The 72089-nt window shown below is 39.5% G+C and overlaps 2 protein-coding genes across 4 annotated transcripts; both read left to right on the top strand.

Annotated features, from left to right (window-relative positions):
• Positions 1–12233: 12233 nt before the first annotated feature.
• On the top strand, positions 12234–14716 carry LOC306871096 (leukotriene B4 receptor 1-like). The gene is made up of 2 exons (XM_079418787.1): positions 12234–14009; positions 14273–14716. Exon 1 carries the CDS (start codon positions 12245–12247, stop codon positions 13139–13141), a length of 897 nt encoding a protein of 298 aa, XP_079274913.1. The 5' UTR covers positions 12234–12244; the 3' UTR covers positions 13142–14009; positions 14273–14716.
• A 150-nt stretch (positions 14717–14866) lies between these two features.
• On the top strand, positions 14867–58824 carry LOC306871453 (NMDA receptor synaptonuclear signaling and neuronal migration factor). 3 transcript variants are annotated; one of them, XM_079419397.1, is made up of 15 exons: positions 14867–15268; positions 25800–25861; positions 26107–26790; positions 26890–26962; positions 35165–35236; positions 41396–41448; positions 41772–41861; positions 44515–44642; positions 44790–44873; positions 45181–45214; positions 45383–45453; positions 45572–45651; positions 46718–46820; positions 54613–54688; positions 55191–58824. In XM_079419397.1, the coding sequence occupies exons 1-15, from the start codon at positions 15198–15200 to the stop codon at positions 55286–55288; spliced, it is 1779 nt and encodes a 592-aa protein (XP_079275523.1). In that variant the 5' UTR covers positions 14867–15197; the 3' UTR covers positions 55289–58824. The 3 variants fall into 3 exon arrangements, with proteins under 3 accessions (XP_079275523.1, XP_079275525.1, XP_079275524.1); XM_079419398.1 differs by having other exon boundaries at positions 14965–15268; positions 35168–35236; XM_079419399.1 differs by lacking the exon at positions 35165–35236 and having other exon boundaries at positions 14871–15268.
• Positions 58825–72089: the final 13265 nt, after the last annotated feature.

Raw genomic sequence — 72089 nt, forward strand, 5'->3', positions numbered from 1 at the left:
AGAGACTTTTTGATGCTTTGGACCCCAAATATGATGATCCCCTTACAAAGAGCCCCTTTCTATAAAGGAAGCTATATTATACAGCCATATCACCCTGCAGCCCAAGACTGGTTACCCACTGAAGCTAACCAGGGTTGAGCCTGGTCATTACCTGGATGGGAGACCTCCTGGGAAAACTAGGTTGCTGTTCGAAAGAGGTTTTAGTGAGGCCAGCAGGGGGTGCTCACCCTGTGATCAGTGTGGGTCCTTATGCCTCAATAGTGACGGGGACACTATACTGTCAACAAGCACCGTCTTTCGGATGAGACGTTAAACTGAGGTCCTGACTCTGTGGTCATTAAAAATCCCATGGCACATCTTGTAAAGAGTAGGGTTGTAACCCCGGTGTCCTGGCCAATTCCCTCCACTAGCCTTTGTCAATCATGGTCTCCTAATAATCCCCATGCACTTGATTGACTCTCTCCTCTCCATCTGTAGCTGGTGTGTGGTGAGCGCACTGGTGGCGCAGTTGCTGCCGTCACATCATCCAAGTAGATGCTCCACATGGTGGTGGTTGAAGAGAGAACATGATTGTAAAGCACTTTGGGTTTTACAATCAGCAATACACAATAAAGCACTATATAAATGCGTCATTCATTCATTCATATTTTTTCATGTACAAATAGTCACTTATACTGTGAAAAATAAGAATTGTAAATATGAATAAAATATCATCCTGAAAATATATACTTTCTATTTCACATCTAGAATGATTATCCAGCTTCAACGCAGAAGTAAGCTTATGGGTGAGACTTCCAGTTCATTAGCCGCTATTGGGAAATAAGGAGAAGAATTCCAACGTGCAGTAAACAGTAAAACTGTTTGCACTACATACCAGTGTGTTCATGAGAATTGATTGCAAAGAAACAGCAAGTACCACAATTAATTAAACATGAAAATTTAGACTGAAACGTATTTTCTTGTGAAACGTACTGAATTGGGAGTGGAGATTACACCCTCTGAGAGTCAAAATGATTTGGAGTGTATTCGGCAGGGCGGAGGTAGATCTCTTCGCATCAGCGGAGAACACTCACTGCCCGCTGTTTTATTCACTGACACACTCTCCCCTGGGAGTGGATGCACTAGCTCACAGCTGGCCGAAAGTACGCAAATATGCCTTTCCTCCAGTGAAACTTCTGCCTCGCGTGCTTTGCAAAATCAGAGAGGAAAAGGAATCTGTTCTGTTAGTGGCACCGAAATGGCCCAATCAGCCGTTGTTCCCAGAACTGGTGGAGATGCTGGTAGCCCCCCATCCCCCCCCCCCCCCCCCCCCCCCCCCCGGACTATCCCACTGAAGAGAGACCTCCTCTCTCAAGCACAAGGAACGATATGGCACCCAAATCCGGAGTCATGGAGCATTCATGTCTGGCCGCTCGACGGAGCTTGCCAGTAACAGATGTTTCTCTGTGCCTTTATCTTTAGAGCTGTGGTATGGACTCAGCTATTCTTTAATACTGAGAAAGTTTTTAGAACTATAGCTTTATCGTTATCTTTATAGTTAATAATTGATGAATCACATGACCAGTTATTGGAATAATGAATAACTCTGTAAAATAATAGGCTAGGACTATTAATAATCATCATCGTCATCATCATAATAATGAACAATACTATGAACATTTATTATATTTCATTATTATTTTGTTTTCATTTTTTATACTAATTTTCTTTTCCATACACCTAGAACACCTTTGTGTCTCCCTGAGGGTCCACTTTCCAAACATCTTTATCGCAGCAGTGAGGAATGTTTGGATCACATTCAGAGCTAATAAGTTATACTGTAGGAATGGCTGCAGGACATCGATAACCATCACCAAAGTACGTGACCTTTTTTTAGAATAGAGACCACATAGAGATGTTTTGTTATTTTTAATTTACATCAGGAGCAACTTCATTTACATTGTGGGTGGCAAACTGTTTTAGAAACTGTGGTTCATTATTCAGTCTGATAAAACATTCTGCATGTTCATATAAATACAGACCCAAACTTTTTTCTTTTTTTCCCAAAAGGAATTCTACTGTAAATTCAGTTAATCCCCTCTAAAATGATGTATCGCTTATTGGCCTTCCCAGTTTTAAAGCTTCTATTACTTGAACGAGCTCTTATCACATTATAGTCCTCCACGTCTGCTGCTTTCTCAAAACTAATTTGATAATACCTAGAATATCAAAATCGACTGCGGCCGGCAGATCCTTTTCCTATTTAGCACCCAAACTCTGGAACAATCTACCTAATACTGTTCGGGAGGCAGACACACTCTGTCAGTTTAAATCTAGATTAAAGACACATTTCTTTAACCTGGCTTACACATAACACACTACTATACTTCTATTATTCAAATCTGTTAAAGGATTGTTAGGCTGCATTAATTAGATCAACCGAAACCGGGAACACTCCCCATAATACATGATGTACTCGTTACATCATAAAGAAGAATAGCATCTATGCTAATATTTGTCTGTTTCTATTCTGTTTCTCAGTCCGTGTCCGGATCAGATCGGCACCGGGAGATGATGTATGTGGCCCTGATCGTCGGCAGAGGCCGGACACCTGGATGAGCCCCGGGGACATATCCCTAGTGAAGACCTCAACTTAAAATACAATAAAACTTAAAATAAAACAAATAACCAAAAAATATAATCAAATACCGAACTACATAATACTATTATTGTTAGAAATTGCAACAATGTAAAAACAGGAATATAATACATTTAAAATTTTAATTAAAACCAATAAATAAACAATAATATCCTGGCCAGAGGAGAACTGGCCCCCGATTGAGCCTGGTTTCTCCCAAGGTTTGTTTTCTCCATTCTGTCACAGAGGGAGTTTTGGTTCCTTGCTGCTGTCGCCTCTGGCTTGCTCAGTTGGGGACACTTTATTTCTAGCGATTATCATCAATTTGATTGCACAGATACTATTTAAACTAAACTGAGCTAGACAATGACATCTCTGAATTCAATAATGAAAATTGAGAGTTTAATCTTATTATTATACATTACTGACACTCTATTCTCCAATTGGATACTGTTAAGTGCTTTGACACAATCTGTATTGTTAAAAGCGCTATATAAAGAAAGGTGACTTGACTAGTAGAGAATCTCACGCCATCCAGGGAAGAACTATGTATTCAAATATGAATGTAAATGCCTCATAATTACAGCTGCTTGTGCGTCTGAATTTACATAAAGCTAATAAAAGTCTCTAGCCATATAATGTCAATGATATTTCATCCATGTTAAACAAGCAGGTCATCTGGGTCCTGACAGGCCGTGCACTAGATGGAAAAAGGGCCAAAGTTCTTTTTGTTTTTTTTCATGCTGTTGGACACAGTGAAGGATTCTGGATGAGTAATTACCAGCACCTGCTGTGTGACCCATCTCACCAGACTGGTTGGAGAAAAAGGCAGCACAGGGACAGGGGAGGAGGTGACGAGTAATTAAGGTGGCCCATGGAGAGATCACAGCAGACAGTCTTGGGTAAATGACAGCTGGGCCTGACACGTTTACCCACCACTGGGCTCCCTTCTGACGTACAGGTGGCACAGAGGGTGGATAAAAGTGAAAATGAGCAGCTAAATTGAGTTTTCCTTATGGATCTTTCCCTATCCTCCCCCTTTTCGTCCAAGGAACTGGAGCTGGTCCTCCAACTGAGCTGTGAAACCAAGCCAAACAGTCCTGACCTGATTGGTTGTGTCTGAGCTACACACAGAATATAGCTCATACCGTTCAGGGTTTTTAATAGTTTGTTTTAGTCTCTTCATGTGATCCTTCAGAAACCATATAATATGTTAATTTGGTGCTCAAGAAACATTTCTTATTATTATCAATGTTAAAAACAGTTATGCTGCTTAATATTTTTGTGGAAACTGTGATGCAAAACAATTGCTATTTGACAAAGATAAGATTCTGTTTTGCAAATAAATGCCTGGAATGAAAAGGAAAAAGATAAATTGAATAATTAGAAATTTAACTCTAAACATTACCTTTGGTGAATTCATCACAGAACTTCTAGAGAGTATATGACTTTGAAATTTCAGTAGAATCAGAATCAGAATCAGAATCAGAAAGAGCTTTATTGCCAAGTGTGTTTGCACACACAAGGAATTTGTCTTGGTGTTATGAGCTTCTAGTACAGAAAGTACAAACATAGTGCAGACAACATATAATTAAGGTGATAAAGAACACTAATGAAGAGAATATACAATAATTAAGAATAACAATAGTAATAAAAATAAAAATATACAGAAAAGAGACATGACCATAGACAGAACTGTGAACGTGTATGTGTCCTATGTACAGATGAAGGTTTGATGAGTTATTTACAGATGTACAGTACCGGGGTGTGTTATGTGTTGTTCAGGTGGGATACGGCCTGGGGGAAAAACTGTTCTTGTGTCTGGCTGTTCTGGTGCTCAGTGATCTGTAGCGCCGGCCAGAGGGCAACAGTACAAAGAGAGAGTGAGCTGGGTGTGAGGGGTCCAGAGTGACTTTCTTAGCCCTTTTCCTCACTCTGGAGGTGTAAAGTTCTTGGAGGCTGGGCAGAGGGGCACCGATAATTCTCTCAGCAGTCCTGACTGTCCGTTGTAGTCTTCTGATGTCTGTTTTGGTAGCTGAACCAAACCAAACAGTTATAGAAGAACATAGGACAGACTCGATGATTGCAGAGTAGAACTGTTTCAGCAGCTCCTGAGGCAGGTTGAACTTCCTTAGCTGGCGGAGGAAATACAGCCTCTGCTGGGCCTTTTTCGCAATAGAGTCAATGTGAATATCCCACTTCAGGTCCTGGGAGATGGTGGTTCCCAGGAATCTGAATGACTCTACTGAAGTCACAGTGATGTTCATGATGGTGAGTGGGGGGAGAGCAGGGGGGTTTCTCCTGAAGTCCACTATCATCTCCACAGTTTTGAGCGTGTTCAGCTCCAGGTTGTTAAGACTGCACCAGACAGCCAGCTGCTCAACTAACAATGAGTAACACAGCAGCTATATTTGATTTTGGTGTGAAAAATGAATGTGGAGTTGTGTACATAAACTAAGGTTATTGTGGGTGAGGCCTCAGCGGAAGCAGAGTGAATCATAATGTACCATGGATCAATAATTTAAATACTGAGTAATGTTTTTCAGATATGATACTGTAGGCTATCGAGACTCAGAACATCAAATTTATTGGATTAAAATATATAAAGATAAATAATCTTTTATTGTTGTTCTACCATTTTCATTTCTGAATGAACGCTGTTTGAAAGTTTTCTTAATTTTGGTCATTTCTATATCCTCTAATATCTTAAACTGATCAAACGTGGAAGTAAAGTCACAAAAGATTTATATTTCAAATAAATGCTGTTCTTTTAAACTTTCTATTCATCAAATATTCCTGAAAAAACATAGCACAACTGATTTCAACATTGATAATAAATGTTTCATAAGCATCAAATCAGAATCATGTGACAGTAAAGACTGGAGAAATCGCTACTGAAAATTCAGCTTTTTTATCACAGGAATAAATCAAACACCGCTCGAACACCATGAGCGAACACCGCTCTCTCGGGAAGAACGTGGGCGGGCACCGCTGTCTCGGGAGCCTCGTGAGCGAACACCGCTCTCTCGAAGGCTTCGTGAGCGAACACCGCTCTCTCGGGAGGAACGTTGGCGGGCACCGCTGTCTCGGGAGCCTCGTGAGAGAACACCGCTCTCTCGAGGGCTTCGTGAGCGAACACTGCTCTCTCGAGGGCTTCGTGAACGAACACCATCGCCTCGGGAGGAACGTGAGCGAGCACAGCTGTCTCGGGAGGAACGTGAGCGAAAACCGCTGTCTTGGGAGCTTCGTGAGCGAACACCGCTCTCTCGGAGGCTTCGTGAGCGAACACCGCTCTCTCGGGAGGAACGTGGGCGGGCACAGCTGTCTCGCGAGGACCGTGAGCGAGCACAGCTGTCTCGGGAGGAATGTGAGCAGCCAACACCGCTCGCACCGACATCAGCGAGGGTTCCCGCACGCTGCGCATCAGACCAGGACGCTCCGGAAGCGGGCGCGAGGCACTGGGCGCGGCCGCCGCCGCCCCCCGGATCGCCGCCTCGGGAGAACTGTGAACGGGCTCCGCAGCTAACTCCAACCTGAAGGCTGAGCTGCTCACCTGCAGAGCCAGGTTGATGTAGTCCTCCAGCGACTCCCCGGGGTCCCAGTATAGTACCAGGGACTTGAAGGGCTCAGCCAGGCCTCCCCAGAAGAAGACCATGAGGCAGGTCTTCTCCGTCGCCGACTGACGAGCTCCTCTAATGAAGTCCCTGGCATAATCCTCCATGCTCCGGTCTCCCTGGCGGATGTGGAGGAACCTCCCTGCTGGGCCCATCTTTGCTGGTTGCATTCTGTCACGGTACGCCGTGAAAAGACTCATGTGACAGTAAAGACTGGAGAAATCGCTACTGAAAATTCAGCTTTGTTATCACAGGAATAAATCACATTTTAAAATATATTAGAACTTTTTAAAAATTGCTATAATGTTTTGTGATATTTCTTCTTTTACTGTTTTATAGATCAAATTATTGTCCTGCTAAGCATAAAGTAAGAGACCTCTTTTAAAAACATGAAAGATTTGAAAGATTTCTGAACAATAATGTGTGTAATTTGAGTCCATAATTATATTAAGTTGTGCGTTTTTTATACAAATACTTGTGCAATAATGCAACCTGTCATGAATCTGGTCCATGCTCTCCCTGTCAACCACCACTAGAGGTCACCCGTTCACCACAGTGACTTTTACACTCACAGCACATTGGACTCCATTTCCCACAATCCATTGCACAGATCACAGCTGTCACCATTCACACACACCTGATCACCATTTTCCAATCACCACCACACACCATATAAGCCTGGGACTTGCTCTTGCTCAGGGCCGAGTATTGTTAGCGTTTATCACTCTTCTAGCGATAGCAACTTTACAGAGCCATTATCTTAGTCTTGCCTTGTTTTCTTGCCGTGTCTGACCCTGCCTTTGTTTCCTGGATTTACCCGTTTGCCTTGCCGTTTGGACTGTGTTCGCTCCCCGTTTGGATTATTGCTCTCGACTCTGGATTATCTCTCTGCCTTGCCCCTTTGGATACTGTTCGCTGATCGTTGACCCACGCTTGCTCCACGTATTGCTCTGCCTTGCCTCCACCATACCTGTTTGCCGATCTCTGACCCTGCCTGTTTCTGACCATGTTTAATAATAAAGCTTTGCATATGGATCCGCACGTCTCACGTCTCGTCAGCCCCGTAACACAACCAATCATTTCTATGACAACAAATTAGATCTATTAAGTTGAAACCAATCATTTACGTCAGTATCCTATCTAACCTGAGCAGTATGCAATTAAAAAGAGTGGCCTGACCTCTGGCAGCCCTCCCATTGCTTCTCAGTGGGAGACAGCTGGATCATTCCGCTTTTCCAGCTCTGGGAAGAGGTCGCAGGTAATAATAGCACCTAGACACGCATGCTATTTATACGCACTGATGTTTTGGTGCGAAGGTGGGCAGATGGGGATGAATCTCCTGATGTGCGTCACCAATTACCTAAACTGCTAAAAACAGCCCAGAAAATGTGAAAATCCACACGACACCAGTCTTAAAGTCTTCCTGTGTTGCCTAGACCTGAGCTAATAGTGCTGTTATCAATGATAAAACAGCAGCTTCCTCTCAGCGGTTGAGCCAAAGCTGGAGGTATGACCTGAGGGCGACTGTTTAAAAAGAACTAGCACACAAAATTGGATTCACCAGCGATAGCTTTCAAAGATCACAGCATGCTATTGCTATTTTAAACATGATGACAGATACGCTTTAAAGACTCTATTCAGGGTCCTCCCACGAATAAACATCACAGACAGTGAAGATATTTAAAACTGCCGGCAGCTGCGTCACAAACAGTGTTTCCCAAGTTGGGAATTAAAAAATAAATCACATGTCCGAGATGTGACTAGAACCGCCTCACGAGTTAAGACACAGCCCACTTCTGCGAGGGTGATGACCCTGAGATATGTGGGAGGTGTTAAAACACCTCTCAGTGTCCTGGTTGTTTCTCATCAGCATCTCTGAGAAGCGTAATCTTATAACAACAGGTTTGTGTGTGAACTGTGATAAATATGTGGGGGATGTGAAGTTCATGAAGTTTGAGAGTCTATGTGGTCTTCTCTCAGTTTTCACCACATGCAGATGGCCTGCTTGTCCTGTAAAGGAATAGCAACCCAAAACTGAGAATTCTGTCATCATGTACCCTCATGTAAACTGGTTTGACTTTTTTCAAGGAATACAAAAGCTGAATGAATGAATGGAGACTGTCAGTAGATCAAAGAGTTGTTTGAAGCTTAGTGGTGGTGACATGGAAGCAATGCAATTGTAGTTTGTTTATAGCCTAGATATAGCTTTGTGCTTCTGCTGATTGTATTTAGGCTTTTAAAAAGTCATTATGTTGTGTTCATTTGTTAAGATTATCACGCTGAACAAAATGTGTAAGAATCATAAACATTTGTTGGTCACAGAGGTTATTTTTTACAATAATATGAAGAGTTCAGATGCAAAAGCTTTTAAGTGACGTCTGAAATTTTCATCTAAAATGAGCCTTTTTCTCAGGCTCCTATATTTACGTTCAGTTATTTCACTTTAATGGCAATTAAAATAACCTGTTTGTTACCATTAAAGTGAAATTACTGAACCTAAACATAGGAGCCCTATAAAAATGTTAATTTTAGAAGAAAAATTCAAATTGCACAGCTTTTGCAACTGAACTCTTCATATGTAAACCTATTGTGTTTTTGTCGAGGGATCTGGGTTTGCCTACAAAAATATGTGGTAACACTTTAGTATTGGGACCAATTCTCACTATTAAGTAGTTGCTTATTTGCATGCCTATTATTAACATATTGGCTATTTATTAGTACTTATAAAGCACATATTCTGCATGACCATATTCTACATCCATAATCCTACCCAGAACCTAAACTTAACAACTACCTTACTATTAAAATATGTAGTTAACGGTTGTGTTAATAGCGAGAATTAGGCCTTAAAATAAAGTGTGACCAAATATGTCAACAATTCTATTCCAAGTGACATTCTCTGCAAATATTTAATTATATTACATTAGATGTTTTAACACAAGATTATTTTTGGAGTGCTTTAAAAAAGCATAAAAGTGATTAATAATATAATAAAATTAATATATATATATATATATATATATATATATATATATACAGTATATATATACTGCCATTGCGTTAAATGGGAATGCAAACGGATAGCTTAGGTATTGTAGATCTCCTTCAGCAAACCTCTTGAACAAAAACTTGTTGAAAACACATGATATCTCAGTTTCGTTTCTGCCTCCTTGTCATATAGCCACCTGATCCACAGGCCAATTGAACCAGCCAAGAAGGCCGTAAGGTCTGAGACCCTGCCAGTTAGCTGTAATCTCATTCATATGGCTTTTTTTCCCCCATCACCTGTTATGCTGCCAGTCTCCTGGAGATATTTAGGTCACTCAGCTACCATGGGATTTCAGTTTGATGACTCAGAGGAAACTGATGGGATCAAGTGTGTCGTGCCACGACTGAAAGAGTGTGAAAATTAGTCTACTTCTTGTCTGTCCTCTTTTCATCACGTGTCTTTAATTGTGTTCCATTGCTGCTCCGCTTGCCCCGCCTCACGCTTCTCACCAGCCAATCACATGGATGTATTCATTAGCTTCAAAACAAACAAACAGATCACCCTTCAAATGGTTATTGACATGCATATCAATCAATTGTGTTTGCTCAATAAGAAAGCCTTTAAATTGACATGCTAAGATATATTGCAGCTGAAGGTCTCCTGCAGTGTATATGCTCTGCTCTTGAAGGTCATGGTAAAAGTCACACTCCATTCTGTTGATGAAATTAGACAAGTATGCAGCGTAATCTGATTTAGGTCTCTCGTTTTAACTAAGTTATCTTTAGATTCTATCAGTTCAGCAAAACAGTAAACCAGAGACATCTCTGACAGTGAAAATTAATTTTGCCTTATTGCAGAAAAACACCTCACATCTCATCTCTTTCAGGCAATTTATTTGAGCTTGTTTACAGCATTTTTTCTGTCATTCTGTGTGCGTATGTGTGTGTTTTGTTTCAACCTGCTGCATGGAATATATCATATTTGCTGAAACAAAGGCCTCAATTTGAAATTGTCTCAAATCCAAAACAGAATCTCATTACTTTGTCTCACCAAACTGCAGGAGTAATTATAACATGCCCGCTTGCCTTGCTGGAGGCTGTTTACCAAGACCAGTATGGGTGGAAAGTTACAGCGAAGTGGAGTGTTTGCATAAGCGTCACTGATCTAAATTTAAATACATACTGTATGCAAAGTATTTTTACTCAAGTCTAAAAATGGCAAAAAAAAAACATTTTTTTTTATTTTTTTATCATATTTTAATGACAAATAATCATGTAGCATCCAAACAGGAAGCAGATGAAGATATGAATAGATAAAATCTATATATACAATAAATAATGTGGGTGGTAAATCTCTCTCTCTCTCTCTCACACACACACACACACACACTTTAAGTACCGAATCCCTCAAATGTGTTAATTTAAACTAAAATTATACTGCTAAATGATCATTTATATTATTATCATAGCATTATATTTAATATTATTAAACACTTTATCACAAAAAAGCAATAAAATGAAGAAACTCACAAAGCACCACATATATTCTGCTGAGTCTCATTTGAACTGGTTTCTTTCATTTAAGAAGAAGAATATAAAAAAAATAACAATAACAAAAATGGATCACTATCAGTTATATCAAGCTATTATTTATTTTCCTTTTTTATGGAACGTTTTTATAAATGGTATGCGTTATTCATATTGTGCTATCTAGTTCAAACATACTTAGGCCTATATCATACATGTTATTCTTCTATGCCCTGCATTTATTTCTACAGCAGTCATGCCAGTTCCAGCATCAGTGAAGGTCAAGTGGTTACTTGCTGCCTTAGAAATTTCCTCTGGCACATTTATGCATAATCATCTGAGGCAATAAATAAGTCAGTACTCTTATAGAGAAGGTGATGGACGTTCCTGTTTTGCATTCCCAGTGATTCCAGCTCTCTGTGTGCTAGAGGGAGCTATTAGCATGATGTATAGACTACACTTGTGCACAATGCAGGAAACACTATTCTGCATGAATATATTGTATCTTAGCATTGTCCTGACCTCAGAACAGAACCCATCCAGAGGTTCAAAATTAAATTTCTTACCAATTTTTTTCCACAGCCTTGGCTTTATGTGTACTGTTTAAGAATATGGATGACATTAGGTTGAAGGTCATTGCTTTGTAAAAACATGATGACACAGGCAGTTAAAATGAGCTGTTATTGACATTGCTTTTGTAGACAGTTTATTCATGGATATTGTCGCTCTGATGAGCCGACTCATGTCTGAAAATCTAAATACAAAACACACAAGCAGTAATACATAGCATACAAGGGGGAAATGCACAAGCTAAAGGGGAACTATTCTGCATAATTATTATACTGTAGACATAATGCTAATGAAACACACAAAATATACAAGCATGTTATTTTGTTTATATACTTTTACACAATCACAGAATGTTTTTTGTAGAGTATTTCAGCAGCCAATATTAAAAGACTATTTTGTTAAGGAAAAAATCTAAATCAGATCTGATAAAATGAACTGTTATGTGATGGCAAAATTAATCTAATAACTCATAACTAATGATGGGCGATATTGACCTGATATATTGTGCATCTTTAGTTTCTTGGCCTTCCTAGTTGAAATTATATTTCCAGAATGTGGGGGTGCACACATATGCTACCGTGGCTGCTTACCATGGGAAATGTGCTCTGTGTGTAAAGTCAGTCAGGTTACAGCTTCAACCACAAGCATGCTAACAGCTTATAAACACACATTACTTTAATACATTAACATTTTTAGAAGGACATGCTACTTAAATTAAAACAAACACTGCATTCATGCACAGCCTTATATTGCTATATTGCTTGACATTTTTAAAAAAACGTATGCAATTCATTTTTAACTGCATTGTTTTTTTCACACTTTTGCAACTTTTTTTTTCACACTTTTGATCAAAGTTCACTTCCTGAAACTACTTCCTCACTATTACTGAGCAAACCTCAATCTTCATATTCACATCACCAATTGGCAGATGACCATGGAGTACCAGAACATTTCTAACAGCTCTCTGTTTGCCCGTTCCTCAGTGGTAGCATCCAGCACTGTTCTGGGATTGTGCTTTGCTCTGGGTGTACCGGGTAATATAGCGGTTCTGGTCATGCTCACCCAACATTTAAAGGAGGGCAGTTTTACCCCAAAACTGATGCTGAGTCTGGCTGTCTCGGATCTATTGAGTCTGATTTCTCTGCCTGTGTGGATCTATGCCCTTCTGAACGGCTGGGTTTTTGGCCAAGGTCTGTGTAAGTTATTCTCCTATGTCGTGTACTGGAGCCTCTACAGTAGTGTGCTTTCTGTCACCTTGTTGAGTGTGCAAAGGTACCTGCAGGTGCTGTATCCACAGCGATGGGCGAGGCTTGGACAAAAGGGCCAAAAGGGGCTGATTTTTGGGATATGGACATCAAGTGGAGCTCTGGGTTCTTATGCTCTTTATTTCCGAAATGTGAAGAAGAAGAAGGACAGGCTTTTACACTGTTATCAGGATTATCCAAATAAACAAGAACAAGTTGCTGTCTTACTTGTCGAGACTCTAGTAATGTTTGTTGTGCCTCTCTTCAGCCTGTTGTTCTTCTACCTTCAACTTCATCAACGGATAAATCAGTCAGCTTCCTTCAAAAGCCACAGGCTGACAAAACTGGCCATCAGAATTGTAGTGGCCTTCTTCGTATTTGGGACCCCCTGTATAATCAACAACTTGGTCTTAATAGTGGTGTCATGGGAATCAGATGTCAGCAACAATGTAACCGGGGCTCTTTTCTTTATCAATAGTTGCGTGAACCCTTTTCTTTACGCCTTTTCAGCTCGAACGCTGCGATGCAGAAGAAAACAGCATTCAGACGAGCCACAACAGCATCAGAATGAAACCGAGTAAGCTGTAAAGCAATTCTGAAGCTTTTCTGGTGGTATATGAGTCTAATATTAATTTTTTGCTTTTGAATTGTGCCTACACTTTTAAAAATAAAGGTACTTAAAAGGTTTCTTCACAGCGATGCCCTAGAAGAACCGTTTTTGGTTCCACAAAGAACCATTCATTCAAAGGTTCTTTAAAGAGCAATCTCTTTCTTACCGTTTTATAATCTGAAGACCTTCTGACCTTCTTTCTCCACAAAGAACCTTTTTTGAAACAGAAAGGTTCTTCAGATGTTAAAAGGTTGTTCATGGAACCATTTAGACAAACAAGGTTTTTCTAAGGCATCGTGAAACACCTTTATTTTTAAGAGTGTAAAGGGAAGTGAAAATTTTCATCGTATCCCGTTTCCTCTGCTTGTAACCTGAACAGAATATTTCTCCATTCCCAAAATATTGCAATTAAGCACCTAGTATTCCTGTAACAGGACTGTTAAAGCCAACCAAGGATATCTTATGCTTTCTTGTCTTATATAAAGGTTGTAGTATGAACATTTTCAAAATTGGGGAGGAATGTGGTCATGCTGAGGCAGGTTAACCACACTTTCTCTTCTGACTGCAGCTTTAGAGACACCCAAAAGAGACTTTCTGAACTCACAGTAAAGGAACCTCAACCTCTACACAAAGAAAAAGGATGCCAACAAAGACTTATTCTTTTGTTGTAATTTGTTGTTTGAAATTAATTGAAGTCTAAATGAAAGTGGTTATAGAACAGTTTGATTTAGGTCTGTAAATATATTTTTAAAGTTATCGGAGTAGGGTTTACAAGAAAGTATTGTTTCAGACTTTCTACTTAAAAAAAAAATCACATTAAGCTCAATGTGTTACTTGCTGTGTCTTTGTCCATTTGTTACGGTGGCCGAGAGAGCTCAACAATAGATAAAACACCTGCAAATCAAGAAAACAACTTCCTCAATTTGACAACACACAAATGCTCACAACACAACCAAATACATCTTATTTGCAGTTCGTTTCTTTTTTTGGTTGTGCTGTGAGCATTTGCAGCGTGTGTGTTGTCAAATTGAGGAAATTGCTTTCTTGATTTGCTTGTGCTTTGTCTATTTGCATGTGTTTTCTGAAGTTGCAGCGCGTTGAGCTCTCTCGGCCACCGTAAATGTTTTTTTGTGAAAATTGTGTAAATTTAAACTGTCTGTCATGACTATTTTTTTTTACAATTGCTAGGTTGAGGCAAATGGTGATTTATTGAGGAAAGTTGTGTGATTTAAATGGTATTGCTAATTTTACACATTTTATTATTTACAGCCTCCTGGTCGGAAAAATGGATTAGTACTTTTTTTTTTTTACTTTTGACATTTTTTTGCTGTTTTACAAATTGCTTAAATTCTATTAAAATCCCACAATGGCTATTGGGGTCATTGTGTTTAATGAAATGTATCTTTTTCTTGGGTAATTAGCTATAGGCCGCTGGTGGAAATGTCCAATGTCTCTGTGTGTGTGTGTGTTTGTATATAAAATGGTAAAATACATACCATGTGCCTATACAGAAACTGACTTTCATAAATAAACACACTGTACCCGTTGTTCGTTTCTTTTGTCCACTTTTAAGCTGACGCCAAATGACAAGCTGAGGCACTTCTCCCTTATATGGCACTAGTTTCCGTAATGTCCACCGTCGTTTTATCTCGACCAATATGAGAAACTGGGAGAGAGAGAGAGAGCGCGCGCGAGAGAGAGACCAAGTGCGCTGCGCGTGAGCACAACCTGGCGTACTAGCAGCGCACCCTTCTTCACGTTGCTGTACTACTAGCTCAAACTCCGCTCACTAAAGAACATAAACTTCACGTAGTGAAATTCAGCTAGACGTCGCGTTCCTAAACACGAGGAGCAAACGGAACATCTGACACAGACCCTGAGTAGCAGTTTGAATCAGGGAGAAGAGAGAGGAGGAGATCCTATCTCCACTCAGCGGATGATTTGTTTGCATTGTGCATTTCTTTCCTCCATTGCAGTTGTGGCGAGTGGAATGAGCTGCTTTTACACACTGGTGGTCTCACTGCAGCATGGGAACTGCCGTGTCCAAGAAGAAGAATTTAAGGAATGATGCGATTTCTTCTGTTGCCGCAAAAGTTAGGTGAGTCTCTTCTGCAGCCCGTCTCATGGAGGCTCATGTGCAGATGCACGAAACTATCACATCTCATCACACTTCATATCATAGTTTCCTTGCCGTTGACGACTGTAAAACACTATAAAAATCTGTCAGTAATGTATCAGCGACACATCCTGAGGCTGTAATGGCTGCTGACCCTACTTTCTATACATAACTAGCTTGCTAGTAACTTTAATTTAATTTGGACTTAAATTACTTCTAAGAGCTTTTTAATGTAAATTAAATTAGGCTGTTTATGGTGTTTTGTCGTGACAACACTATTTTGGATTAGTTTGCTCAGAAAGAATCAAAAATTTTGTTTAGTTACTGTTGAGCTAACATCGTGACCATATTTATTATAAGTTTATTGTTGTTTTTGCTTTTTTATTCTTGTCCTTATTATAACTGTGATATACTGGTGGTGGTGATGATGACGACGAAAATTGTTATTATTATCATCATCAGCATATGCTATGTTCCGAATTCATCACTTTACAGTATCCTGGTGATTAGGCTTAAAAAAAAAAATCATTTTGTATGTATATTTTCATTTTGTATGTTATTTTTAATGTTTTTAATAATTATACATCTAATTCAGTACAGTTTTATTTTCATTGTCATTTTTTTTTTTTTGCTCTTATAAATATCCATAAGGCTGCTTTTCCATGACACTACGTCACTCTCAGTCACAGCTGGCGATTTTCTTAGTCGTCATGAAGTCACTAGATTAGGCGTACTTTACTGAGACTGTTTTTTTGTATATTTGTTTATATACGTCATCTGGAGTTTTGTGAAGTGATTGGACCCAACCAACATGATTGTGAGCCTTTGAGAGGCTTCCTCTCTGAGTCAATCAATTAGTCACTCCACACGCTGTAAATGACCATTAACAACCTTCTGAATTCACCATGACATCACTGCGGTTTTCCTGAATCAGCTGTCACCAAACTTCTGACCGGCCCTTGAGACTCGCTCTGCATTACAGTGACAGTGTGATTAATGCTGTATTCATCCTCTCTCTATAATTTACCAGTTTAGCTGGGTGATGCTTGACAGTTTCAGACTTAGTCGAGCAACACTTCAGTATGTGCTTTATGCTTTGAACAGAGAAATGAGTCTGGACAGGAGGAAAGCATGATCATTTCCAGTGAGTCTCCTCGCTGCCTCTACTGCTGCTTCAACCTAGTTGACTTTCTCAGATGGGCTATTGTTAAGTAAGATACCTATACAGACTGTTTGGATATGGACTGAACTGCACTACATAGGCCTTGTGGGAGCCCCATGTGGCTACTTGACAACAACATTGCTTGTGAGGTGTTCTTTATTTCCAGCTTTAGAGTGTAAAGTTTCACATTTCTTCTCCGTCCAAAGACAGACAGAAAGTGGAACCACGCTAAAATGACAGCACGATGCCAATTAGAGCTATGCAGTGAGAGGGTATAGATCTACAAGCTTCCCAGTTGTCTCAGGCTGACATGTAAATGTGTAATTAAATCTTGAGACCACCTGCAGTTGTACTGGAGGGAGGCCCAGATTATACAAAAACTCATATGTTTATATGTGTGTGACGATGCTTAGGGTCAGGCTGGGACACATGCTGTTTTTTGTTTTTTTGGCTAATGTTTTATGGAGTTATTGCATTAGAAAACTAATAAATAAAATGGCTCTTACAATGTCGTATATTTTTATTTTCTTCAATAATTTGTGTCAACGTTTTATAGCATCATCTTATAATTTAGTGTTTTGTGTCATTTTTTAATTTATTATTGAAAGACGTGTGCATTTGTGAGATGTTTACTTGTAGTCTTAAGATTTTCTGTTGGGTCTTATATAGTTGGTCCTCCTCTGTAGAAAGCCTGCATGACTTTGACAGGTTGACTAAACAGTGAAACGTACAGCACGAACTGTGATGGTCAGACTGACATGATTAATAAAAGAAACTTTACTCACTTTGAGATTTTTTGGAAGGCTGTACACAGATGTTGAGGTTACCCCATGGCTGAAACAGCACAAAGTTTGGCAAACTTCCCCAACATCTTGCTTGTTAGTTATACCATCTGGAATAATGTGCTAGATCTTCCTCTTCTGAATAATAAAATCTTCCCTTCTCCTCTTGTTTTACTAATGAGCAAGCCAAGTTGCTCACCAAAGCATTCTGAACAAGCCCTTTTGCAGCTTAGTTCCAATAAATGGCTTTTTTGTACTTTAGGGGGTGTTTTGAGTTCTGAAAGGTCTCAAACATTTGGAATGGATCAGCTGGGACATTTTGGTCGATTGCCATTTGGAGCTAAAATGTTTGCTAGTGTGACTAATTTAGAGACCTGCTCATTAATTGTTAATGAATTTCTAATGTGGAGATTTTAAAAGCTGAATGCCAATGGCAGATGTCGAGCATTTTCAAAATCAATATGACTCACTGTTTAGTTCACACTACAACCTTACATAAATTCCAGCTGTCAATAACAAAAACTCTTAGATGGCGTTGAGGACAGTTTGAGATGACGGTCTGAATGGTACACTAAGAAATCAAATCAGCAAAAAGAACACAGTGTAAGCAAGTGAACGAGGAGGAGGGCGCAAAAAAGCGAGAGAAAGGGGTCATGTCACACACGGATGTTCTGGATAATGCGTGCTGAGCCACTCAAGAACAAATTGTACTTGCTTTTTACTAAATTAGTGTAGCACACCAAAGTGGTCTGCTGAAGTCAGTGTCACCCAGAGCAAAAGCAGTCATTCCTGGATCTGATTGTGTGTGAACAGACGCCTGAAAACAGCAGTGCAAGAACAGCTCCAGGGCTTGTTATCTCTACTCTCCATTACCCATGCTGCCTTTGTAAAGCCTCGCGCTTTCGATCTATATGCCAGTGTGTATTTGAGTCCACGTTGGGGAAGTTATTGTTTTTACATCTGCTCGTATCTTCGTGTTGTTCATCTGAGTCACTATTCATCCGCCTCTTCTTCTGGACCTCCACAGGGCTTTTGTCCAGCAGTCTTGGTTAAAGCATCTGCTTTAGTTAACATGGTTAAAACGCTTCTCTCTGAGTTCCCTTGTGTTCTCCCTTCCCCCATTTTGACACATGGCTGAAAACATGAGAGATGCTCCCCAATGTACATGCTTCTACACCGTCAAACATACTGGCATGAGACGAAGGCTAGTCTGTGTGTGTGTGAGAGAGAGGGGCAATAAGACAGTGAGTGATTTGGGCATCTCATACGCTAGTGCTTCCAGTATTTATTATTCATGTCTTAATTCTCTGCGTAGCTTTGTTGTTTTTAATCGGTTCAGTTTAAAAAAAGAACAGTAAACAATCCTAGGTAATTGGTTGTGCCCCGCTCTTAGGCAGAAGGTATTAATGCAGAACGATTGGATTTCCAAGAAGCGCAAATGAATTACAGAGAGTGGACAAGCTTGAGGTTCAGCTGTGAAGGTGTGGGATGCAGTAATGCTTTCCCTGCTTTACTCCTTGTGACCATCTTTAACAAAGGATAAATTATAAAACAAGCCAACAGGGTCAAGCGATGGCAGGGCCTCTTACTGTCAGGGACCTCCATCTGAGAGGCCCATGGTGGCTCGATACTTGGAAACAAGCCATATACAGTAAATAATTGAACAGTGCTTGAATGTATACCAGCAACTATTGCTATAACAAAATAAATGAGGAAATGAGGGATGATGTCTTTTCTTGGCTCATCTTTAGCACCATCAGTGCCATAAATAGCTTATTGTAGATTTGATGTTGAATGTTAGTTGTGGGGCATCTCTTTTGTGCAGATTAGGGCTGGGATGTTTTCCGGAGGACTGGTCGACTTGAACAGCAGGTCAGTATAATGAGAAATCGGGTCTTCATTAGGACCCCAAGTGGTCCTGTTGGCACAGAGATATTTTAATGAGTGCTCTCTTTAGTGCCTGAATACAGTTCCCAAATCACATCATGATTATGTAGTAGTGTTGTCACGATACTGGAATTTCTAACTTCGATACGATACCTTGAAAAATATCGATTTTCGATACCACGGAGAAAAAACTGCTACAATATTAAGGGGGTAATTTTTTTAATTTAAAGATAAATGTAACAAGTCGAGAACATGCAGTATATTTTACATGAACAAAAAATGTCTTGAGGTACTGCATTTGTTGATTTATTTATTAATCTTTTATTCATCTTAGTTAAATGTTAATTGAAACTAACGTTTACTAATACATGTACACAGCAAAATCCCCAGAGTTAAATCAACTCTGCTCAGAGTACATATTGTCCCAATCTACAGAGTATTAAAGTAACACTGAAGCAGAGTTTTTTTCTACATTCAATTTTTTCCATTTTATTTTTTCTGGATTCCGTTTTTTTCCGTTTGAATTTTTCTGGACTCTTTTTTTTTTTAATGGTCAAATTAAATGCTATTAATCTAAAAGCATGTCTAATTCATTAAAATCATGAAAATTATACAATTTAACATTTAATTTATTAAAAGTGTAACAAAAATGGCACGTTTAGGGCCGTATGAAATGTTTATTTTTTTCTCACCTTATGTTTTATTGTTACCAAATTCTGTGTTTTAGCATGTCTATTAATTGAATGCATACAAACTATTTTTATTTATTCTTACAGTGGCCTTATGAAATGTGTTTTCCCCCTCAGAAATTCTGTGTTGTGTATTTAAATTTGACTGGATATCAGATGAAGGCATAAAACAATTTTAATTAATTTATATTTGAATTAATGAAAATTAAACATTTACATTTTTGGCAAATGAAGGGGATTTACTATTAAAATTAAAATAATTTATGATTATTTCTTTAAAAAAAAATAACAGTAGTAGTAAGTAGTAGTATTATGTACATTCTACTAAATAATATTAATATAGCCTATTTCTGGCACACGGTCTTTAAGTTAAACCGAACTTTTATTTTGACGGGTTGCCGTGAATACCTTTAAAGTTCTGTGTGTGTATGATATGACCCTGGTTTTACTCAAATTAAATGGTAAAGTGCCTTTCAGATCAGTTCTGGAGATATTGTTGATGTATTTATGTCCTCATTGAGACGGCAGACGCTGAAATCACCGCGAGCGCTGCATTAGTAAACACAACCGCACGTGCAGCACATTCACACAGAGACTACAACCTGCATCTCGAAACATGCAGGATTCATTTAAATCCACTTTTGCAGCGTAATATTTACAGATACTAGTCCATATCGCGATTTGATTTAAGTGTAATGACCTACTTTTGATTAATTCATCCAAACTTTGACAAATTCTTTGACATTCCGCGTTAAACTGTATATTCCGTTTTTATGACTGGATTCCGTGCGCGTTCTCTGCATCGTGGAGATCATAGATCCCTACAGATAGCGCTCCTGCTGTGTTCTTTAACAACCAGAGCAGTCATCTTTCTATTCACTTCACTTTTGCTATTTAACCAGAGCGAAGGAGACGAGTGCGGTCACGTGTGGTGCTTGTCCACGCGCTTTTGGAGAGAAGTGAAAGTGACAGCTCGGCTAGTATCGGTGTATCGATACTTCGGGAAATTAATATTGGTACCGTTCAGATATTTCAGTATCGATATTTATCGAAATATCGATATTTTTGACAACACTATTATGTAGTTTGACCTGTGTTTAAGTATAATGACCATTTAATGTCTGTTTTTGTAAACTTACATGCTAGCATAGAATGAGGATACCCAATTAGCCTGATAGCGTAGCTTATACACTATGCTTTTGCTTACCCTACATCAGTGTTGGGTAAATTACTTTACTAATTACTCTGTCTGAAAAGTAACTTAGTTACTCAATAAGTAACTTAATTATTCAAATTGCTAATTAGGCTACATCTTAAAATCCCTATAAACCTTAATAGAAATTAAACTCTTTATTCTTTCAATTTGAGTCAAACATAGAATATTTTAGCCTTTTAAAACAACTGTAATACTTAAACTTTTTTATAAAAATGTAACCACCTTTGGTTAACATAGAAATACGCTTAAAAGTTAAACAATACATTTCAGTTTGGCAAGATGTTAAGCAAAAGCCCAACTAGTAAAATCCGTACAAGTTTGTGTAAAAATAACATGTTAACGTAGGTAAGAATAAATGGCAGAAATGATCTTCTCTGCTGAATAAAGCCATGTTAGATCACGCTGTTCTTATGAGGTATATTCATCATAGTAGGTCTTCTTTCAAAAATTATGAAAATTTAGATGAATCTTGAAAAAATTTTTTGTATCTATGTGAGAGCGTTTGCGCGCAGGTGACTGCATATAATGAGCTCAAATACAGGAAAGACTGTAGCCCACCTAAGTTTCATATGGATTAGGCCTACATAATCAGATAATATTCGTTTAGATTTGAATTTGTTCATTTAAAAGTAGACACTTCAGGCTTTCAGATACAGGAAAGACTGTACCTCGCTTTCATACGGATTACTTAATCAGGAATATTCGTTTTCGATTTGAATTCGTTCATTTAAAAGTAGAAACTTCAAGCTTTCAGATACGGGAAAGACTGGTCTCGCTTTACTTTTATAGGGATTACATAATCAGAAATATTAGTTTTTGATTTCAATTCGTTCATTTAAAAGTAGGCTAGACACTTCAAGCTTTCAGATACAGTAATGACTGTACCTCGCTTTAGTTTCATACGGATTACATAATCAGTAATATTCGTTTTCGATCTGAATTCGTTCATTTAAAAGTAAAATTCAAGCTTTTTAGATTCAATTGATTTTAGGCTTATATGTATCTGAGTATTTAAGGTTTCTCTGTGAATCAGGAAAATCTGAAAGTGAACAAGCCGGCGTTCGCAGGGTTAAAGCTGCTGCATTCAATTTTATCTTTAGACGGTAAATTTACATTTCAAATTCAATATTGATTTTAGAACTGTTGAAATTATTTACTGTAAGTACTTTATGAGTAACTGTAATTAAATGACCTAAAAATGAACAGTAATCCCTTACTTTACTTTTTCAGTGGATAAGTAATTTAATTTACTTAGTAATGCGTTACACCCAACACTGCCCTACATGTATTTGCAACCAATTTTATTGCATGTTAAAAAAAAAGGACGTGACATGTGGCCAAGTATGGTGACCCATACTCGGAATTTGTGCTCTGCATTTAACACATCCAAGTGTACACACACAGCAGTGAGTAGTGAACAAACACACACACACAGAGCAGTGGGCAGCCATTTATGCTGCGGCGCCCAGGGAGCAGAAGGAGTTCAGTGCCTTGCTCAAGGGTATTGAGAGTGAAGAGAGCACTGGACATTCACTCCCCCCTCCTACAATTCCTGCCGGACCTGAGACTCAAACCCGCGACCTTTGGTTTACAAGTCCAACACTCTATTATTATTATTAATAATGTTATCATTATCTATTAAAAGGTTTTCAAGTGAAAAATATTACTTTGTCCAATTTCATGAACTATATAGTAAGCAGCCATATAGCCTACATATTTTAAATGAATGCCGTTTGTGTGTAGTTTGCAAAACAATTAAAGGGATGGTTCACCCTAAAATTAAAATTAACCCATGATTTACACACCCTCAAGACATCCTAGGTGTAAGACTTTATTCTTTCACATGAATACAATCTGAGTTACATTAAAAAATGTCCTGGCTCTTCTAAGCTTTATAATGGCAGTGAATGGTTTTTGATAGTCAATAGTCCAATAGAAGTCTAATAAAGCGCATAAATAGGCCTACATCATAAAAAGTGTTCCACATGGCTACGGGTGGTTAATAAAGGCCTTCTGAAGCGAATCAATGCATTTGTGCAATAAAAATATCCATATTTAAAACTTTATAAACCATAATTTCTAGCTTCTGCTAACTCGTACTGCGTTCATGAAAGAGTGGTGTCCAGCGGATGACGCCACTCTCTTGTGTAAACATGTACAACAGTTAGCGGAAGCTAGAAATTACAGCCATTTATTGCCATTGGAAAGAGTGCTTGTATTAGTCAATAAATTTTTTTTATATAACTCCAGTTATATTCCTCTGAAAGAAGAAAGTCTTGGCTTGAGGGTAAGTAAATTATGGGATAATTTTTTTTTTTTTGTGGGTGAACTATCCCTTTAATTAAAAGTTGATGATTATTGAAAATGTATTTTTTTTTTTTTAAACATCAGCTTTCAAAACAAAATTTTGATGTAAATATAAAACGTTTTCTATTAGGCCAGCCCATTTAAGCTTCGAAATCTGGCACATTGCCCTCAGAAACCCACTTCACTTATCTATTTCACATTCACAGCAGTTTTATGGGATTGCTCCCTCTCTGAGTTCCACCCAGCAATCTCATTGACAATGATTTGTGTCCTAGCAGGGAACTTTTTCCTAGCAGCCCTGTGCATTGTACTTCCTCCTCTGCTGCCAGCTGACCACACATCTCCTAACTGATTAGACACCGAACGTGTTATTTTAAGAGCACCACAGAGTCCAATTAAAGTTAACCAAGTCAGTAAAATCATAACATAAACACTGTGCTCTCTTTTAGTTCTAGTTCACCCCTGACCTCTCGCCCCATCACATGTTAAAACACTTAGCTTGTATCTACTCCTGGCACTGTGGAGTGAGACAGAGAGAAGAATGATGAGAAAGTGATTGGACGATTCCACTCTGCACCACTCTTCCCATCTGTCAGACGAGTTTGTTGAGTGAGGAGAGAGAGGAATGCACATGCTGGCTACTATTTAATTATTCAAAGTGTCGTTGCAGGAAAGCATGGCTACTCCAACAATAGAACCATCCCATTTCCCAGTGTCCCTAGCGAAGTGCAGTGTCTGCACAATTTGCAATAGCGTGCTGATTATGGCTTTATGTGCTTGTGTCAGTTCACCATTTTCATGTAGGTGCATTTGTGTAGCTTCCACGTTTCTGAATGATACAGGGATGGAGGTGGGCTTCAGTGTATTTATGCATGTTAGAATCTACATATTTAGTGAGCTTGTGTGGGATGGCATCATTAGCTGGGAACTAAATTAAAGATAAGGAGTGTGAAACAGGTTTGGTGCTATTTTTCATTTGTACATTGTAGTTGGTTTACTCCCCCAGCATATGCGAGTAATTAGGCTTTATTAGTTGTGTTCTTGCTGTGCCACACTGGAGGGGAATACTGTGCAAATCTTTCCCATGGTTAAGAGGTGGAGTGATGCATTTGATAATGGAGTGTAGCAGCTCTTCGAATACATTAATGATTTGTATAAATCATCTGGGTATGCTAATTGTAAGGGCCATCGGGAGTGCAAATGCATCCTTTCTATTTTATTTATTTTCATTTTTTTCAATGGACTTCAGAATTTTTGAAGACTTTTTTTTTTTCAAACATTGCATGAAGGTCATCCTGTTGGTTAAATCATAGGAAGGTATGGTAATGTAGCACAAAGAGTTCTTGTATACCTGTATTTTATTATTGTTGAGAACACATGGATCTACTTATAAAGTTGTTTCCTTTTTCCTTCTTTATAACAAACCAATCTTCCATGCTATGCTTCCTGAGCTATCTTCCCTCTCTTTGTATAGCAAGTCATAAGGGGGCCATGTTCTTGTGCCAGAGCAGCTGAGTAACCTCATACTGGAAGCCAGTTGTATCTAGATTTCATTCAGTGCTTTACACCTCTTTGCTCAAAAAAGTTATGGGATGTGAAGTAATTCTGCATTTTTCTGAAAGCATCTGCAGGTGTGGTAGCCCAGTTTAAATTATAGCCACATCTTGTGACATTATCGGTTAATGTTTCTCATTTTCACTTGTGAGGTGTTTGTAAATGGGAAATAGACCGAGTTAGACCTGCAGTCTTATGTTTTATGAAGAGGAATAAACAGTATTTAGTCTTGACTGCACATCTCGCACAGTGTTCTGTTGAGTAGAATTATAAAGAGGACATTATATTTAAATGCGAATCCATAAATCACTCAATCACGTCACTGGCCAAGGGCAATATCTAAAATTGCTTTATCAAGTTAGTGGTCTGTAAATGTCTCTATGTAACACTTTAGGACAGAGAGTTCCACCAATATGGATATGAAATATGGAAGCTGTTTGCAATATTATCATGAAAAATGATCTGCTTGTTAAGACGTGATGTATTGAATACTGTTTCCAGGTCCAAGGTTCTGTGCCATTTCAAATGAGAATACTATCTCAGCAGCCATTTATGAGCACCGTACCTTTCAGTTTTTAAAAACTAACCGTGTACAATGCATTCTCCTGGCAGCAGTATTTTAATGATTCAGAAAATATGAATCACTATCTGACCAGCTCAGATTTTAGTATAGGTTATGAGGATTTTTCAGTAGCACTTCATCACACTGTCTGTGACTTTTATAATATTATAATTTGTTGTTTTCTTTGAGATCGAAAGAACGTTTGGATCTGGAAACTGTGATGCATGATGTCAGACTTAACAACCAGATTCAGAATGACTACTTGAAGCTAAAAGCAGTAGCATGTGAAAGTGCATCAAGACAGAGAGTTCTATCTCCATTCTTTGATTTGGTCTCCTGTTTGTCTCTCTGCAGAGCAGCTCGAGCATTTGGAGAGTACCTTTCTCACACACACCCTGAGAACCGCAACGGATCAGGTTAGGTCCATTCCACCTCATGCCCTACCTACATTTGTCCTCAAGTCTTTTGTCTCCTTGTGAAGTGCTTGAATGAATTAGGGAAGCATCATCCTTCAGTTTTAACATTAATTCCACTTCTGTCCACTCACCAATTCATCCTTTAATTGATCATTACAAGAGAGCTTGATTGGCACCTGTTGCTTTGCCGAGACAAGATGATGAAAAATCTGTTTATCTTGGTCTCTTTCTGACTCTCACTCCAGATCACTTGCTGTCTGACACCTTCATCGGTCAAGACACAGACTCCCCAGACATCAGCCGACTGAACAATAATAACAGCCTCCAGCCATACTCCCAACACACTCTCATAGTCGAGCCCAGTCAAGAAGAGGTTCAGCCAGGCAGCCAGTCTGCACCCCTTCCTACCAGTTCCAAGCGTCGTCTCTCCATAGAACGCAGCCTTTCTTCTGAGGACCAGCATCATCAAAGGTGTGTAGAGAGCTCTTTGAAGCCAGGACGCGTCTACACAATTACTAGGGAGCGAGATATGCTTGGAGGCCAGGGAAGCAAGGAGAGCCTGGAGCTAGAGGTGCTGAAGAGGACCACAGACCCACCACGAGCCAATGCTCCCTCCAGTTTACATGGCAGCCATCATCGAGGAAGCCACCATCGTGGAAACAACAGCTCTACACACCAGCATCACTACAGCCATGCGCCTCTCACGCAACCTTTGCAGAGCTCAGGGAGCGCCCATAACATCCGGGACTGGGGGTCGAGGCGGAGCAGGTCGAGGGAGGACTGCACGCCGGACTGTGTGGCCTGCATTCGGCCACACTGCCAGAGCCAGCGCTCTCTAGACCTTGAGACGTCACCTCATGGTGGTGGCAAACAGCACAAGAAGCTGGAGAGGATGTACAGTGAGGACCGTGTGTCCTCTGAAGATCGAGGTAAGGAGAAGATCACCATCACTGAATGATGGATTACTGGTTAATTCATTGTGAGATTTACCTGTTACCTTTGCTTAGGCTATCTCTTTTTGTTTGCAGAGGATCACACGAACAGCTGGTTCCCTAAAGAGAACATGTTTAGCTTCCAGACTGCGACCACCACCATGCAAGCGTGAGTAAACATGGGAATTCATTGCATCAAATTCTCTGCTTCCTCTCGAGTGGGGTTGGTCTATGAAGCAGACATGTAATTGAACTATCCTGACTCATGCATGTGGGAGGATAGGAAGTATTCTATTTCACTTCTTTCTTTCTTTCTTTCTTTCTTTCTTTCTTTCTTTCTTTCTTTCTTTCTTTTTTTCTTTCTTTCTTTCTTTCTTTCTTTCTTTCTTTCTTTCTTTCTTTCTTTCTTTCTTTCTTTCCTGTTCCCCTTTCTTTTTCTATTTTAGCATCTTCTTTCTTTTCCTGATCCTCTTTTTACTTCTTCAACTTTCTCCCAGTCTTTTTATTTAAATTTTCATTCCTTCGCGTGTTCATTCTTCTCTTTCCATTTCTGTTTCCTGTCCTCTTTATCATTGCCTCATTCTCATTACAATTTTATTTGCCTTTTATTCTTTCTTCCCCTTCTTTTTTCAATTCCTTTTTCTTTTCCTTTGTCTCTTCATCTTTCTTTCTACATTTTCATTTCTGTTTCCTTCCTCTTGCTCTTGCTCTTTGCTCTTTCCTCTTGCTCTTTATTTTCTCCTTTATTATTCCATTTCCTTTTTCTCTTCCTCTTTTTCTTTCTAGTTATTTTTTCCCTTTTTCTTTCTCTTTGCCTTCTGCATTCTCTTTTCCACTTCTACTTTCCCTTTTTATCTCTTCCTTTTTCATCCCCATCACTTCCTCTTTCTTTTCCTTTGTCTCTTCATCTTTCTTTCTCCATCTCCATTTCTGTTCCCTTTCTCATTCTCTTAGCTTTCTTTTTCTTCATTTTCCTCTTTCGTTTCTCCTTTATTTTCCATTTCTTCTTTCTTTCTCCTCTTCCTCTTTGACTTCTTCATTCTCTTTTCCCCTTCTACTTTCCCTTTCCTGTTTTTCATCCCCTTCCTGTTTCAATTTGTCTTTCCCCTTTTCCTGTTCTTTCCATTCCTGTGTCCCCTCCTCTTTCTCTTTACCTTCATTGTTCTTTTTTGAGTGATTTCTGGCTTCATTATTCTCTGTGCACAGACGCTCTCGCTCAGCCTGACTGCTTAATTATCACCTGTCGGGCAGAAGTCTTAATCACAGAGCCCACTGGCTGAGACCCCCCCAATGGGGTGCAGTCCACCTCCCTCCAGCCGACATGGTTGTTGTCTCCCCCTCAACTTCACTGTGCCCTCCCACCTCATCATCTGGTGTCAGTTATCCTTGCCTTTCCCCTCCCACTGTAGCCCTCTTTCTGTCTTTGAAAACTTTGCTATCTCTGCAGCTACTTAATTCACTTTCTCTTCTGACTTATTCATTCCCCTTTTTGCTGGGTCTAATTGACACTTTCACTTCAGAATCCTTTTAATTTGTATGAAATGTCAGTGTTTTCTCCTGTGGTCGGCTGTAGAGCTGCCACTTTTTGTGATAATTGACTGTAATAGGTAGTGATAAAGCACTTGGTGATCCTTTCATAAGACCCAATCCAGTGTTTATATTTGAAAAACACTTACCTTTTTACCTTTTTACTTGCTTTTCATGTGTTTTCTTGTGATGGTTAAAGCACCCGCTCTCTCTTTCCTCTTTTTATCTTCTTTATTATGCATTTGTCCTTGGCTCCAAAGAATATCGTGAGTATACCTTACTCATTAGCCCACTGTTTTAAAAACTCAACATATCACTCCATCCCCACCCTCTGCTCCTCTGTGCTGCTGCCTCTCCTGTCCTGTGTTAACTCTCACTCCACCAGCATTAGACAGAGTGTTTGAAGTTATGAAGGAACTCGGTCTCACACAGCACAAATACTGCTCATGACACCAACACCAATTGTGAGTCACTCGGACCGGTGTCACTAATCACATTTCAACTGCTTGTTTGTTGTACTACTATGATGGCTTGACCTTTTGAAGTTTTCAGAGTTTTAACCACAAATTAGTTACAAAAGCTCTATTCCAAAACCGACTGAGATTTACTGGCTTGTTCTCCATTGCCAACACCCTAACTGAAATGGAAACTCGTAAGTGACTGATCTGGAATGTTCTTCATAGGCAACTCTGAATGCCACATAAATGGCACTTAAAGCTCACAGGAGACTCAACTCCTGTTGAAAAGCATTTTTTTAATAGTAAAAATAAAAGGACAGGAATCAGACAGCAGTATGTTGATGCTTTAGCTCAAGTACAGGTGAACTTGACTAAGACTGAATTCAAAATATCATACTAGAATACTACTTTCTCATTTATTGTAAATATGTCTGAAAGAAATGCAAAATAACACCAGAATATAAAACCTTTTCATGCATACTGATAAGTTACAAAAAATATACATATATAGTTGTCTAAATCACCTGGAGCACACAAATAAAAATAAAATGTAATTTAATTACATAAAATAATACAATTATGAAGTCTTTATACTGAATAAACTATAGTCAAAATCTCCATTTCCAATGCTGCCTTAAACTGTATCTTAAAAACAAGGGGTAAGAGAGCAGAAAAAAAATGTATCCACCTACCTTTAGGAATAGCCTTCATTTCAGCAGTCTGCCTGCGACTTTACAAAAATAAGATCTAGGTAGACCGTTGACTAGATTTTGGAACAGAGCTTGTGTTTTGACTATAATGCAAGGGATATTTAAAAAAATATGACAAAATGGTAGACTGGCCCTGGAATATGGTGATTGTTGCCATAACTGTGTTGAATATTGCACACAAAATATATAAATATAGCCCGAATATACCCCAGAAAAGTCACTCATCTCAAGATTTGCACGCAGTGTTCCAAGACCGTCGCCAGTCTATGGCTCTGAAGGATTTCAGGATGCAGTCACATCTACATGCAATTACATGCACAACACACACTGTCTGAACGTAGCTTCTGGGCTGTCATTAACCTCATCTGCTGAGGACAGGGGTTTGATGGCTGTGCATTCTGTCACCCTGGGAAAAACTATAGATGTACAGCAGATACGCTAACCACACCCACAAAGAAGTTACAGTTCCCTTCCAGGAACTTCGAGCTACGTCCGAAGACGCTATGGGAACGCCATCAGCGTAACCGGCACTCTGAATATTGTATACAACCAGTCTAATGAATGGGCGAGGCGTCACGGGCGGGGTGACGTCACGACCAGGTATATAAGCACGTGCGGCGGAGCCGGCATCAGCTTTTTGTCATTCAGCAAGCGCTCTGTGTATTGTCAGTCTGATTTGTGTCTTGTGAGTCTTATTTGGTGTTGTCTGTCTTAGAAACCCAAGAGATTATGCCTAAAGCCAAGGCAAAGACTAGGGGCGATCCCAGATCGCGTTTCAGGTTGTGTGTTAGTCCCTGCCCTCGTTACATAACGAGTGGACACACACACAACCTGTGCGTGGTCTGTTTGGGTGCGGAGCATGCGGCATCAGCTCTCGAGGGAGCCGATTGCCTGCACTGTGAGCGGCTCTCGCTGCGCACACTCCGCACCCGGAAGGCTCTCTTCGAGAAGGGAGCCTTCGCGAGCCTCCCACGCGGTGCTGGCCCCGCTGCTGCCGAGGCAGAGCGGCGGCTGCACGCGTGGGGCTCGCAGGCTGATCTGGCTGGCGCGAGTCAGACGGGCATCTCCTTCCGTATCCGCCAGATCTGGCGCCCCGTCTCTCGGTGCGGAAGCGGAAGCTCGACGCTTCATCTCTCTTCCTCCGAGGAGGTTGATGAGACGAGCGTTGACGAGTTTTCGCCGCCTCCGTCGCTCCAATGTAATAGCGAGCTCTCCAAGCGCGCTGTCGGTCCCGCTTTGCAAATCAGAGCGGCGGCTGGGCTCGCGCGGCTCGCATATGGATCATCAGATCCAGCGCGCGCTCTCTGTGCTTGGAAGCGGTTCTCTTCCCCCAGAGAGAGGGCGCGACGCCCCGCCTATCTTCCTCCGAGGAGGTGGATGAGGAAGGCATCGATGAGCTTTGTAAACTCCAGTGTTTTGTACAGACACAAATAAAGCCGGTCCCGCTCTGCTGCGCTCGTGGGGCTCGTAGAGAAAAAAGGCTGATCTGGCTGGCGGGCATATAGAAGAGAAGAGAAAAGAATTATCTTCCCCCGATCTCCACCGAGGTGTTGAGATCGCGGGTGGAATCTTTGAGGGCAGATGGTATGCGCGAAATTCAGGTGGCTGCTGGGCGGGCGCAGCCTCCTCCGCATACCAGCTCCTCGCGCAACAGGTCCTGACGGGCGAGCCCCAGGACCGCGGAGGGCGACCCCTACTGGGGTGGAGCGGCTTACACCGCGGCACACGGTGACCGTTTCCCCTCAGGTGCTCTCCGGGGATTTGTCTGTCAACCCTGCAGTTCCAGGGCACAGCAGGTCCCAGCGAGTGTTGCTCTCAGGTTCTTCCGCCTGTGATTTCAGTGGGCCTGAGAAACTCGCCTCAGCCGCCAGATTACGCGTCTCCTGTCGGTGCGCCGCAGCGAGACAGCGGTCTGGCCGCTTCTCTGACACCAGAGGTCAGTCTCGAGAGACTGATTCCCTTAGTAGCTCGTTGGACAGCGAGCTGCCGAATGTGTCTCTCTGGTTCGTTCAGATGTCCTGACGGGCGAGCCCCAGGACCGCGGAGGGCGACCCCTACTGGGGTGGAGCGACTCACACCGCAGCTCACGGTGACCGTCTCCCCTCGGTGCCCTCCGGGGATCTGTCTGCCAACCCTGCAGTTCCAGGGCACAGCAGGTCCCAGCGAGTACTATCCTCAGGTTCTGCCGCCTGTGATCTCAGCGGGCCTGAGAGACTCGCCCCAGCCGCCAGACTACGCGTCCCCTGCCGGTACGCTCCAGCAAGACAGCGGTCTGGCCGCTTCTCTAACACCAGAGGTCAGTCTCGAGAGACTGATTCCCTTAGTAGATCGTTTGGCGGCCTGGCAACGGCTGCCGAACGTGTCTCTCTGGGTCCTGCGCACGGTAGAGGCTGGCTATTCCATCCAGTTCGATGGGCCGCCCCCGCGGTTCAACGGGGTCTGCGTGACTACGGTCCGCCCCGAGCAGGCTCTGGTCCTGGAACAGGAAGTCAACACTTTGCTGAAAAAGGAAGCCATAGAGTTGGTTCCACTTCACGAAGTGCACACCGGCTTCTACAGCCGGTACTTCATTGTTCCGAAGAGGGATGGAGGGCTCAGGCCCATACTGGACTTGCGTCTCTTGAACCTCTCAGTCAGACCGCTGAAGTTCAAGATGTTGACGGTCATGCAGATCGTGTCCCAAATCAGGTCCGAGGACTGGTTTGTCACGATAGACCTCAAAGACGCCTATTTCCATGTGTCCATCATTCCCTCTCACAGGAAGTTCCTGAGGTTCGCTTTCGGGGGCAAAGCGTACCAGTATCGGGTTCTTCCCTTCGGCCTAGCACTCTCACCCCGCACTTTCACCAAGTGTGTGGATGCGGCACTGGTCCCGTTGCGACTGCAAGGCATCCGCATACTAAATTATATCGACGATTGGTTGATTCTTGCTCAGACAGAGCAGTTGGCGGTTCGGCATCGAGATGTCGTTCTCGCCCACATGAAAGATCTGGGGTTAAGACTAAACGCCAAGGAGAGTGTGCTTTCTCCAGTTCAGAGAACCACTTATCTAGGCGTGGTGTGGGATTCGACCACGACGCAGGCGCGGTTATCCCCTGCTCGGATCGAGTCGATCCTCGCGGCAGTCGAGAGAGTGCGAGAAGGCCAGCCATTCACTGTTAAGCAGAGACAGCTTGGGTTCATGGCAGCTGCGTCCAGTGTGATTCCCTCTGGCCTGCTGTACATGAGGCCCCTACAGTGGTGGCTCAAGACCCAAGGGGGTCTCCCTGAGGGGAGACTCGCTTCGCATTGTCAAGGATCACGCCATTGTATGGAGAAACCGTGCCTTAGACTCGTGGAGGAAACCTTGGTTCTTGTCCTAGGGCCTGGTGCCGGGAGCTCCTGGTCGCCGTGTTTCCTTAGCGACGGACGTCTCCCTCACCAGTTGGGGTGCGGTCATGAGTGGCCACCCTGCCCGCGGTCTGTGGAGTGGTCGCCACTTGACGTGGCATATCAACCAGCTAGAGATCCTAGCTGTGTTCCGTGCGTTCAAGCACTTCCTCCCGGACCTGAGAGATCACCACGTGCTGGTCCGCACCGACAGCACGGCAGTGGTCTCTTACATCTCAATGTAGGAGCAGACGTTCTGTCGAGACAGGGGCTGAGGCCCGGGGAATGGATGCTTCACCTCGAGGGGTGAAGCAGATTTCGAAGGTTGGACCAGGCACGGGTAGACCTGTTCGCGACTCCAGAGTCAGCGTAATGTCCCCTCTGGTTTTCTTTAGTTCCTCCAGCTCCTCTGGGACTGGATACTATGGTACAGACGCGGCCCATGCCCCGTCTGTACGCCTTCCCTCCCCGATCGCTCTGCTCCCGGGAGTTCTGGCGAGAGTGCGCCAGGACGCGGTCAGTCTACTGTTAGTAGCACCGTTCTGGCCGGGCCGAGTTTGGTTCTCGGACCCGATTTCTCTCCTTGACGGCACTCCGTGGCCGGTACTGATCAGGAGAGATCTCCTCTCACAGGCCGGGGGCACCTATGTGCACCCTCGCCCGGAGCTATGGAAGCTGTGGGTTTGGCCTCTGAGCAGGCGCAACTTATAGCTTCCGGTCTATCGACTAGGTTGTCGAGACCCTCCTTTAATCCAGAGCTTCCTCCACGAGGGAACTGTACGTTGAAGTGCGGAGACCGCCACCTTGACCCAGTCAACTGCCCAGTTTGTGCAGTTCTGGAGTTCCTGCAGGCCTGATTCTCCGCAGGGTTAACCCACTCCACTACTAAGGTCTACGTGGCAGTTATTCGTCATACCACGCCCTTATCGGTGGCCTGTCAGTGGGCAGACACCCCCTGGTTACACGTTTCCTCCGCGGTGCGCTGAGGCTGAGGCCGCCTGTACGACCCCGTGTCCCCACGTGGGACCTGGCTGTGGTACTAGAGGCTCTGTGCAGAGCACCCTTTGAGCCTCTCGGTGAGATAACTGATAGACTACTCACCATCAAGACCGTCTTCTGCTGGCTATCACCTCTCTGAGGAGGGTGAGTGACCTCCAGGCCCTATCTGTGGCCCCTTCGCATATTGACTTTGCGCCCGGTTCGGCGAAAGTCTTCCTCTACCCCCGTGTGGGGTACATACCGAAGGTTCTGACGGTCGTACCACAGCCGGTCGTACTCCAGGCCTTCTGTCCTCCTCCCTTCAGGGAGCCCGACCAGGAAAGGCACAACTGTGTGTGTCCAGTGCGAGCACTGGACGCATATATCCACAGAATGGCTGTGGAGAAAGACGGACCAGCTGCTCGAGTGCTTTGGTCCGCCTAAGAGGGGTCTTCCTGTTACGAAGCCCACTCTTACTAGGTGGATAGTGGATGCCATCAATCTGGCGTACGAGACCTCTGACCTTCCCCCGCCGCTGGGAGTCAGAGCGCACTCGACCCGAGGTGTGGCGGCCTCCAAGGCCTTCTGGGCAGGTGTCTCCATGCAAGACATCTGCAACGCTGCTGGGTGGTCCACGCCCCTGACATTCGCCAGGTTTTACAACCTCGACATCAGAGCCACTCCAGGCTCATCCATCCTTTCAGCCTGACACCAGGCAGGGACTTGTCAGTCTGGCGGCGTTGGTATTGCGTTCCCATAGCGTCTTCGGACGTAGCTCGAAGTTCCTGGAAGGGAACGTACCAGGTTACGTATGTAACCCAGGTTCCCTGAAGGGAACGAGAGCTACGTCCCGAGCCACACTTCCGGCATCCCTGCCAGCGCTTGCTTCATGACTTGAAGCTGATGCCGGCTCCGCCGCACGTGCTTATATACCTGGTCGTGACGTCACCCCGCCCGTGACGCCTCGCCCATTCATTAGACTGGTTGTATACAATATTCAGAGTGCCGGTTACGCTGATGGCGTTCCCATAGCGTCTTCGGACGTAGCTCTCGTTCCCTTCAGGGAACCTGGGTTACATACGTAACCTGGTACGATTTCTGTGAATTTATCCTCTGTGCTGGTTGGTGACTGAGTGTCTGTTACACTTGACTTCACTGTGGTTGTAGTGTTTTGTGTGTGTACGTGACTGTAGTGTCCCGTTGACCTGTGGTGGTGGTGATCACCTGTTGTGGTTTGAACCTTCCTAGCCACTCTAGATTTTTTCCCCTTTCACTGCTCCCTGTGCATATAACTACACCCACAGCCTGTAACACTGTGACCGGTCCCAGCAGGGCGTTCCGTGGAATTGCAGAGAGAAAGAGGAGGAAAAGAGAGCTAGAGGCCACCGCACTGATGGAGAGGTACTGTCGAATGCCCCTAATGTCCTGTGTCACAGCCCTTCCCTCAACACACACATGTAGAATGAGACAGTGGAGAGGTAGTGTTTGTGTTTTGTGTTGTCCTGTGTTAGTATAGTATTATGGTGTGTGTATCCCCTCAGAATCTTTAAAGTCCACACTACAATCCTGCACACTACACATGAGGATCTGCTTTTCGTCCATGACACACTTCCTTATGGAGTCGTGATGCTAGGCTTACCAAGCAGAAAGCCAGCAGCAGTTTATTGATTGAAACCCAGAGATTTCTACAGAAGCTGGTTTCCACTTCAGAGTAAACAATAAAGGTGGTTATTGTGAGATAACGTTTAAAATAAGAAAATAACGTCACAATTGTTAGATAAACACCTCGAATGTTGGTGTCAGTAAGATTTTATTTTATAATTTTTAAGAAATTTATATCTTTACAAAACCTTAAAATAATGGATTATTTTAAACTTTCCATTCATCAGTGGATCCTGGAAAGAAATGTACTGCAGCTTCCATAAAATATTAGGCAATGATTTATTCTTCAAAAAAGATTCTTGAGGCCCAAGTCAGGATACTAGAATGATTTTTGCAGGATCATGTGACACTGAAGAATAAGGATTGCATATCACAGGAATAAATTACACGTTAAAATATATTAAAATGGAATTAATCATAATATTTCGCAATATTACTGTTTTACTGTATTTTTGATACAGTAAATGCAGCTTTGGTCTGTATAAGAGAATTATTTCAGACCCCAAACTTGTGAATGGTCGTGTGTAGTCACAATTACAGGAAATAAAGTTGCAATTATAAAAAATGAAGTCCGTTTCTGTAGATTTAAACTAAGGGGTCAGTGGAGAAAAATAAACATTTGACATTTCTAACTGCTATTTTCTTACATTCTGACTAATAATATGCTATTCATATAATGTTGTAACAGGCTAATATTCTTCTCTTTTTTTTTTCATTTATTAAATATGTTACCAAACTAACTTTTTTTTATACTGTACTGGGTAGGCTTATTGTCTGGGTCAGAGGTGACACATTTATTTTTCTATAATAGTGGGTGTTTGTTTACTTATTTATTTTAACAGATCTATTGATATTTCTGACCTCTAAACCTAACCCTTGTTTATTAAGCCATTTTGTGGTCCTCACAATATAAGTAATTTCAGGTTTTACTACCTTTGAATGAAGGTCAAACCTTGACCCGTACACACACACAAAGCACTTGTGTATATGTGTGTGTGTGTCTGTCAGTGTTTGGCTGCTTGGATCAATAGGCCAATCGAATAACCAAAGGTGCGGTGCCTGGAGTGTGTTAGTCAATACAGCTGACAACTGAACACTTTCAGAGTTTCACTTATCGTTCTAGTGTCACACAGCACAGTAGCGCCATGAATAACTCGACAGCAAATCTCATTACACCAGGCCGAATTGGCTTACATATTTAAAAACACTTGTTCACCGGTAAATCCTAATTGGTCTGCTGGCAGATCATCAAAAACTTCTTCCAACATGATTCTGAATTGCTAGAGAGAATTAATGTGCAGTGCTCTGAAGGTAAATCGAAAGGACAGATACGATTCTCCTCTTCTCAGCAACGGTTTAACAGAGTACAGCTCCCCTGTGGTAGTTCAGGGTGTTCTGCAGAACACAAAACATGGTAAGAGCAGAAGCTTTTAGAGATCCCATGACACTGCTGAACAGCATTACTGTAGATGCCTGTCTCTGTCCTCTTGACTGTGGGAGGGTTGTAGATAATTGGTTGCATCCATTATGATTACAAAACAACTGTACATGAAAGGATATGTTCACTCAAAAAAGAAAATTGTGCCATAATTTACTCACTTTTATGTCTTTCAAAATTTGTATGAGTGTCTTTCTTCTGTCAAACGCAAAAATGCAGTTTTATAATGTTAAATAATAATAATAATAATAATTTGGTCCTTTGTTTCCATACAGTTACACTAAATCACAATCCATTTATTTCCATATGAATTGTGTGTTGTTTTTGAAGCATTATAAACAGCTTTGTATGACAAACATACCAATTTAAGCTAATTTATTTGCTAATAATGTTCCTCTCCAGTGAGCTGTTAACTTTCTTCAGCTGTGAATAACTGAGTCAGTAAGTTAAGTTGGTGGGGAAGTTAATGGGGAAGTCGTGGCCTAATGGTTAGAGAGTCGGACTTGTAATCCGAAGGTTGCGGGTTCGAGTCTCCGGCCGGCAGGAATTGTAGGTGGGGGGAGTGAATGTCCAGCGCTCTCTCCACCCTCAATACCACGACTGAGGTGCCCTTGAGCAAGGCACCGAACCCCCAACTGCTCCCCGGGCGCTGCAGCATTAAATGGCTGCCCACTGCTCCGGGTGTGTGTTCACGGTGTGTGTGTGTTCACTGCTGTGTGTGTGCACGTTGGATGGGTTAAATGCAGAGCACGAATTCCGAGTATGGGTCACCATACTTGGCTGAATGTCACTTCACTTCACTTAACTGCACAGTTGGATTGGAACCGTCTGATTAGTGAACAAATCATTTTAGTTTTGTGAATGACATGACATGATTCAAATGAATGATTCATTCACAAACCAGATAGCTGTAATTTTCATGAATGCACCCAAGAGAAGTAGGTCATATGTCATGATGTTCATTGAACAACTTGAATAAAGACCTGAAATAAAGCGAATGAGTCATTTTGACTACTTTTTATGGTGATTTAGGAGCTTGATAGTTCTCATTCACTTTAGTTATTTTGAAGTGGCCAAGATGTTTCTAAAAAGCAGTATCTACAGGCCTGTTCCCTGCATGGAACTAATAATAAAAGATGTTTAATTTTTGAGTGAACTACCTCTTAAGTATAGTGGTCGCTCATAGTATTTTGGATTATGCTGAGTTTCTTTATCTGATGGAGAAAGTGGAACATGCACTAGATCTTTTCTGATTTGTTTTACTGATTTTTTCCTGTTGTACCCATTAAATGGCTGTGCTTCTTAAGAAATGTTTGATTATTTTATTCTTTGTATAAAAAGGAACAGCTATATATGTGTATATATATCTGTGAGGAACAACATGTCACACTCTGGCGATCTGACTGATCGCTCTATTTTCAGCACGCGCACAAATGAGGATTAAGATCAATAGAGCGTTTAATTAAAAATGGCCTGCTGAAAAGACATAGCTGTCTTGATATGCACTTCTATTTTTGAAACCTGATGAAGATCTGCACTCCTTCCTTGTCAACCAACACATTGACTTTGACAGCAGTTTAGAAGCATGTCAGCAAGACGGACATAAGGAGAAAAGCAGTTCTGACAACTATACAGATGCATTGTCACTGGGCTCTTTGTAACCATTTCAAATATAACAGCGATATTAAAAAAAGCCTGCTTCTCTTTTGTAAAATGTTCACGTTGGTGGATTTGATTAGAGGCTCATAGCAGCACAGCTACATACTGTAAAAAAATGTCCTCTGCTATGCATCACTGTACTGAAGGAATATGAGTTTTCTCACAGTATATTTAACTAGCTTAGGCAGCACTGCTGATTTCTAATATTGTGGTGTTGTGCAACTGCATTTTTATGCCTGCAGAAAACGGTAAGATATTGACTGTGGGAAATATGACACTGGCCATCAGTTTTGATTCTGCATTTTGTAAAAGCCTTTGCCTCATAATTTCATCCCTTGCCCAGCTCTCATTTATTTTAAAGGCTCCGCATTGACTGTGTGAGCTGCTCTATTATTTGTTGGCAAATGAGGAAAGACCACCTACCTCTCCACAGCACACTCTCCTACTATACTACACTACAGTGTAACCATGGTGACATGATGCATGGAGAACAAGTGTTGAGTGCTAACGAGAAGAGAGAGGCTGCCAGTTGAACAAGTGGGTCAACTGAACTTGCTTTCATTCTCTGATGAGGATGTTTGTAGTGGTCAATTATCTGTGAGTGATTTTCTGGTATTTCTGGTTTGAAACTGCAGTAATGAGTATATAAAATGAAAGCATTTTTGCACTTTCTACAAGATTATTCAAATTGTTAATGATTTAGTGAAGCACAGTGGTAGCATTTTTTTGTACTTTCTACAGGATTATATAAATTGTTTGGCAGTTTTACTGTAATAACTTTGCTTTCACCTATAAGTGAAATTTAAAGGGATAGTTCACCCAAAAATGAAAATTACCCCATGGTTTACTCAACCTCAAGCCATTCTAGGTGTGTATGACTTTCTTCTTTCAGACAAATAAAATCGAAATTAGATAAAAAAAATGTCCTGGCTCTTGCAAGCTTTATAATGGCAGTGAATTCGGTTTAAGATTTTGAAGTCTGATTTTGAACATACATTATAAAAAGTATACTCCACGTGGCTCCGGGGAGTTAATAATTGCCTTCTGAGGTGAATTGATGTGTTTGTGTAGGAAAAAATCCATATTTAAAACTTTACAAACCATAATCTCTAGCTTCCAACAGCTCGTGTTGTATTTGCGTTCATGAGAGAGTGGCGTTCCAGCGGCAGATGTAGGACGTAGGCAAACGCAGAAACACCGGTAACAAATTAAAAGTACAAAACAAGGACTTGTAAAGAAAAAATGTCAGAGGATTTTGATGTAAATCAAGAGGAGACTGTTTTTTCTTTGCTGTAAACAAAACGGTTCTCACGAGACTAGCATATTTTCACTGGAGCTTATGTTACCCCTATGTCCTCCGCTGGATCGCCACTCTCTCGTGAACGTGCATACGACAGTTAGTGGAAGCTGAAGTATAAAGTTTTAAATAAGGATATTTTTCTTACACAAATGCATCAATTCACTTCAGAAAGCCTTAATCTCAGCCACTTAAGCCACTTCATTAATCTCCCCGGAGCAATTTTTGTAATGTATGGATGCAGTTTTTTGGGCTTCAAAATTGAACCCCACTTGAACCCCATTCACTGCCATTGGAAGAGCCGAGACATTTTTTAATATAACTGTTTGAAGGAAGTAGTATACACCTAGCATGGCTTGCGGGTGAGTAAATCATGGGGTAATTTTCATTTTTAGGTGAACTCTCTGTTTAAGGTTGAAAGTCATTTTCTGTTTCCCTGGCTAATGGAGTGTTTATACTGATGCTCATCTATATAGATGTAACATCACACAAAATCAAATGTTTTTACTTGCCAGTGCAATTTAAAAGAAATACCTTGTCATATTTTTCAAAGAATAGAGTAGTATTTGAGAGAGCCTGTGCTTTCAAAAGGACGGTCTTATGTAGAATAGACAGGAGTCATTTCTCATGTTTGTTCATCATTCAAAAGTAAGTATAAACATATTAAAAAATACTGTTTACTTATATAGTTGTAAAACGTTTACTGGAAAAAAAAAATTCAGATTTTTATGTTATTTTGAAATCTGCATGAAATGGATGTGATGTATATCTGGCTTCTAGAACAAGACATAATGTAGAGTGGGACTTGATTTGTCCACTAGAAATTGATTGGTTTATTGGATCATTGTTGTTTGCTAATTGTTGCGTTCTCATGTGAGCGACAAGTTGGTGGAAGAAATAAATTACTGCCCCTATTTCACACAAGTGAAAATTTCATCAGAGAAGAGTAGCGCTGTAATTACAAGGAGAAGGGGAAGTTATTTTGATTAAAGATTACGAGGGCATATGGATTAAAAATAAATAATGTTGTGCACTGATAAATCATTTACAATAAACACTGCAATATTCCATAGTAAATGAGGATTGTCAATTTGGATTTCATGGTGACTTCAAGCTAATAGCCCAGACAGTGTGCTTGAGAATACAGTAATGCAAATATCGGAAGATACAGACCCACAGATGAGTAAATGTTGTGTTTCTGAAGCCCGAAGCAATGTCAAACTGGGACAAACTGTTTATTTATGGCTGTTTATTATAGAGGAACTGTAAGGACTGGAGATTTGTTTGGAGTGCACTGAGCTTGTTGTATAACTTCAAACACTCATCCCCGTCCATAATCAGATATGCTAATGCTACCATGTATAAATGGATTGTTTGAAAGTGTATTTAACATTTCCATTTTTGTCTCCTCTTCCTCCATCTCCCATTTTTCTTGTGCTTTTCCCTTCTTGTTTTGTACCTTTTTTCCAATCCACTGTGCTTCTGCAAATTCTTTTTATCCCAGAAACTTCCGGAAACACCTGAGGATGGTTGGCAGCAGGAGGGTGAAGGTCCAGAGTGAGTTGTTTGCAGACGTTTGTGTGTGTTTGTGTGAGGGAGTGAATGAGTTTGTTAATGCTTATGTATGGTTGTGTGTATGTTGTCAATGCGTTTGTCTGATTTCATCTGTATATTTGTGCAATTTCTTTTATGTACATATGCTAACATGCCGTTGCTTGACAATAATTCATGGTGTCAGATGAATTATTTTCAGGGGTTACAGATGCTTCAGGCATCTGGTAAAAAGGATGAAAACAAAACCTCAGACAAGAGCCTGGAGTGTGTGTGTGTCTGTTGAAGAGCAGTGTGTGTGATGCTTTCCTCCTCCGCTTCGTTATTAGCATTTGCTGATCGCAAAGCGAAGAGTTTCAGCCGGTCCTGGAGTGACCCCACACCCGTCAAGCCTGACTCTCTCCATGACTCCAGAGACAGTGAGTCCACACACATGTACAGATATGTTGTCTCATTTTCTGATTTCAGTACATGCACATGATTGGTCACTCACACAAAACACTCATACATGGGTTAATCTTATGATGCCTGTTAAGATCATATCTCTGCCTTATTTAAACATAACATTGACTGACAGATTCAGAGATTTCTGTCTTTATCCATTGAAGTGGATAGAGTTTGGACTGACTTGCCTTAAAAGGTACAAGAGGTATTATCACAATTGAATTTTTAAATATGCTACCATTCAAATGTCAAAATTTGTTTATGCTCACCAATACTGCATTTATTTGTTCCAAAATACAACCCAAATTCCGGAAATGTTGGGACGTTTGTTTAAGTTTGAATAAAATGAAAACTAAAAGGATTTCAAATCACATGAGCCAATATTTTATTCACAATAGAACATAGATAACATAACAAATGTTTAAACTGAGAATGCTTTTAAATTTTGTCCACAAAATGAGCTCATTTCAAATTTGATGCCTGCTACAGGTCTCAAAATAGTTGGGACGGGGGAATATTTACCATGGTGTAGCATCTCCTCTTCTTTTCAAAACAGTTTGAAGACGTCTGGGCATCAAGGTTATGAGTTTCTGGAGTTTTGGTGTTGGAATTTGGTCCCATTCTTGCCTGATATAGATTTCCATCTGCTGAAGAGTTCATGGTCAACTTTGACATATTTTTCATTTAATGATGAGCCAAATGTTCGGTGAAAGATCTGGACTGCAGGCAGGCCAATTCAGCACCCAGACTCTTCTACTACGAAGCCATGCTGTTGTAATAGCTGCAGTATGTTGCTTTGCATTGTCCTTCTGAAATACACAAGGCCTTCCCTGAAATAGACGTCGTCTGGAGGGGAGCATATGTTGCTCTAAAACCTTTATATACCTTTCAGCATTCATAGTGCCTTCCAAAAAATGCAAGCTGCCCATACTGTATGCATGTATGCACCCCCATACCATCATAGATGTTGACTTTTGAACTGAACGCTGATAAGACGTTTGGAAGGTCTCCCTCGTCTTTAGCCGGAAGACACGGCATCTGTGATTTCCAACAAGAATGTCAAATTTGGATTCTTCTGACCATAGAACACTTTTCTAAACAGCCACAGGACACGACAGCACTTCTGGACCATGTTCACATATGGCTTCCTTTTTGCATGATAGCGCTTTAGTTAGCATCTGCAGATGGCATGGTGGATTTTGTTTTCTGACAGTGGTTTCTGGAAGTATTTCTGGACCCATTTAGTAATGTTAATGACAGAATCATGCCGATGAGTGATGCAGTGTCATCTGAGGGCCCAAAGACCACGGGCATCCAACAAAGGTCTTTAGCCTTGTCCCTTACGCACAGAGATTTCTCCAGTTTCCCTCAATCTTTTGATGATGTAATGCACTGTAGATGAAGAGATTTGCAAAGCCTTTGCAATTTCATGTTGAGGAACGCTGTTTTTAAATATTCCACAATCTATTTACACACTTTCACAGATTGGAGAGCCTCTGCCCATCTTTACTTCTGAGAGACTCTCCATCTCTAAGACATCCCTTTTATAGCTAATCATGTTACAAATCTGATGTCAATTAACTTAATTAGTTGCTAGATGTTCTCCCAGCTGAATCTTTTCAAAGTTTCTTGCTTTTTCAGCCCTTTTTTGCCCCCGTGCTAACTTTTTTGAGACCTGTAGCAGGCATCGAATTTGAAATGAGTTCATTTAGTGGGTAAAAGTTCTCCGTTTAAACATTTATGTTCTCTGTTCTATTTTGAATAAAATATTGGCTCATGTGATTTGAATGTCATTTAGTTTTCATTTTATTCAAATTTAAAAAATGTCACAACATTTCCGGAATTCGGATTGTACAGTAAAATGCTAGTATTTTGAAATATTGCAATTTAAAGGAACTGTTTACTATTTAAATACATTTTAAAATATAATTTATTCCTACAATGATGCCATTACTCGAGTTTCAGTGTCACATGAATCCTCAGAAATCATTCTAATATTCTGATTTGGTGCTCAAGAATTTATTATTATTATTATTATTGTGCTGTTTAATATTTTGTGGAATTCATGATTTTTCTGGATTCTTTGAATAGAATGTTCAAAAGAAGGACATTTATTTAAAATCTGCTGTAATATTTTGTCTTTTTTTGTCTTTACTGTCACTTTTAATCAATTTAATTCATCATTACAAAATAAACTTTATTTTATATTAAGTTATTATTAATATTATTTTTTGTTTTATAACAATATAATTTTTAATGGTGGAATTTATTGTCCTTAAAAAAATATTTTTTTTTTAAACAAAATCTGAGTATGATATTTTCTTTAGAGGCTGCATAAGATTTGCACATCGTGCAATTCATCACACATCAGCACCTGTGTCTATGTGTAAAATGTCTGTTCACCATGGATGTACTCTGCTGTCTATATGTGTGCTTTCTCTCTGTGTTTTATATCACTAAACGTGTTGTTGTGTAAGAACTTCTCATAAACAAGCGGAAAAGGTTATGTTAGGACGACTAACCTCGCAGACCTGAGCGACAGAATGCTTGTTGATAGGACCTGTCATCTCATTGGTTGTTTCTGTGCTTGTGTTGTGTTTGTGTATTTGCATATACCCTCTTCCCCAGGTGGAGACCTCCAGGCATCGTCTGGCAATCTGGATGAAGAAGACTGCGATGATGTCGACTGGGAGGAAGAGAGAGAGTCGGAAAGAGCAGCTTGTGAGGGCGATGACTTCATTCCACCCAAAATCATGGTACATGCATCTTTCAACCATTTTGACATGAGCCAAATGCCCTTTTATGAACTCATCGCCAGATCCTCATTACATGTAGCGCAGCTGTTTGATCATCGATGGGCTCATTAATAAAAGTGTGTATTATTCATCCTTGTTTTTGAACAGCTAATTTCATCAAAAGTACCAAAGGCTGAATACGTTCCCAACATCATCCGTAGGGATGACCCCTCCATAATCCCCATTCTCTATGTGAGTATAATTTAATGATGCAGTCATACATGGGATCAAAGAGAATCAAAGTTGGATTATCCAGTATTAAGCCCCTTGTGTTAAGCACAGCTAATGATGTCTACCAGTCAGCTCTTGCATGCAAGTTTTAGTAGTGTAAATCATCGTTGTTTGAAATTGCTACTATGTAGTGCTTATATTATGCTTGAATTATTTTCAAATAAAAACGCCACGTAATATTTACCAACTGATAATTCCTATCGCAGATTTATGCAGCTCTTCTTTTTTTTTACGAGTCGTTAATTCTTGCCCTGTTTTCTGCCCACAGGATCATGAGCATGCCACCTTTGATGATATACTAGGTATGTGTTAATTGGCCAAATGTTTTTTTTTGTGTATGTGTGTGCCTGATGTTTGCTCCTGCTGTTTGTTTACTATGAAAAAGCTGGGCTGTAATTTCATATGATTCCCTTGGTGCCTCTCTCTCCACTGCTCTGCTATCTGTCTTCTCTCATCTCTCTGCTCTTCAGAGGAGATTGAAAAGAAACTCACCGCCTACAGAAAAGGCTGCAAAATCTGGAACATGCTCATCTTCTGTCAGGTTTGAAAAAATATGTGTGTGATTATTTTGCATATCTCGCTTTTTCACAAGTCTGCATGTGGAGTATTTATGTACATGTTATTTTGCACTGTGTAAATTGGCTCTCTTTATTCTCCAGGGAGGTCCAGGGCATCTCTACCTACTGAAGAACAAAGTGGCCACATTTGCTAAAGTAGAGAAGGAGGAGGACATGATACAGTGAGTGTTCACATTCACAAAACAAAGTGTATCCTGTCATATCTGTTTCTTTTTGTTTTATTTGTAATTGTGCTGCACAATTCATAAAAAATGTGAGATTATGATGGTGGCTCCTGCAATTAGCCTAATTCATGGATGCAAACTTGTCACCTTTTGGTGAAAATCACCTTTTTGAATCTAAAACAGGTCATTTATGTCAGTTTATTTAGCTCTTTTTTTCTTTTTCTTTTTACACACAAGCTTTCACAGTAAATGCTGCTCCACACAAACTGTCATATTGAATCATATTGAATTTTTAATTATCGTTGAAAAACAGTGGTCAAAAACTGCCAAAAGTGTAGGGTGAGTTTTTTTCCCTGTATCTTCATGCTAAAATTGACTGTCAATCCACCTTTTGAAGAAAATCTCTTCCTGATCTGTTCCCAGGGGCCCCCCAGGGGAGTCACATCTTTGTCACCTTTTTCACTCCTGATGAGTTTGCATCCGTGTAAATAATTAAATGTGAAAAATGGCCTTTGTTTTATTCCTTTTGCTTCAATTTCAAACAGCATACAACACAACTAGAATGTTCTCATAATAATGAACAATCTGTAATACACATTGTAAATACGGGATTTACTGCGCAGTGTAGACAGATTCATTGACTATAATGGTGAGTGACAGTTGGTGAGCTTGCGTTAAACTGCAGGGCTCAAATAGTTTTGTGAAGCTATATAAACATGCAGTGACAGCTTCAGTGATTATTATGAGAATGTTCCAGAATTATCGTGCTATCGGTGCTATATATAATTTATTCAAAATTTGAATGATGGTTCTGTTTTCATGTTGCAAAGAGGACACTGTTAAGACACTCTTTATTTACTGCTGAGTAAAACAGAAATAAATATTTCAAGATCACAGCTCAGATCATTTTGGATGTATAGACTACCTAAAGATGGCATTCGCTTTCCCTGCACAGAATAAATATTTTATATGTCAGTTCATTAAAAATGACATTTTTAATTGTGATTACAATATAAAAAACTGTGTAGCCTTATTTGTAATCATTCTGAGCTTTTGTGTGCAGGTTCTGGAAGAGACTCGGCAGATTCATGAGCTTATTAAATCCCGAGCCTAACCTCATCCACATTATGGGCTGCTATGTGCTCGGCAATGCGAATGGAGAAAAGGTAAATAATCACATCTGCTCACCACCCTGTGTGTTTCAAACCTTGTTTCATGCCATAGGCTTTTTGTCATAAAGACAAGACAGGAAATGATCAAGAAAAGCTTTCAGTGTATATATAGAGAGACTATGTACATTGTTTGTATTTACAGTGACATCCTTGTTAATAGTCATTTATAGGTTTTAACACACTTTCCGAGCTGACATTACTGTACAGCCTCATACTTTCATGCTGTGGCAGGTGTGTGCATGAGAAACAGAGGAAGACAGGTGGGAGTGTGGTCAGGGTCAGGCAGGAATATGATAGCAGGAGATGAGGGTGCCAGATTGACAAGCAACTGCTCTGTGACTGACAGATAGACAGTCTGTCACCCCGCCACCCCCGCACTTCTCTTCCGCATATACTCTCTCACACACGCACACACTCTAACATGTACACACACGCAGTCTCTCCGCGGCACATACTGACAGTAGCCTCTGGCCACTACAGCTCTGGACATATATTCAGCTGTGCCAATCTGGATATGTGCTTATAACTATGGGAACATGATTCTGCCATGGGGTTAAAAAATAAACAGGTAATTGTGACTTTTTATCTCACAGTTCCAACTTTTGTGAGTTTGTGAATTGTGAGATTTTAAAGGATTAGTTCACTTCCAGAATAAAAATTTACTGATGTCAACCAAGATGTTACGTCTTTCTTTCTTTGGTCGCAAAGAAATTATTTATTTTGAGGAAAACATTCCAAGATTTTTCTCCATATAGATAGTGTACTTCAATGGCAGCTGAAGGTCCAAATTGCAGTTTCAGTGCAGCTTCAAAGGGCTCTACACAATCCTAGCTGAGGAATAAGGGTATTATCTAGCGAAACGATCAGTCATTTTCTAAAAAAAAAATTATAATAATAAAATAAAAATGTATATTCTTTTTTTTTTTTACCACAAATGCTCATCTTGCACTAGCTCTGCGATGCACATGCGTGTCTTCACGCATTACGTAATTACATTGGAAAAGTCACGTGTGGTTAGTTATTTGTCTGTGTACTTTGGGTTCAAAAGGGTAGGGTAAGGCAAAAAACTCCATCTCATTCAAAAGCTGTATTGAAACTGCATCCCGTTGGGTCCCATTGAAGTCCACTATATGGAGAAAAATCCTGGAATGTTTTCCTCAAAAACCTGAGTTTCTTTTCAACTGAAGAAGGTCAGACATCAACATCTTGGATGGCATTGGGTGGAGTAAATGATCAGGAAATTTTTATTCTGAAAGTAAACTAAACCTTTAACTTGCAATTGCAACACATTAACTCACAATTCTCAGAAGAAAAGTAAAAAATATGAGATAAAAACTTACAATTATGAGAAAATTACTTTTGGAAACAGTCTTCTAAATATAACCTTTCACACAGAAATGTACTGTTGTATTACCATGGTATTGGATGATTTCCTTTAAGGTTTTTCAAAGAATACAGTGGTACTATGTTGTCACGTTCAAAATACAGACAAATCTGATCCAAACCACATCTCTACATGATTTAAAATCAGATTTTTGGAAATATGTTGCCGTTTGAATGGTCAGATCAGATTTCAGTTCAGTTTAGTTTCAGTTTAATTTATTTATATAGCACATTTAAAAACGACAGAGCTGACCAAAGTGCTGAACAGAAAAGTAGAATTAAGCCAATAACCATAAAAAAAAACTAGAAAGAAAAAAAAATTACACAAGTAATACACCACACTAAATATCCACACAATAAAACTATATACGGTAGTTACTCCAGCCCATAAGTCTTTTTAAAAAGATATGTCTTTACTGATGATTTGAATACCTGAAGAGAAGTGGCTGCTCGCAAGTAAAGAGGCAAGTTATTCCACAACTGAGGTGCTACCACAGAGAATGTCCGATCCCCCTTAAGTTTTAAACGTGTCTTGGGAACAGACAACAGCAAAGCGTTTGTTGACCTTAAAAGCCTGTTGGTGTGATAGTGGGAAAGAAGATCAGATAAATAGTTTGGTGCCAAGCCTGTGAGGGACTTGTAAACAAATAGTAATATCTTGAAGTGGATTCAATATTCAATGGGGAGCCAATGCAAACCAACCGAAACAGGAGTTATACTTTCCCTCTTCCTAGTTTTTGTTAAAAATCTGGCCGCGGAATTCTGGACCAACTGAAGGCGAGACAAACTAAAAAAGACTGAGCAAACCCCAAATACAATGAATTACAGTAGTAGAGTCTGGATGAAATAAATACGTGGATAACCGTTTCTAAATTAAAAGAATGAATGAATCTTTTAAATGAAAGAATGCTGATTTGACAACTGAATTTATTTGTTTGTCAAATTTAAGTGCCGGGTCAAAAATAACTCTGATTTCTTGCATGAGAACCAACAGTGTTAGTTATAGGAGCCAAAGTGTTTGAGAGGGTATTTGCAAAATCACTTCAAAAACACTTCAGTCTTAGAATCATTTAATTGAAGGAAGTTATCCACCATCCAACTTTTAACTTCACCCAAACAATCAAATAATGGCTGGAAGGATGTATTCTCATCAGACTTAACCCTCTGAGCCCGACAAACGCGAATACGCGTTTTGGAGCAGATTTTCCTGATAAGGCAGAAATGAGCTTGAATTACTCTGCCATTTTTGATCGTTCAGATAAGAGCAATACACCATTCGAATCTGTAAGGGGTCTTCTTTTATTTGTATTCACTCATAATAACAACTAAACTTTGTGCTTTTGAAGAATAAAGAAAACAAACAGCGTGCGCTCTCGGTCTTCTCCGTCTCCGCGATCTGTTTTCAGAAATGCGTCACTAAAATGAAGTGTAACTCAGCGAATACTCAACACAGAAACATGAGAGTTATCTCTATAGGAAGCCTGAAGTGTCTTCTTTCACATGAAGTAAGTCATATCGAAAACAAATATTCTGTGATGAAGTAATCCGTATGAAACCAACACGATGTTCAGTCTGTCCCGTCTAACTCATTATTTCTAATGAGATCCCGCCCCCTCGCCTTCACATGTAAATAACCACGTGACGCGCGCGCGCTTGGAGACGCCCAACAACAAACACGGAGACTGTTCATCGCTGATATACTGTTAGTTTCTGGAAGAAGACGCGCTGAGTAAAGGCTGCTGATCGATCTAATGAGTAAGTAATGTTTATTTTCTGCATTAGTTAACTGTTATTGTGACATAAACTTGAACACATCACTAGATGGGTTGTTCCCAAATTACAACACGATGAATGCTACGCATCTAAGAATGTTTAGACCATGTTTATTATTAATAATCTGTTCACAAATATATTTGAATAGTGTGCTAAACGATAACAATTAGTTATCAGATATAAAATATCCTTTTTTATATTACGAAGTACATCCTTTTATAGTACAAAGCATGCTTGAGTTTATGACTGCAGAATCATATCCTCTATACTATAAAATCATACATGATGTTCAGGATGGCTATATGACTACAAAATCATAGTTGGGTTTTCCCCAAACTATAATTCCTGACTAAAATGTTTGATTGAATGTGTATATATATATATATATAGATGCTCCTGATATAAACATGCTCACAAATGTTTTTTCTCTTTTTTTGGTTGTTTGTATTTTATTGAATCAGACACCTGCACCACAGATGAATCCTGCTGACTTTCAGTCTCTTCCAACTGTTTTCCTCGCTGCAGCAACATCAGAAGTTCAGAATCTGTTGCAGGAACGAGTCAAAGTCTGTTCACATCTCTGTGGTTAGATCAGTGTGCACAATAATGTGTCTTTGACCTTCATTATGTATGTTTTGATTATACTGTGTTGTAAATAAAATACAAATCATTTAAAAAACCCATTTTTCAGTCTCCTCACACTCTCTCTCTTACCTGCCTCAGTCACAGTCACACTGATGGGCCATTAGCAGCTTTAGGGGAGGGCCCTTTGTCTCTCAGGTGAGAATCACTTACTATTCAAGACTATTACCACTCCCTCGCATATTGTCTTTCAATCACAAAACATGTCTTTAAAAATTTAAATCAATATATTGTTTTCTGTGAATGAGTAAGCAGAATGATTTTCACATAATTGTGAAGTAAAAATTCTAGCCTACAAGATTCGGTTCTCAAAAGTCTTGTAAACAATTGTTCTGTATGTGTTTTATGGTCTTATTTCGGTGACTTCAAAATTTTAGTTTTTCACTAACCATGCATAAACGTTGTTTTCTCAAAAACACAATCATGTACATAAATGCTGCTAACATATTAGTGTAGCCCTGTTTGTGCTGTTTACAGTGTTATTAGACTTTAGCCATTTATATTTTTATAAGCAACTGAAAAAAGCACAAATGTCAGGGCATGTTGAAAGTTCTCCAGGCCCCCAAAACACCCTCAGGGCCCAGAGGGTTAACAGGTAGATAAAGCTGTATGTCATCTGCGTAACAATGATACGAAGTCTGATACTTACGAAAAATATTAGCCAAAGGAAGGAGATAGAGAGCAAACAGAAGAGGGCCTAAAACAGATCCCTGTGGGACACCACATGTACATGCAGCAGAGGATGAAGTGATGTTATCAATTTCTACAGAAAACGTTCTCCCCTCAAGATGGGACGCAAACCAGTTTAAAGCTGTTCCCCTGATGCCGACATAGACGTTTCAGCAAAATAGTGTGATCAATAGTGTCAAAGGCTGCACTTAAGTCCAAAAGAAGCAAAACAACACATTTTCCAGAGTCAACAGCCAGTAACAGATCATTTAACACTTTCAAAAGAGCAGATTCTGTGGTGTGATGTGCTGTGCTCAGAACCCGGACTGAAACCGATCTAATATGTCATTATGCTTTAAAAAATAAGAAAGTTGATGAAAAACAACCTTCTCCAATACCTGCGAAAGAAAAAAAAAAAGCTTAGAGATAGGGCAATAATTAGTTAAGACCAGAGGATCTAAAGTAGCCTTTTTAAGCACAGGCTGAATCACTGCATGTTTAAAACATGATGGAACACAGCCACTATTAAGACTACTGTTAATTATGGACTGGATACATGGGCCAATAGTGTCCAGTACTTCCACAATAAAAAATGAGGGAACCGGATCCAATGAACAAGATGCACGTTTCATATGACAAATAATATCTGTTAGATCAGATAGAGACACAGGCTCAAAACTAGTTAAAGTAGCTAAATTACAGTGATCAGCAAAAGAGACATTTCCAGAGTTTGTGATATTAGAGCGAATATTTTGAATCTTAGTAATAAAAAACTCTAAAAATAAATCATTGCAAACTGCAGGAGACACCTCTGGAAATGTAGTAGCAATAGGATTTGAAACCTTATTAATAGTACTAAATAAAACTTTTGGTCTACCAGCATTGCTAGTAATCAAATTGGAAAAATATATTAATCTAGCAGTCTTAACAAATTTCTGATAAATCCTCAGACTTCAACTTGTTGTTTTCATAATTCTGGATGCTTCAAGACTATGAGATCATGTATGAATCATAGGTACATAAACAGATGTGTCTGAATGTACTCGCATTTGACATTAACTGTTTTGAATGATAAAGGAGTGCATATGCATATTTATGTGTGTAAATATTGCAGTAATGTCTCCAACATTTTTTTGTCTGATTTGCTGGTGAGTTGTGCACTGCAGAGACATGCAAGTCACACAGATCATTTTTAAGCATAGTTAATATTCTTCGACGCTGAGCGTTGACAGCACTGTGGCGCACCTGTATGGCAGACACTTTGTAAACAAAGTTGAATACAGTCACTTGATTGAAGTGCACACAGTCCCTGATTGAAGCACACACGACCATGCACAAAACTAGTCTCTTAAAATTTCTGCCACATGAACATTTCATCCAAGCAGTTTATGAAGACAGACCTACAGAGAGAAAATAACTGAAGTAAAGGGAAATAAAGCTTTTTCGCTGCATTTAGCAATTTTCCCCTATGGTCCTCTCAGCACTGCCCTGCTACTTCTGAAGGGGAGAGAAAGAGCTTGAGTGAACTTGCTATATATAGAGCCTGACCAGGTGCACCAAGCAGCCCAACAGCTCTGTGCCTCCTTTTTGTGTTTAAGGGAATATTCCTGCATAACTTGAAATGCTATCATCATTTACTCACCCTCATATCATTCCAAACCCGTATGCAATTTAAATATTGTATGCATTTACATGCAATAACAATAATTCATAAAGGATACAAAAGCACCACTAAAATGTCATAAGTGGGCTATGCGAGTCTGTAAACAAATTATTCAGACTGGTTTTATGACCTGGATCAAATTAATTTAAAAGATCCACTTCAAAAGAGTGATTTATTTTTTTCTGTGTGTGCACGCTTTGGTGTTAGCATCAGATAACTGTAATACACTGTCTCTGTGATTTGTTTTCTATTAGCTGTGCCAAGGCAGCAGCAGCTGGCCATATGTCTTTTGTGTTCTATACCAGAAAGCTAATAAGCTTGTAACGACTGCCTGAGCACATGTGATTTTATACTGAACAAAGGGAAGAGACTAATTTGCTGAGCTGAGCTTCATCAAAACCATGAGTTAGTTCCTCATGAGTCCTGATTTTGCTGTTAAGTTGATTTTAGCTGCTAATATGCTGTAAATTATTATGATTTTTACAGTTGTGTCATATGTGTGTATCACGATGAAAGAAGATGAAATGGCCCGAAGAGCCAGACACCCCTTGCTTCACTACAATGGAAAGAGATTGATTAGCTGAGAATGGATTCACGAGGCTTTCTGTGGCTTTCTTGATCGATTAGAGAGGTGGAGAATAGCTTCTAGAAAAGATGCCAAGATGAGAGATTATACTGACAGCGACCAGAGAAACAGAAGTTGAAGGATTGGGAGCGGAATAGCAGGAGGCAATTAATGCACTCTGACAGACTTTGTCCTGATATGAAGGATTCCCATTGACACTACCAGACCCCCTCTAGCGGAGGTCAATCACAGAACCACAGACCACTCAGTTTAATGCTCCACAGGTCACTCTGTTCAGCTTCCTCTGGTTTATGATGCACATTCATCACTGTATGGCTCCCATTAGCAGTCAATCAGATTATCAAGTCGATCTGAGTGAAAGTTTGGATAAAGAATAGTTACAGATTTGTTTAACTGCTTTAAATAGTTACAGATTTGTATAGCAGTTATAGACTGATATTTGGATATTTTGAAATGTACAGTCAAAGAAGTTAGTTCAAACTAAATTAGTTGAAATTATTATATTATCATAAATGATCAAATTATTGCTATTATGAAACACTTATGAAACATTATTGCTAAATATACACATTCATAATAACTGTAATTATAATAAAACCAAAGTAGTAAAGCATTAAAATATATATTTTTTATTAAAACGGCAAGTTGTTATTATTATTATTATTATTATTGAACACTTGTCATTGTTATTGTTATATATACACACAATATTTGATCTTTTAAGTCAATAATAATCATAATTACTATTATTACATAAAATATTAAATATTGTGTGTATATAATCAAAATAATAAAATAATTAGTGCATATTTCATTTGCTTTTGTTACATGTATATATAAAAAAAAAAAAAATATATATATATATATATATATATATATATATATTTTACAGTTACATTATCAGCCTCTCTGCTATCCAAATATTCATACAGTATTAACCTGAAACAGTGTAAGCCGATGTAAATATATCTGTAATGTCTGTTTTTAATTGGGAATTGTGAGCAATATGGTCTTTTGCTAGTTTGAACTGTGAAAAGTAGTGAAAAAGCCTAACTTTCTCTGGTCCTCAGCTTTTTCAAAACCTCAAGAGACTGATGAAACCTCATGCCATTGAGTTTAAGTCTCCTCTGGAACTGTCAGCTCAGGGTGAGTGTACTGCGCAGTGCACACACACACACACTACAGACATGACCAATCACATATTCTGACACACATACAGTAAACAAACTACGGAACATGTATTTCAACAAACTTGCAAGTGCCACGTGAACTCCGACCCCAACTTTCATCCATGCCACAGCTATTGATTTGACAGTAATTATTCTCCAATTAAAACCTCATTATCTTCCCCCACTGTTTCTGTCTATTCATTGGACCCAGGAGGAGGCCCACTTGCCCCCCTCCCTCCTCTTCCATTTCCTTTTGCCCCTATGGACTCTACACAGCTTGATTCACACTGTTGAGGATAATTACCACTGTTTTAAATAGCAAACTGTATTTAAAACACCCACAAATGCCTATAAAGGCCTCCTAATGTAGATCTAATTTACTCAGCGGATGGTACGGTAGATGTGTGACATGTTGCCTGTTATTTTACAGTCAGATATTTTAAGGAGAGCTAAAAATGTTGTGCTCTCTCCACACTCAGGTAAGGAGATGATCGAGATGTACTTCGATTTCCGCCTCTACCGCTTGTGGAAGAGCCGCCAGCACTCCAAACTTCTAGACTACGATGACCTTCTGTGACATTGAGTCGTTGGTTTAAGCAGCCCAAGAGGCAGATAGCTTTCTTTAGAGCCCACGCGGCAACGTTCCCTCCGGAGAGAGCCTGGGCGGAAAAGCCCTTAGGTGGAAGGAGGAAGATGAGGATGGGTGACATTGAGAAGACGTTCCAATTCTCCGCCCTCAGATGTAATGAGGGGAAGCAGCCATTACTGTTAGGTGCTGTGTCTTTACCCCATCCATTTGAGCTTTCAGCTTGAAAGTGAAACATTTGGTAGATCTCCGCAGGTCTTAACTTTTAACCTGTGAGAGGTTTAGAAAATAATGTTCAGTTTCTTTGAGAATGGATAAAGCTGTGTTAAGGAGGAGGAAAAATAAGAACAGATTTGTGTTTAGTACTTTTGAGTAGCTGTTTTTGTGGTTAACTAGCAGGGGCAGTGAAACAAGGCCATGTAACAGTGAAAAACGCCTTGAGGTTATTGTGTTATTCACTATCAACAAATGCAGGATAAACTGTGGAACTACATATCTGTTGTATGTACATATTCACTCAAACTCTATAAAAGAACTACTGTAATTTATCTTTCAGCATAATATTGCACTGTTTTAGTTGTTAATGGTGTTTTTTTAGGATTCATTAGAGGGAATATAACTCAGGTTTCATTCGTTTAACTGGCCTCCCTCTGTACTTTACCATCTTTAGAGAGAGAAGAGAAAAGTTAAACTTTTTTTTTTTTTCAACAGAAAGCTGTTCTGAATGATTGAGTTACCTGAGTGGTGTTGAAATAACACACACTTTATATCTGTATCAGGAGCTTGTGTGTTTAGATGTTTTAGATTTCTATACACTCGTGTACTGTATGTGTAACATTAAGGCATGTGTAGACGGAGCTCATTTTAGATCGGCAGATTCGATCCTTTAGCTTCAAAATTTTTCGAAATTTTCTAGCATCTTAAAGAAAAAACAACATTGAATAAGATTTTAAAATTGATTCATTTTGACAGTAATATAGACAATATTATTCAGTTAGTGAATTTGCGCTCAGATTGTGTCATATTTGTGAATTTTCTCTGTCTGTTTGTCATATGCGTCTGTAAGTATTTGACGTGATGTTGAGCTCTGTTTTGTGGTGTTTTCTCTTTAGGTGGAGGATCACTGATCATTTTCCATTTCTGACAAGTCAAAGTGCAATTGTATCTGCAATATTTCTCTTTAAGTGTTACTGTGATCCTGTTTTGAATATCAAGATTAGGTTTTTTCATAGTATACAGGATAGTACATTTAGTCTTTAAAGTGGTTCTCTGTGGAGGAAAATGTTCACGAATCACTCTAGTTGGTACGTGGGTGTTTTGGATGCACCGAACAGATAAAACAGTAGATAGTTGTAATCTTTAATCATCACGAGTGGATGTTCAAGTGCAAAACAGCAGCAGCTGGTGCAATAGACAGTCCAAAGCATTTCATAAAAAGCTGCCAGATAGAAAAAGTGCAATGTGGTTAGTTTTTCTAGGGTAATAATACAAAAATGAGAAGGCATTGCAATATTCGATGGAAGCAAACAGGAAAAGATCCCTAATGTTGCTATATTTAGAGCATAAAACTCTAGTTGAAATTTGCCGTTATGAGAGCATGTGAAGAATCACGCATATATCCATATCTGTTTGTGAGTGTGTTTTAGCTTTAGAGATGTGGACAGGAGCACTGAGATTTGAAGGATGCATCTGTGTTTGTCTCATCCTGCATCTCTTTTCATCTCTGACCACTCATGCAGACGCCCTGAAAATCAAATAAAGCACAAAATCTCTGTATCTGTAGGGCCATCATTTAGATCAAATCAAAACAGCCGACCGCTTATTTACTGTTCAGGCGATTCCATGTCTCGATATGGCTTTGTATTTTGCTATCCAAGCTCATTTAAACTCATGTAATCATTTCTGCACCGTTTCTACGTTGTATGCTATAATGCTATAATGATTCTAAAATTGCTTGGTATGAATCTGATCTTCATGGGTGTAATAGAACATAGCATTTGATTTCTTGTGTGTTGTCGCTGATTGAGCCAGTGGCACATGAGAACCATAAGGACTCAGCAAGAGCTCTGAAGATCATGGAGCCATCTGGATTGGCAGAAAGGTCTTTGGCACGTCAGGTGTGAAGACGCCCCTACCCTTACAATAAGATGTTTAGTGTATGCCATATGGCCTCATATTGATTGTGTCATGCATCAGAAAGGCATTTCCTATATTTATTATGCGTCGTGTTTTAGGAATTGAAAGTAGAGTTGGTGGAAACATGCATGCGTGTCTCATTCACACCTAACCCATCCTTGTGCATCTCCCCAAAATATTTTCTGTAGCAATAGACATTGTTAAATGAGCTGCTTTGTTTCTAGGACACACTGTACTGCTTCTAGAACGCTGCTGTTTCAATACCTTTGTATGCTGTTTATGTATCCAGCATTTTTTACCATGGCCACTGGCTTTTTCAGCACAATGGAGAGAGACATATGGGATGTCATTGAGCTTTGGGCAATAATATTTGAAGGCTTCAGGTAGTTTCTCTCTGTTGACTGTACAAATTATTAATGATCTTGATATGAAGCAGTTAAACTAAATAATTATTGTGATGCTAATGCAAACATTAATCATTGGTAAACTTTAAAATCGATAAGGCACTGATATGCATGACCATTAGTTCCCTTTGGAGTTTGTAAAGCAAACCTGAAATCCTGATATGTTGATATTAAAGAGAATTTGAGAAACATCGACAGAATGTTCAAATGGTTCTAGTATGGTTTTGATGAGTTACCTGCTTAGGAATAGAAAATGCCTCCAGGAGTCTGATTATTACACCAAGATATCATTTTTTTTTAATGTCTGGACTGTTACACTGCTTCATATGTCACTTTTTTCTCCAGCTTTTAAAAACTGAATGTTTTAGTTGATGTTATATTATTCTTGTCCTGTGTCTCTAAGCTAGCGTGCTGCTGTTTGATATAGAGTGGTTGATTAGATTAAATGCTGAATGATTGATAGCATCATGATTGTGCCATTAGACTCCTTGGCTCATGGTGTTTTTAAGAGAAATATGTTTTTGCACATTTGCAGTGTGTCTTTTTAATTTCTGCAAAGCCTAACGGGTGAAACAAATCACTTTTAAGCATTGTCAGTAGCAATGATAATTCTTTAATTAGCCTAGAAAATATTACAATTTCTAGAAAGTCTTGAAGAGTGATGACAGTAAACATGTATGGTTTTCTTAGTCTGGCTGCATTGCCTAATACAGTATATGACATTATAGTGATTAGTTCAGTTTAATGGTTAATATTTCTTAAGCAAATTAGCTCATCTTGTCAATTTGCTACTTTAAATGACTGAGCATAAGCTCCTAGTTTCTATCTCTTTAGCCCAGTGTTCACAGTATTTACTATGAGACGTATTCAGGAAAGTAGTTTGCTGTACAACTGTTTGTTTTTCCTTGTACAACCTCTTCACAGCAATGAACACTGGAAATGTTTCCTAACCTGTTTTACAGTAAAAATTTACCCAGTTTTAAGTGGAATTTTGTATCGAGTCTTCTTTCTTTTACCTGAATGCGATTTATCTCCCTCAGCGAACATGTGACTAGCCGTGTCCAGAGAAATAAAAACGGGTGACATTTACTTAGATTTGCCGTTTTCTAAATCTATCCGTGAGGATCTCTAAATGTTATTTATACAACACATCCTGTGACTCTACATACAGTAGGATAAGCGGTTCAGGGAGTGGATGGATAGACTGGAACACACATGCTCACGCAATTACCTGGGCTGGAAGTGAATAGTCCAGGGGGAGCAGTCCTTCTCTCATGAGCAAAAGGGTCTGGTATGAGTGTGAGTAATAGAAAACAACTGCGGTGAGATTCCCTGTGGTACAGAACTGAAAGCCTGTTGCCATGTGCTTTCATTAGATGCTGGACAAACCCCTGGACAGCATGAACTAATCTAGAACAACCTCCCTCTGTCTCTTTCCTTTTAGTCCTCCCTCTCTTTCACTCCTTTTCTTTTTCAGTTTCCTGTTTCCAATAGTGACCCGAAGAGCAGTGGAGGCCACTCTGCCAAATCTCTCGACATAATCCCAGCTTGCACTGTTTAATTGGTGCTGCTATACTAGAGTTGAGAAACTTATGCTCTCTGGGGACTTTTTGTTCATTAAAAATAATGAGTCAGACAAGCTCATCAGCACCACAAAAACATTCTGCAATTTAGTCGGAAAATATAAACATGGAAGTGTAATTAAAAACATTATCATCAATATGTATAAAGCAATAGCCTTACAAAAAGAAAGGGAGGGAGAGAGTGCTCTGCATTTTTTTTTTTTTTTGCCAGTCAAGCAGTTTTTTTCATTGTGAGGGCAAGGAGGAGGGAGAGAGAGTGATCAATCTCCGACCAGCACAAGCACGTACAAGCTGCCAGAGAGAAGCAGAATGTGTTCTCTGGGACTTGTTGCTGTTTGCCCCACATATACCAAGGACACAAAGCCACTCTGTCTTGTCATTACACAAAACAGCGTAAAACCCAAATACCTTCCAGGAATCTGTAATGCATCACATCTGCTAAATCATATTTGACCACCCACTGATTTCATGCATTTATTGATCATGATGGAAAAGGAGTCTGAAAAATGTCTGATGCTTTGTGGCAATGTATCTTTAAGTGCCTCAGATGTCATGTAAAAACTGAAATCAAGGTCAAGTCAATACTAACTAATCAATACTAATCTTCATTTTACAACTCCCAGGGAATAATTTTGTAATTATTTTCTATTCATTTTCCTTTTTCAGTTTCCATTATATTAATTTCCTCTGGCTTAATCAAAATGCAGTAGGCAGAAATGACTGAAGCTGCATTCTTGTGTTTTTCCAAAAAGTAGACAAGAAACTGCGACTTTCATAGAAACATTGTGATAGTTTGACATAAAATATTATACATTCGTAATAGTGACTCATATGGGTAGAAAAAAGTCATAAAGTGGCATCATACTTGATTCAAACCAAAGCAATGCTGTGTTTTTCCAAGCTAATTTCCTAATTAAATTGACTTGGGTTCTCTAAAAACACCATGTATCTGGTCTGTGTAAATGTTTAAAAATACTGTCCTGTGCACACTACGAGGTCTAGAGCAAAGATAATATGTAAAGAAAATGAGTTAGCAACATTAGATTAATGAAGCACTCTGCTCTTATGGCTCTGGCCCAGCTCTGGCTCTGCAGGTGCAGTCCTCTGCTCAGAATCATGAGGCTTAGATTAACCTTTCCTTGTCTGAATTTTCCCACACCCCATGCCTGCACGCTAAAATAAGGGTTAACTGAAAGTCTCAGATGTTTGCAGCTTGAAGGTTAATTGGATTGAACTCTGATATAAACTGTAAAGATCATCCAGGCTTAGGCAACAGCAGATGCAAGCAGAGAAATTGGGTGTACAAGGTGGGCAGCTATGAGTTTTGTTGGGTTATGGCATTGGCATATGCGGTGCAATGGACTGCGGTGCAATGGACTGTAACCTAATGCACCAACGGCTGCAATAATAAAGTGACCGAATCCAAGCTGAGGAAACCAAAGCTTCATGACTTTTCCTACTGCATACAGCAATCACTGCTTGAGACTCACTCACAGAAGAGAGAGGCAACATTGCATCATCTATTTCTAGTTGGGTTATTAGGCATGACTGGCTTGAGCATCTTGGTGTCTGAAGTGATTAGGTGAATGTGTGCTGATGGGAGAAGGAAGCTATCAGGTGCATTGCCCCAATGCATCCATCATGATTATGTGGAACTAGAGAACACTAGACCCCGCTCTGCCTCACTGAGTGATAATAATAATGCCGTGATGCCACAGGTGATTGTGGAGGCTGGTGTGTAGATAGAGGAGCTCCACTGAGATTTTCTATGTATTGCAGTTATATAACATTTTGTTTCACATTATATGACCATGGGGACCATTGTGATGTCTGTGCGCATTGATAATGAACCAAACTGATGACAGTGAATATTTGCAGTTTTCAGGAAAAATCTTGGTTACTTGCTGTGCCAGCTCTCTGACTGTAGCCTTACTTTTAGAGATAGATAAGATGAACAATTACCACAAAGAATAAGACCTAGTGAATTTTGTTGAATTCGGAAAGAGGCATTCCAAGACTACTGATATTTATGATCTTTTTGACTTTGTTTGTGTGATCTAGACAGGATGTTAGTCTACTTGTCTACAGTGCCTTGCGAAAGTATTCATACCCCTTAATTTTTTTCACGCTTTATGTTGCTGCCTTATGTTAAACTGCTTTAACCCTCTGGGGTCTGAGATTTTGTAAGTTTTGGGGAAAAAAATGTAGCTGAAATAAGGCCATAAAAGCCACACTAAATAGTCCTGAATAAGACTTTTGAGTAATCAGTCTTATAGGCTAGAATATTTACTAAACAACTACATGAAAATCATTCTGCTTACTCATTCACAGAACACAATATATTGATTTAAATTTTTAAAGACATGTTTTGTGATCGAAAGCCTATATGCGAGGGAGTGGCGATGGCCTTGAATATTAAGTGATTTTCACCTGAGAGACAAAGGGCAATCCCCTAAAGGCTGCTAATGGCCCATCAGTGTGACTGTGACTTTGAGGCAGGTAAGAGAGAATGTGAGGAGATTGGAATTTTTTTTTTGTTTTATTTTATTTACAACACAGTATAATCAAAACATACATAATGAAGGTCAAAGACACATTATTGTGCACACTGATCTAACCACAGAGATGTGAACAGACTTTCAGTCATTCCTGCAACAGATTCTGTTCAACAAGTGAAACAAATAAATCATACCTGATATTTGCGTGTGTTATTTCAGTGTTTCTGCTTATTTCCATGGATTCAAGAAGAAAAAACATAATCAGTAGTCAAGGATCTTGTTTCACCTTAGAATATCAGTGTAGTTGAACATCTGATGTTGGTACAGCGCTCTCAGAGAAAAACAGTTTGAAGAAAGACATCAGAATTCATCTGTGGTTCAGGTACCTGATTCAATAAAATACAAACCACCAAAAAAAAAAAAACATTTGTGAGCATGTTAATATCAGGAGCATCTGTATATATATAGGATTAATAGACTCACGCATGCTTTGTACTATCGTAAACAAAAAAAAGACATTTTATATCTGAGAAACTAATTATTATTGTTTAGTACGTTATTAAAATCTATTTTTGAACAGAGTAGGCTATTAATCATAAACATGTTCTAAACATACATAGACTCGTAGCATTCATCATGAATACTTTTTGTTGACACTGGCATGACGGTATCAAGAAAAGCTCAATGCACCAAAATATTGAGATAGCCTTAATGAAAACCCAGTCCAGAGCATTCAGAACCTCAGACCGGGCAGGAGGTTTACCTTCCAACAGGACAGTGACCCAGCAAGAGTGGCTTATACACAACGCTGTGAATGTCCTTGAGTGGCCCAGCCACAGCTTGGACTTGAACCCAATCAAATATTTCTGGAGAAACCTGAAAATGTGCATCTGCCCCCATCCAACCTGACAGAGCTTGAAAGGTGAAATGGCAGATAATTGCCAAATGTTGGTGAGCAAAGCTTGTCGCATCAAGCAAAAAAGAGTTGAGGCTGTAAAGGCTGTTTAGTTAAGGGTATGAATACTTATGCAATGTACTTATTTGAGTTTTTTATTTTTAATAAATTTACGAATTTGTTACAATTCTGTTTTTGCTTTGTCAATATGGTGTATGGAGTGTTGATTGATGTGGGGGGGGGACGTAATTTAAAGCAGTTTAACATAAGGCAGCAATATAACAAAATGTCTAAAAATGAAGATATGAATGAATGTATGAATACATTCGCAAGGCACTGTACTTTTCAGTGATTCTTTCTGCAGTTTATATTGTTACACCAGTAGGTGGCATCATTGAATAATTGAATCAAGAATTTATCTAAACCGAAAAAAAACACTGATTCATTCAAGAACAATACAGTACTGTCTATGAAGGAGTCATTAGCTGTGTCTTATTTTGAAGGCTGTGTCCTCTTGAGGTTGCATTCATCAACTGGATGTCATCAAGGCATCAAAGCAACATGTGACTTTCTTTATGAGTGACTCACTGAATCATTCACACTGCCGATGCTTGAGGACGGAATTTAAAGTGGAGTTAAATAAATTCTGTCAATTACATCATGTCATCTTCGGAACACAAATTAAGATATTTTTGATGAAATGAATAAGATTTCTGACCCTACATAGACAGCAACGCAACTACCACATTTAAGGCCCGGAAAGGTAGTAAAAGACATGTGACATCAGTGGTTCAACCTTAAATTTATGAATTTATGAATAGATAAGAATACTTTTTGTTGACACTGGCATACGCTAAAACAGCCAAGTTGTAAAATGAGCGTACTTTGTTTTCAGTCATGTCAGATTAAATAAACCAGCCTGTGGATTATATACACGTTGATTACCAAAAATAATTTCAAGTCGTACCTCAGTTTAACTCATACCAACGAGCTGAAAGAAATGCATTTGCAATTCTATTATACAGTACGGAACAATATTTGCACCTGTTGTAGAATTTTCCTTGTTCAAAAATAAATAGCTAGAGAGGTTTTGAAGCCAGTAGACTTTATTGATCAAGCAACAAAGTCGAGTTACGGTTTGCAAAAGTATGTCTGTTTTACAATCATATATATATGCCTGAAGCTGTTCCACAGTATTCCATATATGCTCCTTTGTATTTTGATATATGGGACAGATATCTTTTACCATATATGTGTCCTTGAAGGTGATCAATAGCTTGCCATGCATGTATTTCTAGCTCCTGAACAAAGTATATGGGTTTTTCAAGCTTTAAATAGTTCGTTCAGCTCTCAGCTCATTGCAGTCCTTAACACACACCCACTTCACACAGTCAGACTAATAATAGTAGATAATTGTAGAATAGTCTCTTCTTACAAATAAGCATAATTCTATGTATTATATTAATTCAAGATTAATAAAGATAATAGAAAAATTTCCTCTTACAAATAGGCATAATTCTGTGTATTATATTGATTCAAGATTAAAAAATATTCTACACACCCCAGTCTTCCTTTGAAAGTGCATAATTTGAAATGTTAATTGAAAGCAGTGTAAATGATTTGGCTCCTAGTGGCAGCAAAAGAAATAGCTAAACTATTGAGGTTTTCCCACAGGCTACCCCAAATGTATACCATTGTTTTTGACTGACAATCACACACGTAGGCTGCTGTCAGATTCTTTTATGCTGTTTACAGACTCAGAAGCTTCAGGCTGTCACTGAGTCAGAGTGTTACTTCTCAGGACATCTGTGTCAATTATATTTGTCAGGTTGTAGTGACATTTGAATGCATGATATTCTAAAATAACCACAGCTTCAGTGTTTTATCCCAAACACCATTTGTATTATTTGAGATCTCTGCATAGACAATTGTTTTGTTGTTGTTTTACTAATATGGATTGCACAGCAAGTGGTTCAGTTATTAACCTAATTAATCAGAAAAATAGCAAATCAGACTTCTATTTGACTCGCCCTCCTAAGGTTTGCTGGTTTATCCAAGATGCACTTCTTTTTCGTCATCAGCTGATGCTATCATGCTACTGATTGGCCTAATTTAGCTAATCAGACTACAGTAATTGCTCTCAATTTCAAGAGGCTGTCTTCTCATTTATCTGCCATCTCAACATCAAAGTGTCTTCAGCTCGTTGTGTTCCTCTGAGCATTGAACATTTCAAATGTAGGTCTACAAACTCCAAAGAAAATGTGTTTTCAAGCCCTGCTGCTTACTAGAGGAGAAAATATGTGCTGATGGCAGCTATTGGAGTGACTCATTAATGGATGAGAACTGCTGAATAGAAGAACACCTATGGCATCAGCACGGTATGTTACATAAGTGGTATTTGAACTAAATAACGCTGGTTGTACTATTTTGTGTTCCTGTAGCGCATGTACTTGTTTTTAAAATGGTTGTTCAGCAAGTTGAGTAACACGTTTTTTGACGTGGCCTTGTGCTAAAACACGTGTATCAGCCTGAGAGAGAACACTGAAATGCTAGGCTTGACCAGCAGGGACGTCAGGTTTGTTTTCATCGCTTCACACTCCTGCGTTTGTCTCAGTGGGAGAGCCACGTCTCTCCACATCAGGCCCTGAGTGAGTGACGGAGCAAATGCTGAGAGAGTTTTATTGTAGTTTTATTGCTAAGAATTATTGCTATTTCAAAGATGAAAGTTTATTGAAACTCTAATGATTTGAAAGAGTGTCGGGCAGCTTTTAGTAGAAGGCTGACTGTCTATTATTTAGATATGGACGTGTTCCAAGAAAACTTCACTATTAAAGCTTAGTTAGCTTTGGATATTCAGGATTAAAAAATGGCCTTGTCATTCAAAGCCACTTTAGCCACTTATACACTGTATTGTTTGGCCTTATTGATTTTCTTACACTAATACAATTAAAGATCCAAATCTGAAGGTGTATACAGTATAAACATAATTTTAAGTACAGTTTTCAACTGTGTATTTATAAGAAATAATGTGTAAAAATTATGACAAAAGCCTTTTAAAAGTCTGTGTTCAGGAAGTTTTTTTTTTTTTTTTTTTTTTTTTTTAATGAAAACAATTAATAGTTTTCATTAAGCAAGGATGCATTGAACCAAAAAAAAAAAAAAAAACCATTTATAATGTAAAAAAAGGTATTTAAAATTGTAATAATATTGCTGTTTTTTTAATACGTTTAGCCTGAGCATAAGAGACTTGTTTCAAAAATATAAAAAAATAAATAAATCTTACAACCCCAAACAGTATTAAACAAATTCGGGGTGGTGATGGCGCAGTGGATAAGACACATGCCTTTGGTGTGAGAGACCCGAGTTTGAATCCACTGTGAGACACCAATGTGTCCCTGAGCAAGACACTTAACCCCTAGTTGCTCCAGAGGCATGCAACCTCTGACATGTATAGCAATTGTAAGTCGCTTTGGATAAAAGCGTCAGCTAAATGAATAAATGTAAAATTCTCAGTTTCTTTAAAAAAAAAAAAGCTTTACTACTGGCATCCTTTGTCCATAAAATGATTAGTAGTCCTAAAAGATAAGAATTCAATACGACATTTTTTTTATTAAACTAATTCTAAATCTCTCCTGAGAGATTCATGTATAGTGCAGCCAACCCCCTTTTTATTATACACATTGCCTTTGTGTCTTAAAGTGTAGCTGACTTGGTCACAGTTGCGATTGCTAGTGGCAGGCGTTCCTCTGAATGTGAGGATGAGAGAGGCCTGGAGAGCTCGACCCAGGCAAGGGTGAAGGCCTGCGCCTGTCTGTACGAATACAAGTCCAATATTCACCCAGACGGTGAGCCCTTTCTCAAAAAGTCTATTCTTTCTTTCTGTCTCTCACTCCTTCCTTCTCTCTAGTTTCTCTTGTCTTATCAACATAATCCGCGCAGTCTGTGGTGTTGATAAGACTTAAGTTATCTGAAGATGATCCATCTTAGTCCATCAAAGCTGTCTGGCACTAATGAATGCATTTTTGTTTCTCACAATAGCATAGATGAAGGGTGAACTGATATCAGGCTCAAAGTGCTTCAGATGTGCATTTGCATTAAATGGGTTGTGGTGTAATATATGACCTAATTTTTGTTTTTGACAGTCTACATGTACACTGGTTCTCAAAGAACCTAATTTGAGTCCTAAAGGAGCAACGGCGTCAGGAGAGAAGACACCGTTTGTGCTCATATGTAGCAGCAGATTTCTTTTCTTGCCACAGGTGACTGCAACGACTGCCTGAGCTGGATTGTCAAACTTGGTGCTTTAATTAGCAGATAGGAAGATGAGGTGTTTGGTGCTGTCATAAAATCTATAGGGTTCTATGGTTTTTTTCATATTAGGATATTAATAAAGCATGGCCGTGACGGTGGTTATTTCAAAGATAATAGGACCCCAGGACAAACACTCTCCTGTATTTCTGCTAAAAGGTAATGGCACAGCATCGTAAAGACGTTATTAAAAGGATGCCTGCACTTTATTGGCTGGCTGAGCTTCATGAGTCATTTGTTCTGTGACACTGTTTCATTCCTTGGAGGACTGTGAGCTTTTGGTGGCAGCTGGTATCTTATTTCAGAGATTTCATTTGAAGTTTAATGGAACTGTGGGTAATCCCTCATCGATTTCAGGGTTACTTTCTCATGACGTAGTTCACTGAAGCTGTTTATTAGAGCACATGTATTCTTCCCGGTTATGTGTCTGCTAATATACTCCATTCTGAACTTTCTCATTCTGTCCTTCCTGTCTCTTTTGATATTGCTCAGTATTTTTTTCCTGTATTTAAAGAAACCGTATGTAGTTTTGTGAATTTGCTACTTTGGAGCCCTCTACAGTTAAGTGAGTGGAATTCATTGTCGGAATTACAGTGGATAGCTGTACATGTACAAAGCTGTGAAAAGGTGTTTTTTTTTTTTTTTTTTTTGCATATTTGTCACACTTAAAAGATTCAGATCATCAAACAAGTTTTAATATCACACAAAGATAATGCAAGTAAATACAAAATGCAGTTTTTAAATGATGCTTTAATTTATTAAGGGAAAAAAAGTTACCTACCTGGCCCTACGTGAAAAATGAATTGCCCCCTCCTGATAAGTCATGAAATAGCTTTCTAAAATAATGTGGTTAATCACAGTTGAGTTAAATTTCACTAGCCAAACCCAGGCCTGATTACTGCCAGACCCATGAATCAAGAAATCACTTAAATAGAACCTGTCTGACAAAGGGAAGCATGCTTGGAGAGCAACACATCATGCCACGATCTAAAGAAATTCGAGAACAGATGAGAAACAAAATAGTTGACGTATCAGTCTGGAAAGGGTTATAAAGGCATTTCTAAGGCTTTGGGACTCTAGCAAACCACGGTCAGAGCCATTATCCACAAATGGAGAAAACTTGGAGCAGTGGTAAACCTTCCCTGGAGTGGCCAGCCTACCAAAATTACTCCAAGTGCCCAATGACGACTCATCCAGGAGGTCATAAAAGAACCCAGAACAACATCTAAAGATCATCTAAATATCTAAAGAACTGCCTCAATTAAGGTCAGTGTTCATGATTCAACAATAAGAAAGAGACTGGGCAAAAACGGCATCCATGGGATAGTTCCAAGGCAAAAGCCATTGCTGACCAAAAAGAACCCAAAGGCTTGTCTCACATTTGCCAAACAAATGCCTTGATTATCCCCAAGAATTTAGGGCAAATATTCTGTGGACTGATGTGACAAAAGTTGAACTTTTTGGAATGTGTGGGTCTTGTCACATCTGGCATAAAACCAACACCGTATTTAATTTCAATCATACCAACAGTCAAACATTGTGGTGTTAGTGTGATGATCTGTGGCTGCTTTGCAGCTTCAGAACCTGGATGACTTGCCATAAATGATGGAACCATGAATTCTGCACTCTATCAGAAAATCCTGAAGGAGAATGTCCGGCCATCAGTTTGTGACCTCAAGCGCACTTTGGTTATGCAGCAGGACAATGATCCCAAACACACCAGCAAGTCCACCTCTGAATGGCTCAAGAAAACTAAATTAAAGAGTGGCCAAATCAAAATCCGGTCTTAAATCCGATTGAGATGCTGTGGCATGACCTTAAACAGTCCATTCATGCTCAAAAACCCTCCAATGTGGCTGAATTAAAACAATTCTGCAAAGAAGTGTGGGCCAAAATTCCTCCACAGCGACGTGACAGACTCATTGCCAGTTATCGCAAACGCTTGATTACAGTTGTTGCTGCAAAGGGTGGCACAACCAGTTATTAGATTTGACTTTTTCACGTAGTGCCAGCCAGGTTTGGACAGCTTTTTTCCCTTAATAAAATGAAATTATTATTTCTAAAATGCATTTTGTATTTACTCGGGTTATCTTTGTACAATATTACAATTAGTTTGATCTGAATCATTAAAGTGTGACATGCAAAATATAAAAAAACTGGAAAAAAGTCACACCACTGTACATTTGATGTTGCTCTAAACAATCCGCCATTTTTGTGGAATTTCATACCCACTCACCAACCTTCACAATTTTATTTCTCATTTTATTTAATAAAATTTTCATTTTTAATTTTATTTAATTTTATCAGGAGCTACCATCCATAATATTCCCCCTGTCTTTGTTTTCTCTTGCCCTCTGTTTCGATGTTGTATTTTATATTTGTCACCTTGCTGATGAAAGGCTCTCATATCTGTTCTGCTCTACAGCTCATTTATCTCTAAACACACATTCACTTCAGCAACTACGGCCACTAGTAATTCCACCTCCCTTTCTCTATCCACCTCATTACCCATCAGTCTGTGTGAATGTGAGCTGAACGTATAACTCATTTTACCTCAGTCTTGTCTTTTAATTTATCATCTTTGAATTGTTCTCACATTCACTCCCTTGGCCATCCTTCACTTCATCTCACCCTTCTCCTGATCGTAATCTTCTGCCCTGAGGTTGAGTTTCTTCATCATTGCTTTTGTTGTTTACACCACTCCCTTCTATTTTTATCCATCCTCCCACCTTGCTCCCTTTCTACTCACCTGAGCAACAAAATTACTCACAAGCACACAGTAGATAGTCTTCAAAATAGAGCAGACACTGCCATATTAGAAGCTTTGTTCTCGATGCAGCTGGTTTAATTGCCTGCGTTTTTCTTTGTCTAATTCCCCATGAGTTTCCGCTTTTTGCAATCACAGTAAAACACAATATGATGAATAACCGTATATTATGGGAAGGTGCATAAGTGCAAACCGCTGCAACTGAATCATCAAAAATACTTTTCACACTTTTCACTTTTTTTGACCTCATGGTTAAACGGTAACATTAGTGTATATTAAAGGGATTGTTCCCCTGTCAAAATGAAATTTCTGTCATTAATTACTCACGCTCATGTTGTTCCAAACATTTAAGACCTTCGTTCATCTTCGGAACACAAATTAAGATATTTTTGATGCATTCCGAGAGCTCTCTGACCCTCCCATAGATAGCAAGGATCCTTAAACGATCAAGGCTCAGAAACGTAGTAAGGACATTGTTTTTGACAATTTTCATTTTTGGGTGAACTATCCCTTTAAGAGGGAAAGAAAACATTTTGTAACTAATTTAAAAAATAAATGTCATTTATTTAAATAGATTTAGGTGTTAGAAGCATGACTGCAACAATGTTAGCCTTATCAGTGCTCTGCTGTGAGGCTTAGACTATCAATGTTAATACAGATTACTGTCCCACTCTCTCTGGAGGGCAGCGCTTATTTTAGCACCAGCCTTGGCCTAATGCATCATCACCCTATAAACAAGAGCATTCAGTCAAAGAGTCTTGATTCTGTGTCAATCTATTTCTGCATCCTTCCTCCAACCCTCCTTCATCTTGACCTGGCAGGTTTTCTTTGCATAAACGCAAGCGCTCGGCTCCATTCCTGCACGGTCCTGCATCTCTGTCCATTTCCTTATCACTGACCTAGATTCCTGCTCTCTTTCTCCTCACACTGTTAGATTAGTATTGATCACAGGGCTACAAATAACTGCCCACAACTTGTTCAAATCTTTTCTGGGACAAGGTCGCATTGCATAAATAGTGTTTATGCATGTTGGGATGTCATTAAAAAGATGTTATGTTTATATGAAATTGGTGCAGTGTGGAGTATAATAACAATAAGTGCAAACACACTTTGTTCATGTTTTATTTCAAACCCTTTTGAGTCCAGTTACCTGTAGTCATCAGATAACAAATGGCCCTATCATTGAGACCAGCATATTATGCTGTGACTGGCCAGCTTTCATCCTGCTATTAGAAAATCTGTAAATCATCTGTCATTTCAGCACTTCAATTACAGAAAACGACAATGCACAGCCCCATTTACACCCACATGAAGCGCCGACCCTTCCAGGAAAATAAATTACTGTTTGCTGAGGTCCAGTGAAGCACCGAGACCTTCACTTTGTGTGGTCAGCAAATTAGAGGTTAATTTTAAGTGAACAAATTAATCATTTCCCAGGGGCTTGAGAATACAAATTGCACAATTTGTTAAGTATGGATGATGTTATCTGAACAGAAGACCATTGGAAAGTGAAATGCACTTCTAATGGAAGTGGAAACTGGGTTATACTGATGCTAATCTCACTCGCCAGGCATCTGACTACAGAATCAGATCTCATCCATATGCACCTTATTCTGGCCAGTATTTACCCTCCAATTTTTTTTTTTACATATGTTGTGTTTAAGGACCGGTTTATTTTAAATAGGTGTGTCATAATAAACATGGAATACATGGGGAAAATATGTCAATGTGTAATTAATAATTATATTACCTAATATAAAAAATAAGATGCTGCAGTGTGAACAGTTCTTCAGAAAAATTAACAAAGTGTTTTTTAATCCAGTTATTTATTTTTACTTTTAAACACATTGTTTTTTTTTTTTTTTTTTTGCGAAATGTATTGTAATATGTGACCCTATAGCACAAAACCAGTCTTAAGTCGCTGGGGTATATTTGTAGCAATAGATTGCAATACATTGTATGGCTCCAAATGATAATTTTTTCTAAGTCAAAAATCATTAGGATATTAAGTAAAGATCATGTTGCATGAAGATATTTTGTAAATTTACTACTGTAAATATATCAACTTAATTTGATTAGTAATATGCATTGCGAAGAACTTCATTTGGACAACTTTAAAGGCGATTTTTCTTAATACTTAGATTTTTTGCATCCTCAGATTCCAGATTTTCAAATAGTTGTATCTCGTCCAAATAGTGTCC

Source organism: Barbus barbus, assembly GCF_936440315.1.
Source record: "Barbus barbus genome assembly, chromosome: 6".
NCBI lineage: Eukaryota > Metazoa > Chordata > Actinopteri > Cypriniformes > Cyprinidae > Barbus > Barbus barbus.

Coding starts and splice junctions, on each gene's coding strand:
- LOC306871453 (XM_079419397.1), top strand. CDS start 15,198: ATGGGAACTGCCGTGTCCAAGAAGAAGAATTTAAGGAATGATGCGATT. Junction 44,643..44,789: donor TCATTCCACCCAAAATCATG/GTACATGCATCT, acceptor GTTTTTGAACAG/CTAATTTCATCAAAAGTACC. Junction 45,215..45,382: donor CACCTTTGATGATATACTAG/GTATGTGTTAAT, acceptor TCTGCTCTTCAG/AGGAGATTGAAAAGAAACTC.
- LOC306871096 (XM_079418787.1), top strand. CDS start 12,245: ATGACCATGGAGTACCAGAACATTTCTAACAGCTCTCTGTTTGCCCGT.